At 39.4% G+C, this 72089-nt stretch overlaps 2 protein-coding genes across 3 annotated transcripts in view; both read right to left on the minus strand.

Annotated features, from left to right (window-relative positions):
* Positions 1-5542: 5542 nt before the first annotated feature.
* On the minus strand, positions 5543-44729 carry LOC139722795 (caspase-3-like). Of its 2 annotated transcripts, XM_071634085.1 has the most exons (11): positions 44597-44729; positions 43577-43761; positions 31703-31862; positions 27337-27446; positions 25400-25499; positions 22456-22752; positions 13784-13927; positions 12232-12446; positions 10197-10284; positions 8358-8537; positions 5543-7214 (listed from the first exon to the last, which is right to left on the minus strand). In XM_071634085.1, exons 3-11 carry the CDS (start codon positions 31788-31790, stop codon positions 7000-7002), a joined length of 1437 nt encoding a protein of 478 aa, XP_071490186.1. In that variant the 5' UTR covers positions 31791-31862; positions 43577-43761; positions 44597-44729; the 3' UTR covers positions 5543-6999. The 2 variants fall into 2 exon arrangements, with proteins under 2 accessions (XP_071490186.1, XP_071490185.1); XM_071634084.1 differs by lacking the exon at positions 43577-43761.
* Positions 44730-66450: 21721 nt separating this feature from the next.
* The window catches only part of LOC139722833 (toll-like receptor 3), a 9128-nt gene continuing 3489 nt past the window's right edge, over positions 66451-72089 (minus strand). The window contains exon 3 of the mRNA XM_071634128.1: positions 66451-66573. Within this exon, the coding sequence (XP_071490229.1) occupies positions 66451-66573 (123 nt within the window). The remainder of the gene's footprint in view (positions 66574-72089) is intronic.

Below are 72089 nucleotides of genomic sequence, written 5' to 3' on the forward strand. Positions count from 1 at the left end.
CAAGCATTTACATTACTTACTATTACAATGACTGTTTGGACAAACAGATGAAACATTAATGAAAGCAAGGTACAATCATGAAGTTACATATAAAACGTCTGGGACGAATTGCAGATTTCCAAAGAAAAAAAAAAGAAAAGAAAAGAAAAAAACCAACAATGCATTTTCAGACATGATTTGCAGGGAAGAATTCAGTATTATTATCAACAATTTGTTTACAATGTTCAAATAGGCTTCATGATTAACGCAACCATGATTTATTGCAATATATACTCCATTCAATGATTAAACATTCAAATTTAGTGTGTCCTCTCGATCTTTTGAAGATATTCAGGCACAATTAAACATTTATGCATTATGCGTACAAACGTATTTGAGATCTTAGACAAGAGAGTAATTCCACACGATTAAAACAAATAATGTAACAAAGAATAAGACATGATGATAGATTTTAGTGTACCCAATCTACAAACAAATCACTTGGTGCAAAAATTCAAATCTTAGTTTACACGTTAATAAATTACACAACATCATTACGTCACACACAAAGACAGAAAAGTACAACATGTTTTTGGAAATGTGTATGTGTAATTATGTCTACCACAGCTGATCTGGTGTATAAGATAAAAAAATGCATTTCTACATATTTAATTTCAATATTTACAGCGTCATTTAAAAAATGCAATAAAATTTGAACAATTTTGAACATATTTCATGAATTTGCTTCAACTTTCAAGCACATGAAGACAATACGGGGGGGGGGGGGGGGATGACAAATACAAAAACATAAAACCAACCCACTTCCAGATGCTCTCCTTCTGCTGACATGTTCTAACTAAGCACTCTGTATACACATGATGTAACAGTGGTGTCATTATCCACAGCCATCACTGGCAGTCTTGCAGAGAAAATGTATTTGCAGAATATTCACACAAACAGGGGCCATAACATGTGTATCACTCTTCCGCTGATTCAGCGACATACACATTCTTAAGCGTATTTCACATGTGAGGTCTGTTTGGTATAAGTTATCAAACATTCCTCTGAAGCTGAATAATGGCTGGGGATTCCAGTTTGAAGAAATCAATAATTCAGTGAAGGTCACTGTCTCATACACAGGGTAAAAACACAGTAGCAGTTTTTTTTTTCAGTAACTCATATTAAATTTACCGTAATGTTTTGCTTTGTTTTTTTTTTTTGGCCATGTAAACTTATGATATATCATCCTACATAAGTTATGGATTGAGACCCAACCCCATTTTCATGATGACTTTGGTAAGAGTAATGTTAACCACTACACAGTGACAGTAATTTCTTATAATATTTGACCTATAATAAAATGACAGTTGTAGAAATGAAAATTTTCATACATTCTCCTGAAAACATTCATATCAGCCACAATTGAGAGATAGAAAATGAAGCTAAACCCTGCAGTAATTGTATAGGTGTCTTGTAAATATAGCTCATCTAGTGTACTGTCATCTACAAGTAAATGGACTGTACATCAATGAGGAGTCAATTCAATACTGAATAATCACTACCAGACAGTAACAAACAGCAACCATGCTACTAAAAGCACAAAAGAGTGAATAATGAATAACGTGCTAGATGCTGGAATACAGTGGACTCCCGTTATAACGAAGTCCTTGAGACCGGCAATTTTCTTCCATTATATCGAAATTTCGTTACAACTGAACACATAAACAATAAAGAAGAAAGAGCGGATAATTTTGCGGCCCAAATTTTTACTTCGCTGTAAGCGGAATTTCGTTATAACCATGTTCGTTACAACGGGAATGCACTGTAGAAGCAAGATCATAACTGTGCAGGCAAGAAAGATATGAATTCAATGAAATCAATGTAGACTGACCGCATGAGTGTCCCCACATTGTGATGAAGACATTGGAGGGCTTTTATTATCATGTGTATTAAGCTGTTAGTGCAATCTAACCACAAAAAGAGGGTATACATGTGAACATGTCAGAAAAAAAATTCTCTATAGATTATCTCCCATTTGCTAAAATTTGTAGTACTGCAGAAGTTTCAAGGAATAAATAAAACAGAATATGTAGCTGGTATATATTATTACTACAAATGTTAACCAATATAATTGTAATCATACAAAATGTTGGCAAAGTAGAAGTGTATTATTAATAACGTAAAAGTGCTGTATCATAAACTTGTAACAAAAACATCTTTGTCAATGTCTTTAGCTTCAGGGCTGCTTGTCACAAATACCTTTGCAATACTCATCAAATATGTTTTGTGTACTGGAGAGCAAGATGATAATCAGAATGGACAGGGATTGAATGAACATTTATGACATCTACCCTGCAGACATAAGAAAACTGAAGAAAACTCTGTGTCAGTATCATATCATCACACAATTACAGCACAGCAGCCAGCTACCGAAATGAAGATATACATGTAAAGACTGACCATCCGCCACTTTGATGGTAATCAAGCAAAAAAAAAACAAACCCCAAAACAAAAAAAGCAGCAAAAGAACAATTTCGTCATAAAAACCTTGATATGTGAATTTTGTAACAGTACTGTAATGAGTATCAAGGTGCAAAATATCTCACAATTTAGAATTGCATTGTTCATAGAAATGTTTGTCTAGCTGTGACACTTGGAATGACAAATTATTCTTTCTACACAAATCGATAATAAAGGAAAATCTGCGCCTGGAAGAATCTCATTCTGGCATTTAAATTCATACCACAATGCCTTTACAAGGCATTGCTAATGACAAGTTGACTGTTTAAACGTTTAACATTTCACAAAGTGACCTTAAATGTGCAATAACAATGTTGACACCAACCAAAGTCTTGTAAATTTCAGCAGGAAGTATAAATTTGGCAAGAAAAAAAGTTTAATTAAAGCAGAGCATCTACTTAAACTAAATCTTTAGTTATGTCACGTTAACATTTTAGGAAAAATAAGGCAAGATTATACCAGTCAATAAAGGGCTGAGTTGAATTGAGATTGTGGAAAAGTGACTAATGATTTTCACCCACAGTCCTCTTCTAGCCAGAAAAAAAAAAAATGAAAATGTGACATCAGGAATTGACGAATCTTGTATGGGTTTTGTGTGAATTTTCTTCACACTTCTGGACTTTCTTTAAACATTTTAGCAGAAATGTAGAAGCACAAGTAGCGAGCAACAAATCAATATTTGCTATTAAAAACATGTTGTTGAATACTACAACCACATGTCATTTCCGAGCAAGCACACTGCATTTGGACTTTGTGCATTTTCATTCTTTTTAATAAATAGAATGCCTTTTTTTTTTTTGCCGTGAGACATGTGCAACTCATAATCTCTTCAGAGACATATGAATAAAATACAGTACACAATCAGATTTTAAAGGCAAATAGCCATTTAAGGATAACGAAGTCATTTGTAGAACTGCATATTTCAAGGCATTGACAGCAACAATGACTAAACTGGATCTGTATACAACTTCACAAAATCAATGTGACCCTTCTTATTGTCCATGATTATCAAACATTCCCCGTAAGAGTTACACTGATTAAACAGTAGAAGAAAGTACACTAAACAATTACAAAACTGAAGCAATAGATGTGAATTGGTTTGCATCTTTATCTGTGTGAGTGTGTGTGTCACTGTGTTTAATTACAGATACTTGGTAGCAACTGTTCAGTCTACACAGGGGGCCTTACACAGTAGCTACGTCTTACCTGCGTCTTACAGTTTACATTTGCACAAGTCTTTGTTGTTGCCCTGATTTAAATCAAAGAGTTCAGCATGCGGTCACCAAAGAAACATTCCAAATAAACTTTGAAGCCAATTTGCAATGACCTTTGAAGTTTGATTCAAAGACATCTTGCTCCAAAATCCAATCATCTATTAAGCATCTATTATTCATGTAGAAGGACGTCACAAAGAAAAGCCGTAGAATTGTTTTTTGTTAATCATACTAACATGATAACTGGAATGGACAATTTGACCACAAACTAAAACAGTTGGGGGAAAGTCATCAAAATAAACTCAACAACCACATGCACAGAGACAACTCTGATATACATTGTATTGTAGCTTGCTCCCCTTTTGTACACGAGGACACCTGAGAAACCCTACACCATACAATCTATAAATTCCATACCTGACAGTCACCACAAAGAAAACAATCTGCTCAAATTGACAAGCTCTAAGTCAATCCAGATTAAGGCCTTTGCAAGTCTCAGCAGCTCAAAGGTGTCATAAAATCGTATGGACTGATCTTTTTAAAAAGTCTAGACTAAATTCAATTTTTGAATTGTACAGGAACCCTTGACCCCTTCCCCTCCAGTAAACTTGCAATGTTTGTTCACTTCCTTGCTTACATCTGTGTAACGATACATGTATTAAAGTCCTTATATACAGTGCATGGACGTTCAATTATTGTGAGCAAATACTGGTGGTGAAGAGTTCTGCAGGATAAGAACTCCCTTCAAATTCATGGTGAATATTTACAAAGATAGCAGCATTGTATCATGACTCAAAGAGTACACTGTTGGAGCAGTTAAAAAAAATGAAAGTAAGAGTGCAAACTAGAAAACAAGACTTAGTGCTCCAAATAACATTTCTGTACGTGATGTTTATTAAAAAACAAAGTGGGAAAATGTAATACAAGAGACCTAGGGGTCTCGCGCTCACCTCACTTTCCATGCATTCTTGCAGACTATTACCTGAGAAGACAGCAGGCAGTGGGGCTTTGATCCAGGTGGGCATGGTGTCCATTTGCATATTCTGTCACACTGGCAAAAAACTAAAACCCTGCCAAGTATGTACAAATTCAACTGGCACTACACATAGAAGATCAAAGTGTAAAAACTTGCCCCTAATTCAGTCCCCCCCCCCCCCCATGGGCCCTCTGTGGATCATAGATAACCTTACAAGTACATTCACAAATGTATTTGCTCAGAGTATTCTGTTTTTAATAGATACGCTATTCAAAGCTTGGGGTTCTAGGGTCCCAATGGGGTCTCAGAGTGAAGAGAGCACTTCCATGACATTTGCTCCTGTGAAAACATCGCTCCCAGGAAATATCTGCATACTATTGTAAATCAAGCATAAATTCTACCCACAAACATAGCCTTAAAGGGCCAGTTTACCTTTGGGAGCAGTGATTTTAAAAATGTTCAAGATATCACATTTGATGCATATGTGTAGGTCTGCTGTATCACAAAACATCCTACCATATAAAATCTTAGCAATAAAGCCTAAAATATAAGGTGATATCAGTATTTTTCTCAGTAAACCGTAACTGTACACGGTTTAATCTGGAAGCATTCTTATTATAACTATTGTTCACATTTTGTGTATTTAACAATACTTAACATTGATTATACGGATTTACATTTTTACAGTGGTTGTTTCTATCCCTATCTCACATTTTAGAACTATTTTAAAGTACTAATGATGGGTTTTTGTTTCATCTGCAAATGGTAAATTATGCCTTTAACTCTCTAATAACCCTTTGACCATGTGTATTCAAGAACATGAAAATGTAAAGATACTGAGTAGTTAAAAATAGGCTCTATTTGGTGCCCTTCTCCATTTTCTGTTCAAAACATTCTCCTCTCATTTCGTCTTCTCTCCCCACAACCCTTCATGTGCCCACGCACTGAAAACTCACTGAGCTGTTTTATCAGCATTCAGTAAGCCATCCACACTTGACCTAAGTGTAGCTTTAAAATTTATAATAGCAAGCTCACTCATCAGGTGCAGCAATTGTGCCTCAGTCCAACATGACGGCCATGCTGACACAATAGGGATTGATGGGATTAATTAATCTCTATTCCTTGTCAATTGCGCCCCATCTTAACAGACCTCTCCGTACATTCTCCAGCAATTAATCACCCGTGTTTACATTCCAAAGATTCTATAAACACCGGCTGAACTCCGAGTGCCCCATTTTAACAGGCATTGCTTGAAAAAAAAATCTTCTCTGGGGAGAATACGCTCTCCTTGGCCAATCATCACAGATATGCTGACATCATTGCAATTACAGTACGCTCAGCATATAATTATGTGATTGCGTACTTGATGTGTGCACTTGTGCACTCATACAGACATGTAGGCCCTATTATCTACAGAAGCGTTTCAATCAGGTCTACTTTGTTTCTTTAAAATATGTTTACTTTGCAAACACATGTTATTCTCTTTTCTTAAGGATCTTTAAAAAAAAAGTAAAGAAAGTAGAAGTCAAGAAATCAGCCACGTGTTTGACAATCAGATCAAGGCTATTACAATACATTCAGCCCACAGAACTTGAGTGTGATGACTATATAAGGCCCATAGGTAACTACGTTTACACACAGCCCTGCCCTGTAAGCGCTGTACAGATGTTCACAGAAGTTCACAGGATTTGTGTGTGGCGCAGCACTAGTCACCTGACTTAGTGCTGGTCACATGATGCCTCTGGGTAAGATTCACCTCGTGAGCGTCTTCTCAAGTGGTTCTCCAGTGGTTCTCCGGAGGCTACCCCGTATCTGGTCGACTGCAGCATAAGATTTCTCTGGAGGGTGTCCATCATGTTGTGTCTTAAAATGCACTTAAGTGTATGTGCCAGCAGGCAAACAAAGCACAGTAAGGGTTATAGAAAACCAACAACAGTTACAGCACCTGTCACTACTGCCCCATACATCTTTATCATGTATTCTCCAAAGTTCCCTTCCATTGCAGCACAAACTAATTACCAATGCAGCTTTTTCCTCTTCTGTTCCATAGTAACCATGGAACAGGCATCTTCCAAATCTTCACCATCAGTCAAACAATTCATACAGAGTTTAAAGACATTATCCATTCTGAAACCACAAATAACTGTAATCAAACAATAGCCATCCATCCTCAGATAATTATATCTACCACACTTTAAACCTCATCCCCACTCTCCCCTCCCTGCACCACCCCCTTTGCTCCTTCACACCCCTTTCCCTTCTTGAATATTCATGTACAATCTCACACCTGTGCTTGTGCCATGGCCCATTCTACTTGTACTTGAACATGAACCGTTTGGTGAAGGTGCAGACAAAGCAGGGCATCTGCTTGGCTCGCCCCTCCGTGGACTCCCTCCACACCATCCTGTTGTTGACCCGGACGAGGATGTCGAGGATGTGCTCCTTGTCCTTGAACTCGGCGATGACTTCGCACAGGTCATGGACAAACCAGGAACCCTCATCTGAATTGCGCCACGCCTTCGTTCCTGCAAGTTGGAAGAGTCAGGTTTAAGGGCCGATCCAGTACTCTTGCAGGGAATGGAATGAGTCTATTATTATTTATATTCCCCTTAAGATACCTCATATTCAGACATATATTCCCCTTATGGATGCTTGTATCCTGACCCACTACAATAAAAGGATCCAAAAGTCGGGGAAGACAATTTTCTGAATTTTCTGAAAATGACATGACATTATTCCCTTACTCTTCCACTTTAATTTCATATATAACACAACTCATAAAAGTACTCCGTTGCAGAGATGTCGATGATTTTATTAGCGCATGTCTAGTGGTTGAGGAAATCAGAGTTTCGAGAAAAACGCCTTGAAAGTTTTCCTACTGACGCTAACATGATCAAGGGGAGGTAAGACAGTTTTCACCGCTTGACAATAGAAGGTATGCTCCTAGCGACCTCCGTGATGTTCATTCAAGCTTAGCGCGAGCGGTCTACGCACCACCAATCAGTAATCAGGATGCTACGCACTGACCAATAAGATTACTCCCTCGTTGCTAGGGGCGGAGTCTAGTTGCGGCGCTAAATCCAAATCCTCGGACACATGTCTGTTACGTTGAAAGTCAGAAAATCATGGCCCAGAAAAACGCTCATTTCTTGCCTTTCGTTTGATCATTTAGCTTCGAAATTTCGGCAGATGATAGACAAAACATTAGACTACAAAATTATGCCAAAAACAGAAATCCGATTGTTTTGACTAGTTTTGACGATGTGACTTCAAACTCGATTTTCTTGGCTCAGCCGTCAGCAACTTTAGGATCCTTTTGTTGTAGCGGGTCACATATACAGGCATTATATATACTGGCATTATATTATATACATATATAGAGGGATTTAGGAGCAGAATTTCAGAAAACTATATCTAAATATAGAGAATTATATTATATAAAGAATTCCTTTTACAATATACCAAACTCATTTTCAGCACTTTATGCCTAAGGGCCCTTTGTGTGTGTGTGTCATGGCCCATGTCTATTATATAAATAAATATATATATATATATATATATATATATATATATGTATATATATATAATTCTATTCTTTTTCCCACCCTCAAGTTTGTAAATTTTCAAGTTTACTGAAGAAACCTTGAACAAAGCATCAAACATCTCACCTTCCGTGGTTGCATAAGCTATTAAAACATCTGAGTTGACTGGTCTGGTCAGATAGTCGGGATTTTCCACGCTATGCAGCATTCCTGGGGTAGATAATTCCGCTGGGGCATCAGAGTAGCTAACTGACCTCGCATGCTCTTTGCCACGACAAGACTGGATAATAAATATCTTTGGCATGTCTGGAAAGGAAAAATAAATGAAAGTTCTTAATTCATCAGAAAGAAAACAGTACTATATTTAGAATTGTCAGAAAAGTGTGAAAGACAAACTTGGAAGTATACATACTAATCAAACTCAAAGAAAACTTAACCCTAACAAGGCCGGTGGGCCTCCGAGGCCCCTCCCCCATGTTCCGTGTGATGTATAACCATCGCAAAAAGCTAAGAATATTTTCAGATGGCACAATTTTTTATCTGTTAAATTTGATAAGGATACTAGTTATAAAGAATATTTACACTAAAAGAAAGTGCCTGTTTTGAGCTTTCTGTAGTGATTTATACCAAATACAGTAATCTAATTTCATGCATCATTATGCAAAAATTACTGTAATTTAGCATGAATGATTATTCTTTTGAAAAATCAACTTCACAGTATTTTAGATTACGTCACTGGCAATGTCTGTGCCAATTTTTATTGTGATCGGGCGGTTGATGGCTGACATTTGAAGGGGGGGGGGGGGGGGGGGGGGGGCCTCGAACCCGGCTCTATCATCTATCTAAATAGCCAGGCCTAGTTAGAATTAAACACTGTGACAGTTCAATGGCGGTCCAAGGCACAGAATGTGCAACTTACCAACGTAAGGACACACATGATCTGAACTATGACTGTACCATCCACCGGCAATAGATGCAAAACATTTCAACAAATCAGTATGGCATTCATTGATTGTGACATAACATCATTGCTCATGACATATAATATTTCACGAGTGTAATATTTTGCAAATGTGAGACTTGTACAATTTCTGGAGTGGTTGAAGTCACTATCATCACTTACATGTACATTGATGGAATTGAGAAAAGGAAATCCCAAATATGTTTTATTTTTGGACAAGTTGTCTCACCCACAGCATTGCGAAGGACGCGAATGGAAAAAATCCAATATTCAGAAAAGTTTTTCTCCGAATGTGTTGCGACAATGAAGCTGAAAACCTTTCTTGCACAATTTGTGTAAAGTTCTCACAACGTATGTGCAAATATCGTGTGTATCATTGCTAAAGTACAGCATGGTATGTACACGAAGAACATGTGACGGAAATGCGAAACAACACAAATTTTTCAATAATCATGGGAGAAAAAGTACCCAAGGAGAGGTGGGAACTGTCTTTTTTTCTTTCCTGTACTTATCCTTTCTTTTTTTCTCATTTCTCTACAGTTGTGTGCGTGCCTAGACTTATTTTTCTCAGGACCTATCTCCACTAGTAAAGTTTGGGGGTCTGTTTGGGGTTTCATGAACATTTTGCGAACATCGCGCGTGTCTTGCGAAGGTCTTGTGCATGTGACGAGGCTTTAAAGACACTTTCGAGAACAAATCATGAGCAAATCACAACTAAGTGTGCGGAAAAGGTTTGTAAAAAATTTCAAATTTTTTTGAAATTTTTGCCGAAGTAAAAACGACATTCGCGAACAATTGACGATGCTTTCGATCCCTCACGTTCGTTTGGCCATCTTTTGCAGACTAAAATACCAATGCTGGATTTTGCCATTTGCGTCCTTCGCAAATTGTTCGCATGGTCCGTGAAATCACACCTTTTGTTCGGTACGCGAGGACAATACAATTGTACGTAGCATAATACATGTACATTGTATTCTCACATCACGTGGTCACTAATCTATTACCTTTCATTGCTGGTATCTTGTCGCCATGGAAATGCTTTATGATGTCATCAACCAACATCCATCTGCAATCAGCCATTAGCACTCCATCCTAATGGTCAGTGTATGATAAGTGAATGATAAATGAACAAAAAAACCCATATGAAACAGAAGGTTTAAAATCTTCCTCATCCACAACTAGTCTCCTACAACACAATGTGGATCCAGAATTCTTAGTCTCCAATCAATTGTTGTTGTATAACCTCCTCTCTTGAAGTATTATTTTGTAAAGATTAATAGACGCGTTGGTCTCAGCTTGTAAGCTCTACACTCCATAAGCACAGATGCAATTTTGTCTCTTTGGGGCAACAATGTTTGCATAAAATACAATCCATCAATTTATACATCTATGTTTCTACAGCGTCCTCCGTTCATAGACATGGAAATACTAGATAGTACAGTTTGTATGTCTGACATTATACTAGAACTATCAATGAAGGTGATAAACACCCCCGCTCCAGCAGCTCAGACTTCTATGAAAAAGTATTGGACCAGGGTTTGTTGAATACAAATACAAAGGGCATTTTGCACATGGGTCAATCCTTGTCAAATCAACCAATGCTATTAACCCGACCCCCTTCAATTTTCTTTAAGCTCAGGCCAAATGTTCCCCCAAGTGTCTGATGAAAGATTCTGAAATATTTTGCCCCAAGGTCAAACGGTTGCTAAGATATGGCCTCCCTTGGCAACCAATTTTTGGTTGGTCTCTACAGCAAGTGAGAGTCTTTGAATAATGCATAATATCGGGTTCTGAGCGATTTGAAATTTGAAGTTATCAGCTTCCAAACATGCACCCAAAAACATTAACTTTGATGCTCAATGCCATTTTCAGTGACCTCTTGCGCAATAACGGATATGTCAGATCCGCTCCGTACTACATTGTGCATGTTAAGACCATAAAGTTCTTCCAATTTACAGAAAATGAGCAATGTAACTCATCTAACTTGGCTGCAGCAGTCAATAAAAAATAGCAAATTTTATCTAAACTTGATTGTTCGACTGCGCATTAGTTGCTACATGAAGGGAGTCCGTATCTTAGCAACCGTTTGACCTTGGGGCAAAATATTTCAGAATCTTCCATAAGACACTTGGGGGAACATTTGGTGCGTGTTTAAAGAAAATCGAAGGGGTCGGGCTGAAAATGTCTGAAAATTGGTTGATTTGACGTGGATTGACCCACATATACACCTGTAGATCTTCATACAAACTATAAATTTGACCGTAATCGCTTTAATGCTTCAGTTCGATGCAAAAATGTGAGGTTACCAAGGCAAAACTTTTTTTCTGATGCATAGTATCTTGCATATCTACACCTGAAAAATGTATACTAAATTTGACCTTAAATTGCTTGAACGCTGTGGAAGTAATACAATTGACTAGGTTTTGGGAAAATTATTGTTACCATGGCAATGCTTTGTCTGGCAAACACAAATACACAGGTCTACATCTACACCTCAATGCCATGCCAACCAAATTTGATTTCAACTGCTGCACAATTGTGGAAGTAGTTCACTCCACAAGATTTTCAAGAAAATATGCAGTTACCATAGCAACTCCTTGTCAGGTACAAACACAAAGAGTGACTTGCATAACTACACCTACAGATCATTATACATATCAAATTTAAATACATTGCTTAAATACTGTGAAAGTATTTCATTCGACAAGGTTTTGGAAAATTGTGGTTGCCAAGGCAACACTTTTTCCAACAAACACACAAAAAAACATGTCTTGCACATCTACACCTCAATGTCATCATGTACCCTACGTTTCATCTAAATTGTTTCAAAGCCATGACTGGTGTTCACGATGCAAGATTTGTAGCGGACTGCCCGACTGACCACCCAACCTCCAAACCACCTGATTCCTACATTCCCCCTTTACATCTTGTTTATGCGGGGGAATAAACATATATTGTCCCTGATTAGCTGTGTTTACACCGATTCTGTCAAATGCAATATTACACCCTGGCACGGATAATATGAAATATCAAGATTACTTTTTCTGGTCCACCAGTCCTTGATGACTGCGGTTCCCCATGACTTCCAAGGATCAAAATAAAACTCTTGTACAATCCACTTCCCAGAGTGCTTTGTAAAGCACTCAGGTAGCTTTCCAGCTGCCCCTTCGTTACATCCTTTGTATACTGTAGGTAGAAATTTTCTCCAAGGTCTCTGAAGAGCCTCCGAATATTGTCTTCATCCCTCTCAGCTCCTGCAATGACACAGTTTTTGATGTGGAAACAAGAGAGTAAAAAGAAGAAAATATAAAGTATGACACCAAAACATACGAAAAAAAAAAATGATGGGAGACATTTGTCTTACCGACTGGCACTCTCTCCTGTTTAGCTTTGGTTGGCAACACGTTCTCTGAACACATTCATAATGCATGCTTCTTTATAAAAAAAAGATTGCAGAAATCCAAGCCTTCTATTCCAAATTGCCATTGATCCATAGTATCGTTTGGTAACTATACTATCCCTTTCAGATTTCAAACTTTGACGCTATATCTTATAGCATTTCTGTCAAGTGAGCCTGCCAATTAAAGGAGTCAAACTGGATGGAATTTCATGTTGATCAGAAGCAGTGCCACACCCCCATCCCTCAAAAAAACTATAAACTAACCAACAAAACAAAGACACTCTCATTCGCACACACTCAACTTTCTGCAGAATCTGATGCATATGAAGATGACGATAATACTGATGATACTATTGAACCAGTTACTCAGTACTCTATCTCTACTTTCATATGAGCTGTGACTGTGCTGTCCCTGGTACAGAATTCCTCATTTTTCACCACTTTTACAGTCCTCTTGGGAAAAAACAAAAACAAGAAAACACTTCCATTGCTTTAAAAAAAAAAAAAAATCGAGAAATATTGGGGGCTTGCTGTCGTGGCTTATTTAGGAAGCAGGGGCACTGACAATCTTTTTTTTTTGGTCTTCATTTTACGTTATCATGTCATGTATATCTCTAGAAATTGGAGTTGAAGTAAAGGTAAGGGAGCAGTGATCTCTTCAGAAATTGATCAATTAGTTGCACAAGATATCATATGGATTAATAGAAAATACAAAGTATGCAAAGTGTTACTGGCAAATTTTCATTTTTTTTATTTGTCATTCAAATGGCGTGAGGTAGAAACTAGAGTAAAATTAGACAAATCAATAAAAACTTTCTGCCTGTGAAAGCTCAGTGACCTGTCTTTTGTCTTGTTCTATGGGGATACAACATGGCTGTTACGGACATATGTATTGTATAACTGATGTTGTTAGCAAACACCTTAAAAGCTTTGTCTTGGACATAGGCCTAAAATATGACACTCTCTGAATCAACTCTTCTTCTTTTTTTTTCTTAAACTTATACAACTATTATTCTTTTATCCCATCAAGAGAATTGTTGATGATTTCAGGATGCTTTATTTAGAATGAGGAATACTCGACTGTTCAGCATTCAATCATGAAAGGAAACTTTTCTCAGAAAGTTGCCCACACATCTGCCTTGATACCCCCACCTTTCGAGTTACCGGTATCCGTATTACAGCCATACACACCTTCACGATAGCCTGACCTGCCTGTAAACAGGTTGTTGATGAAAAGGACGTAGCACTTCCCTGGCTCGTAGAATACACGGTGATCGAATTCCACATTCCGGAAGACATCTTCCTCCATTGATGAGCCCCGCGGAAGTTTATCCGCTAGATATCCATGCAAAAAAGAATGAAGATACAATACATTGCTTTCTTGTTTGAAGGAAGTATCAACCCTGATGCCAAGTTTCTGTCATATAGTAGAGTTAAAAAATTTAAATGAACAATAGAAATTTTGGACAAAATCATGCACATAATAAAGATATGTGTTTGAGTGTTTCAGTCAACTTGATTGACAAGTTGGCAGCAACTCTCCACATCATATATTTGGTTTTTCATTTTTTTACCTTCACATAGCCTTCTCTTGAACAAAGGCAAAGCACATACAAATGTACACAAGACATGAAATTGGCCCATGCCAAAATGTGACATCCCCCCCATTAACATGTAAAATTAATACGTTCTTTGTTATGCTATATGTTATATATGTTATTTAAAGGACAAGTTCACCAGTCATATATATACATGAGGACTGAGAGAATGCAGCAATATTAGTAGAACACATCAGTGAAAGTTGAGGAAAATCAGACAATCTGTTCAAAAGTTATGAACTTTACAAGTTTTAATGCTGCCATCGCTACATGAGAAGACTACTACGGGTAACAGCTTGTGATGTCACATGTGTAGAACGGTATAAAGAAAATGTAAAGAAAATTCAACATATTTTTCACTTTTCTCGCATAATAAAAGAGCACTTGACTCCACTCTTTCAGAAGACAGGGAGAATATCACCCTTCACGTATGTCAGTAGCGAGTTGAGGAAATGCGCACTTTCTTTAAAAAATTAAATTTGTGGAATTCTCCTTATATTTTGCTTATAGGGCAAATCCATAACTTTGTCAACTAGAGGGTCACTTTTTCAAAATGAAATTATGAGCACATATTACATGTATCTATAATTTTGAAGAGTATTGTTCAAACTGTTCGAAAATGTAAATCAGAAATGCACTTAACCAAGGTCAAGGTCACAAGAGTGATTTCAATGAAGCCATTTCACAATGCTCTGGAACTACTCTTATAATGCACTTTCTATCTTATTATTTTTTTTTTTTTTTGTAAAGGAAAAGAACACTTTTCAAGTCACTACATCATTGAATATGAGGGTAGTGTATCACTTTTTCCACATCCATATGGAAGAGAAAGTGAAATTACAATTTATGTTGCATTCTCTACTTCTATTTTATGCATTAGTGCAATGTATGTCCGAAAAAACTTCAAAAGAAAAAAAAATCCTACATAAAAACTCGAATTCCAGTAAACTGTAAAATCTCAATGCAAAGTAGGTTTTGTTGCTTTTCAAATGTGTAATTTTGTAATTATCTCTAATCAATGAAAAATGTGTGCTGGAATGTGCACTTTTTACTGTACATCCAAAACAGTTCTCATGTTGACTTCTTGCCTTACTTCAGAGCCCTTTGAAAGCAATCTTATTGAGTTTACATGTTTAAAGAATACATTTCTGTATCCAGTCCTCATATATACATGTAGGTTTAGGGTCACTAAATAAAATTATAATTATTTCTTAAATAAACCAACTCTGTGCATGTATATGTATGCACAAACAAGTTAGGTTGAACAGAAAGTGTGGTCTGAAGTTGATTGTGGAATGTATGAAGACCACCTACAAATGTAGAGAAGGGAATGGTCATATCAGCTTCCTGAGACACTCTGATGCTAGACAATGTGTCTTTACATTTCAGGATAGGTGATGATGTTACTTGCTTCTTAACACATACAGTAGGTGGCTTGTTCTAAGAAACTCCTTTTTACAATTTCATAATTGCCCAGGACTGAATATTTTAGCACCTAATCACCTTTAGATATCACTGCAATACTACAATGTATTGTATTGTTTCCTGCCATTTCTGTCAGCTTGTGTTTACAATCCTATTCCTGTGATTTATCTTCATGCATTTATAAACATTCATTTGAAAGTTGATAAAGGTAATAATGATAAAAAAAATAATAGACTGATGTTGATGCTGAAGGAGTACTAGAGTGGGTGATGCCATAAGAATGGTTATGATAGTGCTAGTGATAATTGTAAATATTTCAGATGTTGAAAGTTTTGTCTGTGCTTGTTCTGCCTTAATTTCAGTAAACAACTGTGACAAATAATTTTGAATGCCTGTCTTTCTTTCCTTCAAAACCCAGATCAATTTTGGCCAAAACCAATGTAAAAACAAACAAACAAACAAACAAACAAACAAACAAACAAACAAACAACAAAAAAGAAACAAAACAAAAGCCAAGAAGATAATATAACAGGAAGAGACAGAAAATTACACAAGAGGAACAGAATGCAAATACTGTATGATTGCTGAAGCAAATTGATTAAGACACTTCAAGGCAGGAAAGAAACTAAAAGCACTACAATGGTACAACAAAAGGGAGAGAAAGCGTGACAGGGGGAATATGAATTCATGCAACTGAAAGAGATACATAATTTGTATACAACAAAACAAAAGAGAGGAAAACCTCAGAAGAACATGATTGTTGAAAAAGGTACAACACAAAGAAGCTTTTGGTTCAGCACAAAGTAAAGGTGTAAAGCAATTCACTGAGTGAATAAGATTTTGCCATATATGCAACAAAATACCTGCATAGATCCCATTGCTTTGCAGGTGCTCAATAATATTTCACTAAATCAAATATTCTGTTAAAAACCGCCTTTTGGAGATTGCACAGTAAAAGTGTCCCTGTTTTCCTGACAGTCACAGCAATATGTTTTCAAAAACTAGACTGTATTGAAGATGTTGATTCCCCAAATATTCGATGCATAATGCAGAACTGTTGGGTGCCCCATATGTCAGTGTATACATTACTATGCATGTTTTTGTGAACTTGACCTTGCAAAAAGGAACCCAAAATGTTCTAGTTACACTGACTGAATTGTGTTTGTTTGTAAATGCCTTGTTAACAACTCCACCATGCTTTAATACACCAAGGTTTAATTCTAATATTTGCAAAGCAGGCCTGTTTACACTCTGATTTCCCATAACTGGGCAACATAAAAAAAAGCTTTGGCTTGCCCAACAACAATTTCCAGTGTGTTAGTGTTAATCTAAGTACAGTCTGTTCAAAATTGATTGTTTTGCACCCATGGTTAAGAAAAATGTCAGTATGTCACAAACAGCAAATTGGTATTAACTCTTCCCAATTCCCACAAATTTTCTTTTTCTTTTGTTTGTGAATAAACACACATATCTGCTACAGGAGTTCATTGACTAAACATTATTTTGTACCTCGATCATACTGTGAAAAAAAATATACAGGATTACTGTTTATGTTGCTATTTGTAGTAATGGGTTACTTTAACAGTTTGTAACACTCATGTATTTCTGTTGTTCTGGCCATTAGTTTTAGTATAGGCTGGATGTGTTTATATTAGAATTCTGTTTCTATAATTTACAAACTTTTACATACCTAACTCATGCCTGAATTGTTAAAAAAAAAGTGTGTTAACCTGTTGAAGACGAGTCCCGAGTATACTCGGCAAAGTGTCTATGGGAAATGCGTGTTGTAGCAAACTCAGCCAGTCCTCAACGGGTTAATGCACAGGCCCTGTGTTCTGAAGCTGTTTTATTATTTACACTGGTATTGCTGACATGATAGACAAGTGTTATCATCTGAGAAGGGCCAAGTAGTCCATGGGCCAGGCCAGATATTGGTACCATCTGAGGTGGCAAAACCTTTTTGGTGTCATTTTGTTTGTCGGGCATAGATATGCCTATCAAGCTATGATAGCATTTCCAAATGAGTAGCTTAGTCATAGTAAATGAATTTTTAACCAATTTGGTCTCGTTGTTATATCCCTATACTTCTGAATCGAAACTAACCGCTATGCAAAGAAGAGCACTGTCTTCTGTATGTTCCATAGAGCTGTAAAATGCAGCTCTGTGGTATGTTCACAGGTGTTCTGTTGTAAACGCGGTGCGCTTAGTCTTTATTCAAGGCAGCGAAAGGAATATCCAAAGGTTATGATGTCCACAGCGCTCAGTCTTTATTCTAGACGGCGAAGGGAATATCCAAAGCGTATGATACAGTGTATATCCTTTTATCTAAAAACAACAACAACAACAAAAGCAATTCCTCGTTAATTTTACCGTATCTTTCAATTATTTATCATTTTCCGACGAAAACGCTACGGTGAAAACGCTGATACCACGCCAATGTCGCTTTATTTCCCTCCAACAATATAAGATAATGCAAAAACAATGTACCGATACACTACGACACATTATAATGAATGATATTGTCAATGAACAGAGTGATTTTTGTTTAAAACTGATGTATTTGTTGATAGGGTAGTATAAAAACAGTATAGATAATCCCTTTTATGAGGAACTTTGGATATGATAACGGTACATTGGTCTAGATAAAGACTAAGCGCACCGCGTGACAGCTGTGGACGTCATAACCCTTTGGATATTCCCTTCGCTGCCTTGACTAAAGACTAAGCACACCGCGTTTACAACAGAACACCTGTGGACATACAGAAGGCAGTGCTCTTCTTTGTATAGCGGTTTAGTTTCGATTCAGAAGTATAGGGATATAAAAACGAGACCAAATTGGTTAAAAATTCATTTATTATGACTAAGCTACTCATTTGGAAATGCTATCATAGCTTGATAAGCATATCTATGCCCGACAAACAAACTGACACCAAAAAGGTTGTGCCACCTCAGATGGTACCAACAACCCATTTTTCGGGTCTTGGCCCATGGACTAAAGGATGAATAATAGTTCTGTAAAAAAAATTCTTTTTACATCTATTATATTTGGACACAAATGGTGTACATCTGTAACTGTACGTTCGAAACGAAGAACAAACATACACCATAATTATTTCCAAGTTGAAAGAGTTTAAATTACTAATAATTTTTACATTTCAACATCATTTGTGACTGCACTTATGAAGTAAAAGAAAAAATCAGACTTTTTCTGTGTATGTCCAGACAAATGCTATTTTCCAATGATTCCAAGGTCATTAAGGTGTTGATACTATTTTTCAGTTACCTGTTTTTTTTTTTTGTTACTTGTCTTTTTGCCTCTGACAAAGATTCTGCTAGGGTCGTAAGCTCAGGCCCCTTTTGACTCCATTTGACTCCATTGGCTTGCCACTATTGGATAAGCAGTTTTCAGCAGCTTTTTTTTGCTATACTTGTTTTCTTCTTACACTTGTCATATCGTGGCCAGATAAAAGTTTCATATTCTAATAATCTTTGTGTCTATGGCATCTTATTGTCCAAAATATACATCCAAATTTATGGAATTGCCCTGTATCGTTCTATGCATGTGACATCGTGCACTGTAGTAGTCTTCTCATCCAGCAGTGACTGTGCAGAAAAAAAAAAAATTGTAACTTTTGAAAAGCTCTTTTGATTTTCCTCAAACTTTCATTATTGTGTTCTATTAAATATTGTTGCAGTCCCTCACTCCACTTTTATAAGCAGGCGAATTTGCCCTTTAATTTACAGCATGAATGGAAAGTTGTCCACAGCTTGCATCCTATTTGGTTGTTTTTCTTGAATGATCATTCAATCAAAAGAAGAGCTGTAACTTCCTTATTCCTGGCCTGGGTTTGCTACTCTCCTCTGTGTAAAATGTTATGAGTGCAATAAGAAGCTGTTAATGAAGGTAATTCTCGGGCAAATATTAGTGAGGCCCAGTATCCGCCTTTAAGTGATTAGTTAGCTATGGAGGGTCCGTAAAATCTACAACCATTTGTAGTGAGAGTGATAGTGATAGAGGGACCATTAATGCGAGGATGCCACAAAAACTGTGGGATCTTGAGGTATCCAACGTTATATGGGCCAGGGGAATCTAAAATAGTGCAAGTTACAACAGCAAACAGAAAACTGAGTGTAGGACTGTGATAAAGAAGCAAATTGATATACACCAAAGTGGTTGAGGGTATTTGTGATCCTGCATCACAAAACCAACATAAAGTCGCCAGACATGGATTTCTATTTAAGGGCAGATTCTGAAAGAGCAGACTTTAAAACGATGTATAACTCATTTCAAATGGACTCTCCAAACCTATCTAAATACTGAAAAGAAAATACAAAATCCACCTGTGTAGTCAGTAAAAAAGTGTTTACTGAGAAAAGAGGCTCTTAAGCATAGGGTCTATTCAAGTGTTAAATCTTTGATATCAAGCCATACTAGCTGTGCAATGAAAGGGACAAAAACAGGATGTGAAACTTGGCAGCATCAAATGAAATGATAACTAGAAAAGCACTCTGAGAGCGCAGACCTCTGCCAAGCAGTTACTTTCCACCGATGATCTTGCTCTTCCCAAAGAGATTTTTTCTCCTCTCTACCAATGGGAAAAAGCTCTTTGGGCTCTTCCATAGAGATTAGTGATTTCCACCCATAGGTCTATACATGCTGAAAAATTGCCCGATTTCCCAATATAGAAGCCTTTATTTCGTCATAAACCCTCAGCTGCACAGCGCGCCTCGTCCTAGCAGAAACTAGAGTGGCACGCACCTTAGTGCGTGCATGCAAACCTCAAATACGTGCAGCCTGAACTCCCAAGTTCATTTACCCTACCTGCCAAAATATCAAAAATCCTCCATAAATTCCCCCAAATTATTGGATCACTACCAAAATTAATCGTTTCTTACTTGTGTCATTCTAAACCTTTCCTGCAAGTTTCATCCCAATCCATTAACTACTTTTTGAGTTATTTTGCACACGGACAAACGAACAAACTAACGAACGAACTACCAAACAAACTAACTAACGAAACCATCCCCCCTTGGCGGAGGTTATTACATTAAGCTGACATTGATCATGCTTTATTAACATATTCTATCCATTACGAATGCAAACTTTCAAAGCAGTAACATCATTCTTTCAAAAGTTATTACAGTTGAAAGTGAAGTGTGTAAAGGGTTTTCAAGGAATAAAAAGGGGACTCTAAGACATATCTAATCACACTATTCTACTGAGAAAAAAAAAGTGTTGGAGAAAAACTGTGAAAAACACAATTTCCCATTCGTTTTATGATCCCAAACTTTATCTTGATGTAGAGGATGTTTTGCTTTCAGAAAATATGAAAAACTTATAATTGAAAAGGTTAATCCATCTCAGTTATTTTTGAGTCCTGACCTAAAATCAGTGTGTGCAACTTTTTGTTGGTTTTGTGACGCACGGTCACATTTGTAAACCCAACGTCCACTGATGGTGGGCTGATAGTGATGTTAAAACAAACACTTCATATTGGTTGAAACAGCAGTAAATGGCATACATGATTATTTGACCCTGGTGGAACCCATGTGACAATTTGGGATGAATTTGTGGTAGTAGCTTGTCACTGTCATCAGGGATCAGTGTTGTTTCTTGTTTTCTGGACAGCTTACCTTTATGATTGACTCCATCTTTGAAGCCAGTAGAGGTAAACAGAAGGAATAAAACAGCATAAAAACAACAAAACATAACACTGGGGATCAGTTGAAACCTGGGGGAGTTTCATAAAGCTGTTTGTAAAGTTACAAACAACTTACGAACAACTGGTGATCAATTCTTGTGCCGAATTATTGAAATTCTGATAAGTATAGCAAATCAGAACTGATCAACAGGGCCCTGGTGATTTACACGGGAGTGATATCCACTCATTGAGTCCTTATTCTAGGTCTATACTGCACAATGGGTGTCTTCACTAATTATGGTATCATATATGCCCATAACAACAATAAACAAAAATAAAACTTACTTCTTTGTGTCATTACATACCTTTTAGACTTCATTTTTATCATAGCAAAAAGATCAAAATAAAGTGATTGCACCAGAGAAATTCAATGAAAGGGAGGTGATGATTCAATGATGACAGAGCCCCAAGCTGGAGCAATACAAGAACAATGATGTAATTCTGAATCTTATTTGGCTAATACATCAGTATTCATTACTAACTGTCACTTTACCGAGTGATGAGATGTGCTTTTGGTGCCTAATGATGAAACGATTCTCTAGTGATTCTTAGAATGTCCAAAGTACAAAGTGCTTATATGTGGTCTGTGATTTTGCTCTGAATTGATAAGAGTAGATGAGAAAACAAACTGATTGGTTACTGGCATGTTCTTAATATTCACCTCAATTTCTACTTTGAAATTTTTTGTTTAAAAAAAAAAGGTATATAAAATATTCTTCAAGCCCATATACAGTAAAACCTCTCTCTCATCTGGCCTCCCTTTATCTGGATCTCTTTATCTATGCAGACGTGATCTTGCGGTGACTTTTTTTTTGTCTTCAGTCTAATAATTATGGGGAAAAGGGGAATTCAAACTCAAACAAAAGCAGGTAAATCATTGATTTCAATTCGTAAAAAACGCCTATAATTTGGTGCTGATAGCAAGGAAAGTGCTTCAGTGTATGCTACCTGCAACAGGTTACATAGACCTAACATTAGGTAGGCAGCTGCATGTAGTCTCCCATTTCCGGCCAAATCCCTAATTAGGATGAGTGCCAGTCCAAACATGTTCGGATAAGGGAGGTCAGACTGTAAACACATGAAATTTGTGGATCTGTGTCGAGGTGTTTAATGATGGAGAAGGAAATTAGCTGCTTACACATTGAAACCTGGGAACTTTGAGGCTGGCGAAGGTCATAGGGGCCTAGCATGGATGGCTGAGGATGGGCAACAACAGGCTGCATGGCAGGGCCTCTTGGTGCGGCAAATTGCTGACTGTCGTACTGAGAGGCACCCATGTATTGCGACTGGGGAGCGTAGTGGGGCGGAGCAGCATAAGGCATGTACGTAGCTCCTGGTGGAATGTAGGCCCCTGGATGCAATACTGCGGGGTGATGACCTTGTTGGGGCACTTGCTGGGCTGAATCAGAACCTTCATCTTCCTCCACTGGGTAGTCTACAACCAGAAGATTAATGAGAGTGAGATTCAATGTGGAGTCAGAAAGACAAATAGACAAACAGATGAACATAGACAGATGGCGAAAATGTGAATTGCAGACATGCAATGGAGATAACGAAATTCCAGTTACAACAAAGTAAAAAATTCAGGCCGCCAACATTATCAGCTCTATGTATTTCTATTGTTCATTAATTGTTCGGTTATAATGAAAGAAAACTGCCAGTCCCGAGGACTTCGTTATAATGGGAGTCCACTGTAGTTGTAAATTTGTCTGATATTGGGTAGATTGTACGATGAATTTCAGTTGTTTGATTAAATCTCTCACCAGGATAGGATATGCAGAAAGATTCATTTACCAATTCAATGTTAATGATTAATTTCCACAGCAAAATTACTCCATGATGTTTAGCTAAAAGGGCCTGCAAGTTTACTGCAGCAATGGTAATTACTGAGTGAATATTTTGTCTTTTCAGCCTACAAAAGGACCATTTGGGTACTAAGTCAAATGTGTTCCTGGTTAACCACATGACTAATATCATGCAACAGTGTCAATGACGGCCTGAATTTATTCCATTCATTGAGTTTTTATGTACAACTATATATCATTCTTTTTCAACACAACTTACTCTTTTGCCAGTATGTACGATGAGTTTATTTCATAACAATCAAGAAAGCAATGCCATTTAATCAAGAATTAATAAAAAAAACTTTTTTGCCCTTCTTCTTCTGTGATTTTTTTTTCTTCTCAGGAATGCCATTTAATCAAAAAACTTTTAGATACTTTTTTTTTTGCACTTCTTAATAGAATGTAAACCCCTCCTTGATATCTTAATTGAACTAAAAGAGAAAAGAAAAAACTTATTCAAAATTATAATGTACAAAACATTTCATATGGACATGTGCTAATTCAAATGTAAGATATATCATCTTGCAAGTTCAATAGTGCATGTCAACTGAATAACATACATTGTACAATTGTATGTATAAATGCATATCAAACTAAACCTTGAAAAAATTCTGTATGCATATTATGTTTGCTATATCTGAACTTGGTATTTCTTTTCTCCCTTCTCATTTCTGAAGATTTTTGTTCTTTCCATTGAAGCCTCAACCCTTGGGATTTTGGCTCTATTTACAAAAAGAGACGCATGTATTATTCTAAAAGGATGAACCTTTGTTTCCAAAGGAGAACAGCTTGCATCCACCCACATTTTGGCTTGTGACTTACCATGGAGTCATTCTCAAGGACAATTTACTTTTCAACTAGCAACTGTGCAATGTTGGTAAGTTCAGGGAAGCAACATGTATAGTATTCCTGCAAGCCTTACTTCTGAGCATAAAATCTGGCTGCAAAACTCTTAAATACAAGACATACATGTATGTGCAAAAGCTAGCAGTTGCAGCATTGCAGACATGGATGTGAAGAAAGGTTTAGTCCTAGCTAGAATTCATTCTGTTAAAGAGAACACCTGCCTTTGCTTCTGTTTCTATGCTTTCTTTACCACTGTAACTTGTAACATTCTTAATAGGGAGAAGGATCAACAGTCTTTTTCAGAGCAACACTGTGATGGTTTGTAGTTCAACCAAACATACAATGTTAGGATTACCTCCCTAGTTTGTGTCTTTTCTTTTCATTGCCTAATAAGACCCCTAAATACCAAATTTGGTCTCCTTTTGCATGGTAGTCCCAAGGCCAGCCTGACAGTGTAAAACAGAGTCTAACAAAATTAAAATACACTACAATATGAAAAAATAAACACACACACATAAGTGCTTAATTTTGCCAAGCTGTGCTCTGTGCAATGAACGGGGAAAAAACAGGATGTAAGACTCCATAGTAACAACAATGGGATCATCATATTAAGCTGGAATTTAGCATGCACCAACACATAATTCTAGCAATAACTAATACCAACTTTCAATTGAAAGCAGCAGCATCACTCTTTCAAAAGTTATTAGAGTTGAAAGTGACGAGTATGTACAGGGTTTTTAAGAACTGAAAATGGGACTCTAAGGCACACCTATCAAAACTAATACAAAAAGGTGTTTAAACTGCTGAATATGTAATTTCCTGTTCTTTTAAAAAAAAAAATCACAACCTTTAGAATAATGTAGAATTGTTCTATCAGAAAACTGGCAAACTCCAGATTGACCGAGTTGACCTGTTTAACATATTTTGAGTCCTCACATGAAATCATGGCGGGCAATTTTGTTGGTTTTGTGATGCACGAGGAGAACTGGACTGTAATGGATCCACCAATCGTTGCAGCCCACTGACTCTGAACAGACTGGTCTACTAAAACATATATTCAAATTTTATTTCACACAATGGTTCCTCTTGATCACCTAAATGCTTGCCCAAGGTTTGCCCAAAACAGTAACGACCAATGTATATACAAATATGCAAACTAGATTCCAAGTATTGAAAAAGTGATTTTTGAAATACAGGCTAATAGAACAGCTCGTTACTATTAGAACAGAAGAAACATCTACTGTGTAAATTTGAATACATGTTTCTTTGTAAACCGGTAAACTCAATGTCCTGACCACAGATACATTGTATGTCCAGGATGCACTTCCATCTAGTTTTGTTCAAGGCCCCTCCACCCTCCCCCACAATAATGATAAAGGGTACAGTACTTACTTATTGAGCGAAGCTTCATCTCTGCCTCTCTTACAGTGTCGCGGTGTTGTTCGGATTCAATCAACCTGAAGAGTTTGTGGAGCTTTTTATAATTTCCAACCTGCAGAATATATGGTGCAAAATTTCAAAATGCACTGCTACAAATTCATGATACCAATTCATGGAAAGCAAGGGAGTCCAGTCGCATTCAACAACCAGCCCAGTTCTTGTGATCTGAGTACAGTGAAATTCTCATATTTCCATCATTTTGATGTACATTGTATCTAGGTACAAATGTATGTCTTTCAGAGTAGTGTACATATGAAGGTACAGTATATGATCGTAAATTATGCACATATTGTGGTTTTAAACAAGTGCATGTACAGTACATCAATACAAATTAAGTTCGGCCTTTGTGAGTCATGTCAATTCAGCCTTTGTGATTTTGTTTATTTGTTTGTTTATTTATTCACCGTAAAATCACAAAAATAACAATGATACAATACAACTGGGATATATAAGAGAAGGAAAACGGATGGATTGCCCTGCTCAGCTCGGCCTTCATGGCCGTGCTGGTCTTCCGAGCGGTCCAACTTCACATGAAAAAGTACAATAGTCAAAACTCCATACAATAAAACTACTACTACTTACATACTAATATGATACGAACAAAAAATTGATACATCAGTACAAAATCAACTAAAACAACATTACAAACAAAAGTTTGTGAAAATGGTACCCCCCATACCGACTCCCAATATACCCTCCCCCACCCACAGCCCTCCCCATATAACATAATCATTCAGAATTAGCATAATACAGAGATCTGTGGTCATTATCATAACATCCAGTGAGTCATGTCAAGTCAGCAATTCCATCAAACTGACAAGAACTGACATTGGACTAACAATAAACTGTAGGAAACTCCAATCATCAATTTACCTTCTGCACACTATTCTAAATAAAAGAAATGGGAAAACAACAGAAATTGTGGTAACAGCAACAGTGAAGTACGCGAGGTAGCAGTAGAAGAGTTTATACATTTCAGTACTAGTACTATCATGATACACTACACTTGTATAATGTACAAGCAGGGATCCAGGAATTCTGTAAAAGGGGGGGGGGGGGGGCGGGCGCAAACAATATTTCTGGTGCTACAAATTACTTTACTTCTGGGTTCCATCTCATTTTGTTTCTTTTTATTTCTTTTGTTTTAACAACAAATAAAGAAGGGGCGCGTGCCTGGTGCGCCCCCTCTGGATCTGCCACTGTACAAGTAATATTAATCATCAATATCACTATAATCTATCATAGTCATTTAATAGCAAAGCAATTTATCTGTAGCATGCAGTAGAGTGGGACGCCTCCAATTTCCCACACAATGACTGTAACTGCACAACACACAAGGCCGTTCTTTTACACTTTTGAAGTTGAGGTGCTCTATTACCAGTGACCCCATGACTGACCTTAAAACCATCTTAGAAAAGGCTATTATTCCACAACTTGTGCTACATATGTATGTCTGCGATTGACATAATCACTGGACTTAGTAGAACACGGATGTATGACCAGCATATTAAACTTTCATTAATTTTCTTGACTGCACAGCCTTTGAACTTTGACCTTTGACCCCAATCATTTCAAACACGTAATTTGATATTCATCACCACACACCAAAGGTCGAAACTCTCACAGACACCAATTAAAATCTGAGAATAAGAAGCTCTCATTGGTTTCCATGAGTTTCTCTTGGTTTTGTTGGATCTCATTGGTTTCTTATAGAAACCAGTAGACACTCCATCCAGCAGTAAAGGGGATTAGTTTTACTTTAATACTGGATCTATCTTACTTCAATGTCATTATCCTATGCAAAATGTAATACATAGATCTAGGTAATAAAATGATAGCATTCGAAACTAATTTTGACGTTGAGATGTGATCAACAGTTGTATGTTTACCTTGAATATTTGCTTTCTTATAAGTCTATCAAACATAGCGTCTATTGTTGTGACATGCCGTTGAATTTCACCAGGACCAAAACCTCCCAAGTCCTTTTGCTGTATCTCCCCTGCAAAAAATTAGAAGACAAATACAAAACAAATATGGGTCAATCCATGTCAAATCAACCATTGCTGTTAACCCCACCCCTTCAATTTTCTTCAAACTCACACCGAATGTTCCCCCAAGTTTCTGATGGAAGATACTGAAATATTTTGCCCCAAGGTCAAACAGTTGCCAAGATACGGACTCCCTTTATAAACCAATGTGGTCGAACAACCGAGTTTAAATTAAAATTTGCTATTTTTGATTGACTACTGCAGCCAAGTTAGATGAGTTACATTGCTCATTTTCTGTATTATATTCAAAGAACATGCACAATATATCATGGCGCAGATCTGCCTATTTGTTACTGCGCATGAGGTCACCGAAAATGGTGTTACAGTAAGCGTCAAAGTTAATGTTTTTGGGTGCATGTTTGGAAGCTGATAATTTCAAAATTCAATTAGCATAGAACCCAATATTATGCATAAGACTCTCACTTGCTCTACTGACCTTCCAAAAATCAGCCAAAAAGTATGCATCGTTTTCTTGTAGGGCACTCTCAAAGTTGAATTTTTTTCAAAAAGTTGCCAAGTTCAAGGTCACAAATCACCACTCGTCCCATCAAGGAGCAACACCAATTTTTGTGTATTGACAGACATTTACCTAATATAGATATTTTCATGGGTTACCTAAAAACTTTTGCAACCGAAATGTTTTAATGGTTTACGCATTCAAAAATGGTCTTAAACACCCAAAAATCAATGTTAAATGACTCATGTTTTTTTAGCACATTTCAAACTGTGATAGATCAGAGATGAAGTGCCAACTGAAGACACAATGGTAGTATCTTCTGTGATGATAGTCTGTAGTTACAGTGTAGTACCAAGAGGGTATACATCACAAATCATTTTGTCTTTAATATCGGCAATGACCTTGAAATTACAGTTGAAAATCACAACAAAACAATAAATTGGTCAATTTTCTGTACTCATAATGGTGTTAAAGCACAAGTTCACCTTCGTATGTGGAATGAGTGAATGCAGCAATATCATTAGAACACATGGTCAGTGAAAGTTTTGGGAAAATCTGACAATCCATTCACAAGTTATGAATTTTTAAAGTATCTGCGCAGTCACTGCTGGATAAGAAGACTACTACAGTGTATGATGTCACATGCAACGATATAAGGAAAATATAAAGACAATTTCAACATTTTTTTTGACAAAAGTGTACTTTATAAAAAAAGGTGCACATTTCCTCAACTTGTAGCTGACGCATATTAAGGGTAGTATTGTTCCCCCTGCCTTCTGAAAGAGGCAAGTCAGTGTTCTTTTATTATGTGAGAAAAGTGAAAATATGTTGAATTTTCATCACATGTTTTCTTCATATCATTGTACATGACATCACAGGCTGTAGTAGTCTTCTCATTCAGCAGTGACTGAGCAGAAACTTCAAAAATTCATAACTTTTTAACAGATTGTCCAATTTCCCTCAAACCCTCACTGATGTGTTCTAATACTGAGCACTGCATTCACTCAATCCACATGTCTGAAGGTGGACTTGTCCTTTAAAGTGTGTTTACATCGATTTATAGACCCCGTTTACAGTGCGAGGCTCGACCGCGGCCGAGCCCAGCCCTGCTTCAGTGTAAACGCGCAAAAGGCCAAATGCGAGGCCAAAATTGGCCTCGGATAATTGGCCTCGCTCTGGAGGTGGTCTCGCCGACCGCGGCCGAGCCCGGCCTCTTCTTGGTGTAAACGCAAACTGGGCCAAATGCGCGGCCAATTTTAGTCTGGCTTCCAGACCCTCTGCCCGTACTATTTCGCTATTCACGATATTAACCCCCTCAACGTGGAAAACTAGTATAGTTTAAGGTGGTTTTGTCCTGCAAAGGATTTTTCCTTCGGCAAAGGCCTTTGCCCGAACGGCGACTTCGTCGCCATGGAATCCAGTTGGCAAAGGGTCTGAAAACCAGGCTTTACCAAATTGCGCTTGTTTACAAGCAGAGCGCCACTACGACAAAATATTGAAAGGTTTGAATTAAAAGCGCGGCCGAGCCCAGCAGCGTAGACGGACAAAATTGTGAGGCTCGGCCGCGCAATTGAGGCCCGGCTCCACACTGTAAACGGGGTCTTAGTTGTGTGCCATTTCTGTACTAATGGTACAGGTAACTTAAAGCTGAAAACTACAAATCATATTTCATTTTTATTCTATTTTAAGCTACAAATGATACATTTAAAGTGATCTCCAGATCTTTTGACCTAGACATTATTCTGAAAAAAGCTGTAAATTCCTTAAAAATGGTATATTCCCAACACACAAGATTTATAACATATTTTGCATATCAAAATTGATTTTCTCTCAGACAGAATGCCTGATCATGTTCATATTTGCAGTATTGGTAGTCTGTAATAAGTATTCAAAGGATCTGGTATTAATTATTTTGTCTAACATGACAATGACCTTGAAAATACAGCTGAAAAGCATAAAATCATGAATCTTTAAAATTTCCAACAATTATAGGGTGTTTACACCGACTTTGAATTGTGTTCATCTTAATTAATTATGAGTTATAGCTGATAATTGCAACTGCGTAGTAGTACCCGCTGCATACTATAAGGATTAGAACCAACACTTGCTGTTGGGCGTAAGCTCGGTGGTCTTGTGGAGATGACGCCTGTGTCTGGAGATCAGGAGGTCGTAGTTTCGAATCCTGCTCGAGTATGTACGCCCATGATTTTTTAAATCAAATTAGCTACTACTAACACACTGATTAATTAAGTGCTTATCTATGTCGATGTAGGGCAATTTGTCAATCAGTTGCAATGAAAACATCTGGACAGAAGAATTTCATGAATTTGAATAACTACATTACGCAGTACCCGCTGCATGCTATAAGGATTAGAACCAACATTTGCTATCGGGCAGAAGCTCGGTGGTCTAGTGGAGATGACGCCTGTCCGGAGATCAGGAGGTGGTAGGTTCCAATCCTGCTTGAGTATGTACACCCATGATTTTTTATCATGGCTACTACTAAAACAATGATCAATTCAGTACTTATTTACATCAACGTAGGGCAAATTTGTCAGTCAGATGCAATGAAAACATCTTGATGGAAGAATCTCATGAATTTGAATAAGTGAGAGTCAAATATACACATCATATTGGGTTCTAAGCGAAATGAATTTTGAAGTTATCAGCTTCCAAACATGCACCCAAAAACATCAACTTTGATGCTTTTAAAACACCATTTTCGGTGACCTCATGCGCAATAATGGTTGGACAGATCTGAGCCATAATATATTGTGCATGTTAAGATCATAAAGTCCTTTGAAAATACAGAAAATGAGCAATGTAACTCATCTAACCTGGCTACAGCAGTGAATCAAAAATAGCAAATTTTATTTAAACTCGGTTGTTCGACCACGCATTGGTTGCTAAGGGAGGCCGTATTTTAGTAACCGTTTGACCTTGGGGCAAAATATTTCAGAATCTTCTCTAAGACACTTGGGGGAACATTTGGTGTAAGTGTAAAGAAAATTGAAAGGGATCAGGTTACTAATTGGCTGAAAATTGGTTGATTTGATATGGATTGATCTCTTCATGTATACTCCACATAAGAAATTTAAATATACATAAGAAATTTAAATACTTGTTAATAACACTTTAAGGAACTGGTACAATCAGAGAACCACTGAAGGAATTTTCAAATGATGTTCCAGTTCACTTACAAGAATAGAATGTAAATTAAATGGGACAGCAAAATTGATCAAAATCAAACAACTGTGTAATGACTTGTAGACATGTCCTGAAATGTCGAACACATACTTTATTTTGGGTATTTCCACAGTAAAAGGGTAAGTTTCAGGGATGTCAAGTTTAATACTTTCTGTTTCCAATGTTCATAATCCCCCAATGCAATATGATCTTTACACAAGAGACTTTGCCCCAAAATTGCTTAAAACAAGCAATCTATTAGAATTTATGCCAAAATGAAGGAGTGTGGGCAAACACAAACGCTGAAGACGAGATCTAGTATGTACTATCAAATGAAGGTCAAAATAGTACAAGCTCTTGGAAAAAATCTGTTTTTCCAGTTAAAGGCTTTAACTTGATTAGAAAAGACAAAACTACATTTAAATTCTATTGAACACTGTATTTTATACCATTTTAGACTTTACTGATGGTGAACATAGAAAATATGTTACATGGACTGACAAATTTCTGTCACATTTTTGTCAGGAGTTATCAACCACACATTTAGAAGTTCAATGTACTTACTTTTCATCAAGTCAAATTCTTCATCTGTAATGTTATTTCTAAGTTTCCGTAGCATTTCGCGCTGGATTTCATTCACCTGCTCAGACATCTTCACAGTCAATATCCACTTCCTGTTTGTTTGGAAAACCCTGGAAGATCACTGCACATTCAATTTCCAACCCTGTAGGAGGGAAAAAATAACCGCAGAGTCACATCATGTAAAAGATTATATGTGTTTAATCCATGATGTATGACCATATCTAGTCATCAAGATATCCATAGAAAATGTTGATTATTATTATCTTTTTAAACATATTTGTCAATCTCACTACATATCATTGATGCCCATTCAGATACATATGTGGCCCTACATCACGAAACCCAAAAAAGTTGCCCAACATGGTTAGTGAAGGGTAGATTCTAGAAAAGCAGACTCTAAGCTCTAAAATGATATAAAATGGACCTTCCCAGTCTATCACTATAACAAGGAATAAAGAAAGTGCCCACTTTGGCAAAGTGTCTACTGAGAAAAGATGTTTTAAAGTTTAGGGTTAAATTCAAGTGCTTACTTTCACCAAGCTGTACTCAGCAATGAATGGGACAAAAAACAAACAAACAAACAAACAAACAAACAAACAAAACAAGATGAATAACTCTATAGCAACAACAATGAAGGGATCATCAGAGTAAGCTGAAATTTTGCAAAATCTGTTGGAACATTCTATAAAGATTCATGATGAATACTAATTTTCAGAGCACTGCCATCATCATCTTTCCCAAAGTAACAGAGTTGAAAGTGAAGTTTAAAGGGTACAAGGGGGGTTTAAGACGTACAGATGTCTTCATCCTATTTTTAACACAAAAAAGGTGAGAAAAAGTGGAAACTGAAACAAACAGACTTTCTCTTTTGCCTTATAATCTCAAACTTTAAAATCATTTACTTCTAAGAAGGATTGCTTATTCAGTAAAATATGAAAAACTAAAGATCAACTCAGTTGACCAGTTTCACCTCATTTGCTTTCCCACTAATGTTCCAGCATGTGACAATATTTCTTGTGTGATGTTAAATTTGCGACCTTACAATGATTCCTGAAAATAAAAGCTTTAAAGTTGGACGATCGTCACCCCTAATGGTGCGTTATTTTGTAATCTCCCGAACGACTGAAGTTCGTGCATGCAATTGCGCAATGCCAGACTCGGTGCTATATCCAAACACTGGCGTAGCCAGGGGGGGGGGGGGGGGGGGGGGGGGGGGGGGGCGATGGGGGCGGTCGCCCCCCCTAAGATTTGGACCGGGGATTTGGGAGGCGGAAAAAAAAATGCGTGTATACTGTATGCATGCACATGAAGCGGGTCTCCTTTGCAACCTTTCATCAAATAAGATATTCTTTTTTGAATATTTCACTCAAAGTGTGCACCAGATCGTTGAATTTCAATTCAAAATATGCAAAATCTCTCGTGCTTGGGAGGGGGTATCCCCCTCCCAAACCCTCCCCCTCTGTGCCTCTTTCCCTAGCTAAGTACACTTTTTAGATTTACAAAAAATTCTAAATAATTCTGAGTGCACAAGACTTATCACTTATATTCCGAAAACTGAAGGTTCCCTCATGTATAAGGGGAATTTCCTCTTTTACTCGACCCTTTCCTCCCTCAGCCCCCCCCCCCATCAGTTTTTTTTCTTTTTTTTTTTTGTGATTTCCCAAATGTTGATTCCATCAAATATGCGTATACGAGATATCTCAATTTCAACCTTAAATAGCTCCATCGGAAGGGAAGGGTGGAGATAACACTCGCCCACGCCTTCTCCCTGCTCCCCCCCCCCCACCCCGCCATGCAAAGAAGTAGACTGTGGCTCTACCCAGATCGCTTTATTTCAATTCTAAAAACGCAAAAGCTCCGCGAGCGGGAGGGGGAATCCCCCTTCCCCTAAGCTCTACCTCACTAGACTTTATACATACGCAGAGATGGTGCACATTCGGAATAAGAGCTAAATTCCGTGATTTTAACACTTCGATGAAAAAGTATTGCACCAAAAACTTGCACCAGATCGCTGAATTTCAGGTCTGAAAACGCAAAATCACCTTCGTGTGGAAGGGGATATGCCCCTATCTACACCCTCGTGTGCATGCTTTTTCTGTTTGATTGCTGAACAGACAGCGTTCATGATATTCAGTGTAAGAATTAATACAAGAAGACTAGTGTATTTAAATCATACCATTTTATAGGAAATTGTTCAATAATAATCTACACTAAAATATACTGCAACCTTAAACAAGTGGGACTGTTTCAACTCGTTAAAACACGCAAAAACATGCATCAAATTGCACCATTTGCAACATCAAAATGCAAAACGTTCTCACCGTGGGAGGGGCGACACCCCCCTCCCACACCCTCCCGTACCCCCTCGCTCGCTCCGCTCGCTCGGGTTCAGTCGCGTTCATGATATTCAGTGAAAAGAATTAATACAAGAAGTGTATCTAAATTATACCATTTTATAGGCACTAAAATATACTGCTACCTTAAACAAGTGGGACTGTTTCACGTCGATAAAACGCGCAAAAACATGCATCAAATTGCACCATTTGCAAAATCAAAATGCAAAAAGTTCTTACCGTGGGAGGGGGTGTACGTGGGAGGGGGTACACCCCCTCCCACACCCTCCCCTCCCCCCTCGCTCTCTCCGCTCGCTCGGGTTCAGTCGTGTTCATGATATTCAGTGAAAAGAATTAATACAAGAAGTGTATTTGAATTATACCATTTTATAGGCAAATTGTTTCAATAATAATCTACACTAAAATATACTGCTACCATAAACAAGTGGGACTGTTTCACGTCGATAAAACGCGCAAAAAAATGCATCAAATTGCACCATTTGCAACATCAAAATGCAAAAAGTTCTTACCGTGGGAGGGGGACACCCCCCTCCCACACCCTCCCCTCCCCCCTCGCTCGCTCCGCTCGCTCGGGTTCAGTCGCGTTCATGGTATTCAGTGAAAAGAATTAATACAAGAAGTGTATCTAAATTATACCATTTTATAGGCAAATTGTGCAATGATAATCTATACTGAAATATACTGCTACCTTAAACAAGTGGGAATATTTCACGTCGATAAAACGTGCAAAAACATGCATCAAATTGCACCATTTGCAAAATCAAAATGCAAAAAGTTCTTACCGTGGGATCCCACACCCTCCCCTCCCCCCTCGCTCACTCTGCTCGCTCGGGTTCAGTCGCGTTCATGATATTCAGTGAACAGAATTAATACAAGAAGTGTATTTAGATTATACCATTTTATAGGCAAATTGTTCAATAATAATCTACACTAAAATATACTGCTACCTTAAACAAGTGGGACTGTTTCACGTCGATAAAACGCGCAAAAACATGCATCAAATTGCACCATTTGCAAAATCAAAATGCAAAAAGTTCTTACCGTGGGAGGGGGGACACCCCCCTCCCACACCCTCCCCTCCCCCCTCGCTCGCTCCGCTCGCTCGGGTTCAGTCGCGTTCATGATATTCAGTGAAAAGAATTAATACAAGAAGTGTATCTAAATTATACCATTTTATAGGCAAATTGTTCAATAATAATCTATACTAAAATATACTGCTACCTTAAACAAGTGGGACTGTTTCACGTCGATAAAACGCGCAAAAACATGCATCAAATTGCACTATTTGCAACATCAAAATGCAAAAAGTTCTTACTGTGGGAGGGGGGCACCCCCCTCCAACACCCTCCCCTACCCCCTCGCTCGCTCCGCTCGCTCGGGTTCAGTCGCGTTCACAATATTCAATAAAAAGAATTAATACAAGAAGTGTATCTAAATTATACCATTTTATAGGCAAATGTTCAATAATAATCTACATCAAAATAAACTGCGACCATAAACAAGTGGGACTGTTTCACGTCGATAAAACGCGCAAAAACATGCATCAAATTGCACCATTTGCAACATCAAAATGCAAAAAGTTCTTACTGTGGGAGGGGGACACCCCCCTCCCACACCCTCTCCTACCCCCTCGCTCACTCCGCTCGCTCGGGTTCAGTCGCGTTTATGATATTCAGTGAAAAGAATTGATACAAGAAGTGTATCTAAATTATACCATTTTATAGGCAAATTGTTAAATAATAACCTACATCAAAATAAACTGCTACCATAAACAAGTGGGACTGTTTCACGTCGATAAAACGCACAAAAACATGCATCAAATTGCACCATTTACAACATCCAAATGCAAAAAGTTCTTACCGTGGGAGGGGGGACACCCCCCTCCCACACCCTCCCCCCCCCCCCCCTCGGTCGCTCCGCTCGCTCGGGCTTGGTCGCTTCGCTCCCTCGCAGACTAACCGCCCCCCCTAAGATGAAATCCTGGCTACGCCGTTGTATCCAAATGTGTGGGACAATGCTGCCACTGAGACACGTGTGTGTGTGTGTGCGTGTGTGTGTGTACGCATCATACACAAACATTGTGACCGCGAGCTGTGGTGATTGGAGGAGAGAGGCCAGAAGACACGTGGCTCTTTTTGCCTCTCTTCATGCGCATGCGCACTAAGAGTGTGCGTCCATTCAGAAGCTCTCGTTGCTCGGGCAGCCATTTTGGGTCAGGAGATTTGTAGTCTAAAGTGTTGTTCGCTGACCCACTGAGCCAGCGCTATTCTCATTCGGTGTCACTTCACTTGTGACCGTGAATCACAAAACGAACAAAAAGTCGCAACCCTTGAATTTATCATGTACATGAGGACTCAAACAAGAGACCCGGCGGTCACACGCTCACCTGAGTATCGCAATTTCATTCCATGCATTCTTGCACACTCTTACTTGAGAACATTGGAAATTTAGGTCTGCATATGGACTCCCCACCCCCCCAACTCCAGGGTGGGGGGGGGGGGGGGGCAGGCAGCCCTGGATCTGCAATGAACAAACTTGGAACTAGAGTCATCAATGTACAAACTCATGGTATTAACTTTGCTTTAAATATCATTTCTGGTTCTAGAGTAGATTTTAAATATTCCTTAATGTGGGGGGGGGGGGCCTGGGACATGCTGCCCATTTTAAAGATTGAGATTCTATCCCCCTAGGGATGCTACCTGCTAAGTTTGGTCAAAATTCATCATGAGGTTTTCAAGAAGGAGATGAACATGTACAATTCAGGCCCCATTGCATCTGTAAGACTTCTCCCCATCCCCTCTCCTGGGTCCCAAGGGGGGGGGGGGGGGGGGCACCCCTGATTCCGCCAACCCCATGAACAAACTTGAAACTACAGTCATCAATGTACTAACTCATAGTATTATCGAAGCCCTATCACTTCTGGTTCTAGAGAAGAAGACTTTTAAAGATTCCTTAATTTTAGAGTGTTTGGGCCCCCCTGGGGCCCCCCAGGTGGGCCATGGTGCCCATTTGAACAAATTGAGATCCTATTCCCCTAGGGATGCTACCTACCAAGTTTGGTGAAAATCAGACATGGCAATCTCAAAAGTGAAGATGAAAATGGACAATTTACAATTGTAGGCCCCATTAGGACCCCTCCCCACCCCCTCCCCTGGGTCCCAAGGGGGGCACCCCTGATTCTCCCATGAACAAACTTGATACTACAGTCATCAATGTACTAACTCATAGTATTATCTAAGCCCTATCACTTCTGGTTCTAGAGAAGAAGATTTTTAAAGATTCCTTAATTTTAGGGTGTTTGTGCCCCCTGGGGCCCCCAGGTGGGCCATGGTGCCCATTTGAACAAATTGAGATCCTATCCCCCTAGGGATGCTACCTGTCAAGTTTAGTGAAAATCGGTCATGGAGTTCTCAAGAGGATGAAAATGTAAAAAGTTTACGGACGCCGGACGACGCACGCCGGACGACAGACGCCGGACGAAGAGCGATCGCAATAGCTCACTTGAGCCTTTGGCTCAGGTGAGCTAAAAAGCTGAAATGGGTCAACTGAGTCAATCTTTACTGTTTCATATCCTCTGAAAGAGCTATCCCTCTTCTACATTATTCTTTAGTTTGGGAGCATAACACGAATGGGAAAGTGTGTTTTCACCAATTTTTCTACAACACTTTTTTGGGGGAAGAGGAGAATGATCAGGTATGTCTCAGAGGCCCCCTTTCATTTCTTGAAATCCTTTGCACACTCTTCACTTTCAAGTCAACTAACTTTTGAAGGGATAATGCTACTGCTTTGAAAGATGGCATTAATCATGGACAGCATGTGTTAATAGAGCATGCTCAATTTCAGCTTAATCCGGGAGAATCCCTTCATTTTATTGCTCCAGTGGTTTACATCCTGTGTTTTGTCCCTTTCATCACACTGCTACAAATGTAGCAGGGCTTGGTAAAGATTAAGCGCTTGAATAGAACCTGTACTTTAAAGCCTCTTTTCTCAGTACACACTTTTCCAGAGTGTGTGCTTTCTTTCCAGTATTTTTATAGGTTAGGAGAATCCATTTGAATTGAGTTATACATGTACATCTTTTTAAAGCTTAGAGTCTGCTCTTTCAGAATCTGCCATTAACTAAAAAGCCATGTCTGGCGACTTTTTGTGCATTTTGTGGTGCAGGGTCACATTTGGTTCAGAATGAAGGAGGCAGCGTGTTGCGTTCGTCTCCGTGCCGCACAAACCACTCGCCACGATAGTAAGGCTTTAAACAACAAAATTAGACTTCTACTCACATATGTGCAAAGAAGATCTACATGGCAGCTGTGTCACTGCATCACAACTTCTCAATGTGCAAGCCTCTGACTTGTACCTAAAACTTCAGTAACTTGTCTTGTTTCTTTGATGGAAAAAAAGTTGAATTTTTCTAATGGAGGCATGTGCACCTCTAGACACTGGTACAGACATACTAGAAACACAATTTGCCTCCAGACATCCAGCATCTATTTAATAGAGCAGAGACATACTTTTATCCTTTGAATGGAATCCCTTAAAGAGGATTGTAATGATATAAAAAAGAAAAAACAGTTCCATAATGTCAGTACATGACTTTACTTTTGAGAGTAGTGAAGGCACTGAATTCTTGATGAAAGATGATTCATATATTTTTGTCCATGATAAAAACACATGCTTTTAAATACACACCTTTGTAAATGAGTATTTTAGAACAAGGACAAATTTTGATAATTGACAAACATGTACACCTAGCTCTCAGTCTCACTGTGACTGATTAGTGTATCATCATTTCCTGAAAACAGGTGAATTCTCTCATCTCTGTTGGGATGCACTTTTACTGATTTAACTCTCATGGTGATTTAAAGCAAGTTGTCTGCTGGAATGACATGTTGCATGTTGTCAGAAGATTCTAAATCTTGTTTCGAAATGTTTTTAATCAGGGTCTATAGAATCCAGATAACGTAAATGTGAAGTCACACACCAAACACCCTTAAAATATCTCGACTTGAATCATCTCTGCTGCATATTTTCTTACACTGGGACAAGCAGTACTTCTATCACTAGTTACTGAACCTTCCTATACTATAATACTCGAAGTTGTTGTTGTTGTCGCGGCCTTATGTATTTCCTGTTTTATTTCGGCGTTGCTGGTTTCTCTATCTCCTCCCGAGCCGTCGGCTCCGGGCAGTTGCGACCGGTGCCGTCGGCCGCAGGAGAGTATCCTACATCGAATGGCGTGGGTTTCGTCCCCTCTCCGCCTCCGTGTCGACGTCGAGGACGAAAAAGAAAAATTAATTAGCTATATGCATAATGCATTTTTGTGCGTGACGAAAGAGCCGAGCGTTTCAATATTCACGGAACCTGCGCTGGCCTCCTGCTTTCTCGATCTTCCATCTTTTAACTTGCAGAGACACTGGGGGATACTAAAGATGATGGTGCACAGCGAAATCTCTGACATCTTCCGGCGGACGCGCACGCACACACACAATGTACTACTATACCTCGCAGAACTCTATACACACTCTACACTGTGTGTATATAGTTCTGTGATGTACCTTTGCCTCCGCCTGTTACGTGTACTGAATGTATTGACGATGGTTACACGAATCTGTGTGTGCGTGATATGGACTACAAGGGCATTTACGTACAGTTCGCCATTATTGGCGCCCCAAATGAAAACAACGAACGTTGGTTATGTAATTGTATTTTGCACAACTGCAGAATACTATATGCAGCTCAGGTACGTCATTTAGTTTGCTCGCCGTTTGCTCTCAAGTCCGGTGTCATTGTACGCAGACTGTTAAGGACGCGGCTAAATATATTTGCCGATCGTACCCTTACATATCAGATTACACGTGCAGCTGTGTCCATTCGTTTACTGCAGAGCTGCTGTAATCATACATATTCATAAGATGAGCGGACGTAGAGGAAAACCTCGCTTTGCCGACCGCCTATTTTTAAAATTGCAAGTGGAAATAGAATGTGTGGTTCTATGGTCTATCAGACCAAGTTTTGGTGACAAAAAAAGGGGGAGCAAATGAAGACGAATGCAGTGATGTATATATTCTTCTTTCTTCCATAACATGGGAAAAATATTAAAGAAAAAAAAATACGAGGTCGTGAGAACCTACTCCCACGGGTGCCCATTAAACCTGATGACTATGATCTCCCCCTCCCCAAAGAATAACAATGATAATGATAATAATAATAATAATAATAATGATAAGGATAATGATAATAATGATATAATAATAACAATAATAGGAGCAATAATTGTAGGCCTTATCTTAATTATGATAACGTACAATCTGAAGCAGATGTAGTTCTATATTAATATGATATATCAAGCCAAGTTTTGGTGATTAAAAACAACAAGGAGGGAGCAAAATTATGAAGACGAAAATATCTTATTTTTCTCTCATAACGTGGGGAAAAGAAACATGAAAAAAAAAACACAAAACAAAACCGAGGCCTTGAGACCAGCCGTGGATTCCCGCGGGTGCCCGCGTGGATGCAAGAGCAGGGGGTAATCAAAGTCATAGTGTTAATATCTTCCCGTTTCGACGGGAACAACCTGTGGGCAGAACTTTCGCGGGGAATCTCATTTTGCGTTTTTGGTAATTCTTCCCTGAATGTTTTGGTTTTTTGCCCTGCGGAGGTGGAAATGTGTGTGTGCGTGAGGGGGGGGGAGGGGTGAGGGGCAACAAGACAACTGTTGGACTTCAACGGGTGCAAACAACCCCTCGAAACTCAAGTTCTATAATAAAAGCAAGTAGTGGCGGGAATGATCCCTACCAATGGACCGGATCGCCTGGCATATACTACAAAAATGTATTATACAATTTCTGGGAAGGGTGGTCATTTAGAAGACAGCACAATTAACGAAAGAATGAGAAGACTTTTCTTTTTATTTCTTCAATAAAAATGTGCAAAATCGTATTATGAGAAAAAAAAAATAAAACCCCTCAGACCCGTGGATTTCCACGGGTGCTGCTAGTAAAGATATAATCCTGATAGCAGCTGGGATGGGTGTGTGACAGTAGGTGACTATACCATTTATAGAAGAGTAGGTGACGGTGAAAAAGTGTTATGTACAATAAAAAAAGAAGAAAGGTGACTGCAAGTAAAATCTAGGACTGAGTTTAGAGCACAGGAGACTGCATCCCTCTGATGACGGGTAGGGTGGCCTCCTGGAAAGCATCAGTTGATGGTGCAGTGACTGCAAGAAGAGGTACAATGAAGGTGGTTCCAGGTCCTCATGGTGCAGGGGTAGAAAGAGTATTTGTAATCATCGATGGTTGCTGTGGTACAGGAACTTCGTACTAAGGTGACTGTGTCTGCTGAGATATTTAGCCGGGGTTATGCATACTGGAAGTGGGATATTGATACAATGGTGGTGAATCTTCAAGAACATGGCGCATAAAGTCTGCAGGCATGTAAAGTTTCCCATCCCAGCTTTTCACAAGTTCTGAAGCAAAGATATTTCTGCGATGCAATTGTAGTTATGGTGGACAAATCTGGCTGCATCTTTCTGCATTTTCTCCAAGCCTTCTACTGCTCCAGCAGAATAGCAGTTTCAAGCCTCTGAGCCACACTTCAGTTGAGGACGAATCAGTGCTTGGTAGGCTTGATGCTTGATGTCCTTGGAGCAGGGTGACAGTGTTCTGGGCAGAAGATCAAGCATTTTGTTGGCTTTGTGTATACTGTAAGAGTGGAAATTTTCGCGGTGTTGAAATTTTCGCGCATTTCGCGCAACCAGAAGCTAGAGCAAAAATAAAAGCACACAAATATTTTTGCGTGCCATATGTTCCAGTAGTTGACATCTTGATTCCGCGGAATTAAAAACACACGAAACTCTTCTTACCCAGCCAAGCGCTAAAAATTAGTCGCGCGAAAATATCCACTTTTACAGTAATTTGCTGGCAGTGGACATTCCATTTTAAGTTCGCAGTTATATGTATGATGACACCAAGGTACTTGTACTGCTGAACTTGCGGTATGGATTCATTGAAAAGCGTGTTATCAGCTCTGATTGGGTTGCGCTTGTTGGTGATATGGTGAGAGCAGCACATTTTTTGATGTTAAAGCCCATCAACCACTTAGATGACCAATCTGCTAGTTTGTTGAGATCGTTTTGGAGCATGTACAATGTATGAATCAGATGTAGAGTTGATGTTCCAGTAAATGACACTGTCGTCGGCAAAAAGACACATTTTTGATTGGATGTTGGTGTTGATGTCGTTGTGGCACAGCAGGAATAGGAACGGGCCTATGACTGAGTCCTGGGCACTCCAGAGGTGACAGGCATCCAATATAAATGAGTCCCGTTCACAGTGACTGCTTGCTGCCTATGCTGTAATAGGAGTGACATAATCCACTGGAGAGTGTCCCCTCTGATTCCATCAACATTGTCTGTAGGTGCGGGTGTGGTACTCTGTCAAATACTTTATGGAAATCCAGGAAAATTACTTCTGTTTGACCTCTACTGTCACCAGTACTGTACAAAATGTAGTATCAGTGCAAAAAACAAAAAAAAAAATGGACAAAAAAAAAAATGGATAAAAGAAATGCACTAACCTCTCTCCAGTGTTCGATAGTGCTATACATTCTAGGGAATGTATTTGGCATAAACAAATGTAATTAATTCTCTGTTGTTATTTAATGATACCACTGCATGCAAAAATTGTACTCACTACCAATATAACTGCATCTCGATCTGTTCAATATATGGGCGTGTAACCGCTACATTCTTACACACTTTTCGATACTCTAACTCCATCTCTCACACACCCGTTTATTGATTGTTGGTCCTACATTGTAGCGTTAGATCTATCGTATTACTCTAACTGTATTTATTAGTCCAGACAAATTCTACCGGTAATGTCAGACTCATGTGTTTATATTCCACTGACACCGTCTTCCCGTTGCATATAACACATTTGTACACAATTGTAGCATCTGTTGTATAACGTTAGTACCGGTACTTTTAGTTTCACTACAAGTAAACGAGTACCGGTAGGCCTACATGTAACGTTAGGTTCTAGTTATCTACGCCATGCAGCATAGGTTTCTGCTCTTTTTTCAAGAAACACATATCTTGAAACATACCAATATCTTGTGTACAAACAGGTACTAGCTTCAATGGCATGAATTGATCAGGCAGCATCCAGGAGTAGCGAATACTAGATTAGTCGTCTTGTGTTGTCTGGATGGCAGAATTAAGTATCTAAAACGTCAGATGCTCTCTTACGGAATTCTCGTACTTGATTGATCTTGGGGCCCATTTCATAAAACTTGTCATTAGTGACAAGCTACTGAAATCCTTGCATCTGATTGGCTGAAAGCAAATTTGTCATAGATGTTAGAAATGTCGTAGTTGCCACTGATAACAAGTTTTACAAAACGGGCCCCTGATGATGTCTGTGTGATTGCTGCAATTTATAGGCCAAAACATTAGCATTACATGGTAGGCCACTTGCCCCTACGGCCCTAGATTCTAACTTACGCGCTATTTGTGAATGATAGTGAATCCAATCCAATCCAATCAAAATGTGAAGCTTCCTTGCCTCCACACCTCCGTAAATGCCTCAAGACTCCGCTCCCAGCTTGCAACTGGCACCTACCCAATGCAGTACCGCCTGATGACCATACATACAATGTAGGCAAATCTTCCACCCCCATCTGTAGACTCTGTGGAGCGGAGGAAGAGAACACAAGTTGCACAACCCACTTTGTTGCCAGCTGTCCAACCCTTCAAACCCATAGAGTTGCTTTGACCCAGCACATCCGTGCACTCAACCCTTCAGACCAGGTCACCCAGCCAGGCATTCACTGCAAATGACATCTCCATCCTTATACTACTAGTATACTTGGGTGACCCGCACCTCGTCATAGTTAATGTTTGCCCATAATTGAATCACATTTCGCCACTGAAATTCTTTGAAATCCAACTCACATACAGGAAAAATGCTGAAAATTCCAATGGAATCACAAGTTCACTGGTCGATATTGAAAATTTGCAGCTATCGTCGTCAAAGGCGAACGATGCGAAAAAGTTGCGCGCTAAGGAAGGGGCCCGCAACTCGTCACCAGCTCTCCCATAGACTTAGCACGTAAAAGACGTGTGCGGGTGACCGTGATGTTCCCATAGACATACACGTAAAAGATACGTGCGGGTGACATATAACACGTATTCCTATAGCCCTATTAAAATTTCAGATTTTCGCGAAAAACTGTTCGGTTTTCACCACAATTTGCTTGGTTGTGGTAGTCCTGCCAAGTTTCAAGCGTACAGAACACAGTCCCGGGCATACATTTTTGTTCAGTGCGCTCAAAACGATTTTAAGCGGGGTGACGGTATTCGGGCCCCTGACGAGGTGCGGGCACCTGGCTATACTAGCATTAAATTATGCTACCCTTCCTCTCATTACCTACCTCTCGTCTCTCTCTGCCAACATATACGACCCACTGCCTCCGATACCCACTCTTATAATTCACCTTGTACGCCTAACTTGGTAGACCTTACCTCACAGCTTGACGCGGATAACCGTTGATCTCCGATCTCCGAATACCGGAGGAAGAACAACCAAAAAGAAGAAGAAGATGGTACATTCAACCTTGATAATTGATGAGATATAATCAGCTGCAGTCGACAGTAGTAGTTCGCCAGGCCAGGGGGGAACTTACCTACTATCTACTGCGCTGAATGAATCCTCTTCAATACATGTACGGTGCATGGATACACACGCGTGACATGCATGACCTCACAGTTTACAGCTAGCAGACGTGCAAAGTGGAAAACGCGCTAATACATACGTCATAACTGTACATGTAGTACAATGTGTACTACGACTACGAGTGAGTCCATGTATGTATTGATAGCCAGTGCTGAGTGATAAACCTGCCAGTATTGGGTGCGTGTGTCATGTGAGGCTTTGATTGATTGGGGATTCCCATACCCCCAGGGTCCGGACGCGGTGCATGCGCGGTTTACAGCTGATGACGTGTTTGTCATCAGGGCGGTGAGAGGAAATCACCAGCCTCCCTGAGTCCCTGTTGTCATCAACTGTCAACGCTGTTATTTCAAATTTTAAAGGAAACCAAAACCCAAAGAGCAAATAAATGTGAATTCAGTGAAAGCAGCAACATTAGTAGAACACATCAGCGAAAGTTTGAGGGAAATCGGAAATCGGGCAAAAGTTATTTATTTTTAAAGTTTGGATGTTGTAATGACTGGATAATGACTCTATTAGAGTTAATGACGTCATGTGTGGGCAACAATATAAAGAAAATATGAAGAGAATTCTACAAAAAACTAATTTTTCATTAAAATTACACTTTCCATCAACTTGATACTGACTTTAGTTATGTTAAGAGCTGTAATTATTCCCCCTGCTTTCTCAAAGCGGTATAGTCTATAGTCAAGTGCTCTTTTTGCTGGAAAAGTGAAAGCATGGTGAATTTTCTTTATTTCTTTATATCGTTGTCCACACATGATGTCATAAACTAAAGTTATCCTCACCAAGCGGTTCCAACACCAAACTTAAAAATTCATAGTTTTTGCATCGATTGTCCGATTTTCCTCAAACTTTCACTGATGTCTTCTACTAATGTTGCTGCTTTCACTCAATCCACATTTCTTCTTTGGGTTTTGATTAGCTTGTAGTTTAGCGTCGTGTGGCCCAGAACCACGTACAAAACATCTTGAACACGCTCTATTCACGAGCCACGGGGAATCCCCCACTATAGTTTCGCTTCGTATGTCGTGTGGAGTAATGTGACTTCAGCGTGAACCTCGCTCGCTTCTCGATCGCTTCCGCGTCAACCTCCAGCTCCGTTGTCACAGTCGGAACTCGAGAAGGTCGCATTTTAAAAATATTTTTTTTTAAAATCACAAATGTGTTTTTATAATATTTCGATTTACATCATATGAGAAATTTCACATTGAAAGGTTGTAAAAGTTGCTTAAAGGGACACTTTTGAAAATGATGCAAATTGGGGTTTTTCAAAAATAAATCTTGCAGTGTCAGAACATAAAAGAAAACAAAATGTATGATAGGCTGAGTTAGAGAGAGAGAGAGAGAGAGAGAGAGGGGGGGGGGGGAGATTGGGGAATTGAAGGGAGTTGACAGAATCAGATCAAGCTGATCAACATAAACCAGCAGAGCTTGTTTGGGATGGATACTTTCCATTGACTTGTGTGTATGATGAATACTCTATAGGGCTCGTACGGGTAAATAATTCCCCGTATAGAGACGTGTGTTAAAATTCAAAATTCAAAAAATTCTGTAAGATAGCTGGGAGAAAATAATGAGATGTTTCATTTTCGGTAAGCGCTGAAAAAAGTGAGGTATTATATTCTTTTATGTATCAAATTTCCAAGCGGGGTTCTTAAGCTCAAACTCTGTACAAGGGTTCGCAAAGCCAGACTACGAGTTCTGTTTTACTTAAGAAATCACATAATTTTCTGTACATAGGTGCATCCAATCAAATATAGTCCCTTCAAATTCCATGAGAAAAACTGTCATCTTCCAACCCAAATGCAGTTTGTAGAGGAAAATTTACACTCAATATCAGCAGCTATTCAGTTTAAGTCAATCTGTAAACTTCTTCTGATTTTCAATTATTTTTTCTTCACTTATTTTAGTATCTTTGGTACGATTTTGTGATGCGGTCAGGGATATTCTTTGATATTTACAGGTGTGACAGGGGCGTCACCAGCTTTTTTTCAAGGGGGGGGGTGCGTTTTGACACTAAATGTAACCTGCGAGATTCTTTTGTTTTATTTGATTTGTTGGTGCCTGTATTATCATATACATTTACATAATACACTGTACATAATTATACATGTATATACATACATTGTTAGTGGTACGTATTCTTAAGCATAAGTTAATCATAGTGGAAAAAAAATACTGTAAAGGACTATGATTACAACATACGGGGGGGGGGGGGGTGACGGTGTGAGATCCTCGGCGAGGGAGCGAAGCGACCGGGCAGGGGAGGGTGTGGGAGGGGGACACCCCCTCCCACGGTAGGGACTTATTGTAAAAACAGAGCATAAAACTCGCGTTTGTAGGGCATTTTAAATCAAATTTCAAGGGAATTAAACATCGTAAAAAATCACTGTGAAGGACTATGATTATAACTTACGGGGGTACATTGTGACGGTAAGAGATCCTCGGCGAGGAAGCGAAGCGACCGAGCGGGGGAGGGTGTGGGAGGAGGATACCCCCTCCCACGGTAGGGACTTTTTGTAAAAGCAGAGTACAGAAGTCGCGTTTGTAGAGCATCTAAAAGCAAATTTGGGGGAATTAAACACAGTGGAAAATTCACTGTAAAGGACTATGATTATAACATACGGGGGTACATTATGTGACGGTGTGAGATCCTCGGCGAGGGTGTGGGAGCCGGGGATACTCCCTCCCACGGTAGGGACTTTTTGTAAAAACAGAGTATAAAACTCGCGTTTATAGGGCATTTTAAATCAAATATTCTAGGGAATTAAATATCGTTAAAAAATCACTGTGAAGGACTATGATTACAACTTACGGGGGTACATTATGTGACGGTATGAGATCCTCGGCGAGGGAGCGAAGCGACCGAGCGGGGGAGGGCGTGGGTGGGGGATACCCCCTCCCATGGTAGGGACTCTGTGTAAAAACAGAGTATAAAACTCGCGTTTATAGGGCATTTTAAATCAAATTTCACGGGAATTAAACATCGTAAAAAATTCACAGTGAAGGACTATGATTATAACATACGGGGGTACATTATGTGACGGTGTGAGATCCTCGGCGAGGGAGGGAGCGAAGCGGTCGAGCGGGGGAGGGTGTAAGAGGGGGATACCCCTCCCACGGTAGAGACTTTGTGTAAAAGCAGAGTACAAAAGTCGCATTTGTAGAGCATTTTAAAAGCAAATTTCTAGGGTATTTAACATATAAATACCGGAAATGAAATAAAAATGAAATGAAATGAAATGAAATGAAATGATAATTAAAAAAAACCACTGCGAAGGACTGTGATCATAACTTCTGAAAACTATTCCTTTCATCATAAGTATATACGGGCAGAGGGAGCGGGCCACTTTCACTTGCCATTCGTCTGAAATGTATTCATTAAAAGCTTAAAAGTGATCGTATTATTCGAGCAATACAATTTGTTCTTATATTAGCATAAAATCATAGAAGAAAAGGAAAATGTAAATGTATGTTTCCGGGTGCACACTCGAGGACGCAAGGCTACCATCTGTACATTTAAATTTACTCATAAGGAGGTATTAGTGCTATAGATATATTAATGTAAATTGTTAGTGTATTATTCGCCCCGTTATGGGCGAAAATTTTTGCAGTTTTAGTTTGAAATTTACAACTTTTAGACGAGAAAAGTGCCTTTATTGCTAATTTTGTTCTTTCAATATTTGGTCAATTATTTGTAACAGGGGCACGGGGGGGGGGGTGCAAAAACTCGTGTTGTCCCCTGATGCACTTCTATGAAATACTCCGAAAATTGTCAGTCCCCAAATGTGTCGAATCTTAATCTGTGGGTAGGAACCGAGTGGGGGAAACATAAATCAAAGAGGATGAGGGAACTTTTGAAAATGATATTTAAATTCAAGTGGCAGATATGTCAAACATACTTTTTGATGAAATATTCTGAAATTTGTCAATCCCCTAAAGTCTTCGGTATGATTTGAGACCTAACGGGGTATAGGGTGTGGGAGGTGTAGCCCCTCCAACGCGACGGAGATTTTGCATTTTCAGAATTGAAATTCAACAATCCTTTGCAGAATGAATGAAAATTTGGACAGTTTTATATCAGAAAGGGGAGAAAAATTTCCTAATCTCGAAAATATCATAGGGTGACGTTTGCCCCCTACTCCTCCGGAATGATGCCCTGCATACGAAAAAGCTGTTGTGTTTTTAGAATTCCAATGAAAATAGCTCATAAAAACATTCGGAATTTAGGAAGCTCTCAATCCCCCAAGACTTTCAGTGCACTAATAACATGAAGGGAAACGAAGCGGGCAAAGGGTTAATTGAAAGGAGATAATTATCCCCTTCCACACGACGGAACCTTTGCATTTTTTTTTAAAGTGAAGTGACAGGTCTGGTGCACACTTGAGATAAAACATTTGTAAATCTATCAATCTAAAGGTGTATTAAGTCCATGGAAAATAGACCAAACCGGAGAAGGTGTGGGAAGGGGAATCCCCTCCCACACGAGAGAGACTTAAAAAAAAAATTATTGAAATTCAGCAACCTGGTGAAGTTGTTTCACGGCGCTTTACATCATATCATATAGCAGTTGCTATATCTCTACTGCACTGCAATAAAGATTTTCTTGAAAACGGCAAGAACATGCTTGCCGAAACGTCGAGAGTGGGTAGGCCCCTTTTCAGAGCCTCATACGTACCCACCGTTAAGCCTTCTACTACCCAACAAGCCTTAATATTAGTGACATCATTATGACGTGGCTGTCACAACTACAATAAGCCGTTATTTAAATGCCGCATCGGATGACATGACATCGATATTAGATAGAAAAGAACTAATTTCACATCCATCGAGAAAATACTTTTTTTTTAACAGGCACACATAACAAACTCGTAAACAAAAGACTGATTTTTTATGAACTGAGAAAACCCAGAGGTATAACGTAAATCATAGTATGGTTGGGTGTTCGTAATACCGGACACCTAACGCTTTTCTATCAATAAAAACGTGAAAAATCTCACAATTTGCCTGAAATTTTACTCACGTGTGGAGAAAATACTCCGGATTCACAAGCGCGCACTGAAAATGCGATCTGAGGTACGCGCTCTTAGATGGCGGCTTCGAACGCGTGGGGTGTCATTTTTTCCGCACTCAGTTGCCCTGCTCATTTCAACCGACCACCCTGACAATGCGTATAAAGGGCACTTAAATGCGTTTTTTCGACAGGCCGCTGTTTTTTTCTAGCCGTCATTTTTTCCCCAAATAGTATTTGAATATATTTTGAATCCTTCGATATTACTTTTGAAGGACTGTTTGATGAATTTGACTTGATTTTCATTAGGAAACTTTTCATCGTAATTGAAATAAATTAGATGAGGCGGTTTGTTTTTTCACATTCATTTCTCGTTTCTGCATCAACTCGTACGGTCGTAGCGGGCGACAAAATGTTTATGTCATGTGTATGTGTAACGTGTGTGCACGATCATCGTACAAGCGGCGGTGACAATTTTGCGGTCAAAATCGTCAAATTTATTACGGAAGGATACTCTACATCTAACAACGAGTCAGCAAAGGTAGGCCTAGTTTTATGTAGTTACACGATAAACCTTATTCGATTTTGCTAAATTTCGGTAATTTAGAGGGAATACGAATAACTTAGTTGTTTTCGCCACATTTTACTCGGTAGCGTAGCCCAGTGAAGAATCGAACACCGTTGCGCGTAGTCCCATGCGTACATTTTCTTTCTGTACGCGCAATGCCATTATAATGCGCGGCCGGTCGTTATGGACCCGGTCGGTGGGTTGAACACCTACCATACAAGTTGGTTTAGGAATGGAAATATCAACATCAAACATTTAACCTTCTGGATGTTTGTTGGAATACAGTAGGCCTACATTGTATTGCTCAACGTGTTTATCTATCTGTCACTTTTGAGTCTCTTCATTCCTTCACCGTGATATCACATGATTGTGAAAAGTTATCAGAAATTGACTGAAAATGATACGCAGTTTAAGCGAGAATCAAGGGCAGTTCTCGTCGAGATGTTATGCGAGTCTCACTATAGTACAGTACATGTCGTAGCAGTCCCTCAGGCAACAACGCTAATACTCACAGGTTCTGTCCATGGATAGTACCTTGCAACGGCGTAGCCAGGATTTGATCTTAGGGGGGGGGCGGTTAGTCTGCGAGGGAGCGAAGCGACCGAGCCCGAGCGAGCGGAGCGAGCGAGGGGGGGGGGGGGGGGGGAGGGTGTGGGAGGGGGGGGGGGGTGTCCCCCCTGCCACGGTAAGAACTTTTTGCATTTTGATGTTGTAAATGGTGCAATTTGAATCATGTTTTTGCGCGTTTAATCGACGTGAAACAGTCCCACTTGTTTAAGGTAGCAGTATATTCTAGTGTAGATTATTATTGATAAATATGCCTATAAAATGGTATAAATTAAATACACTTCATGTATTAATTCTTTTCAGTGAATATCATGAACGCGACTGAACCCGAGCGAGCGGAGCGAGCGAGGGGGGAGGGGAGGGTGTGGGAGGGGGATGTCCCCCCTCCCACGGTAAGAACTTTTTTCATTTTGATGTTGCAAATGGCGCAATTTGATGCATGTTTTTGCTCGTTTTATCGACGTGAAACAGTCCCACTTGTTTGGTAGCAGTATATTTTATTGTAGATTATCAATGAACAATTTGCCTATAAAATGGTATAATTTAAACGCACTTCTTGTATTAATTCTTTTCACTGAATATCATGAACGCGACTGAACCCGAGCGAGCGGAGCGAGCGAGGGGGGGGGGGGGGGAGGGTGTGGGAGGGGGGTGTCCCCCCTGCCACGGTAAGAACTTTTTGCATTTTGATGTTGTAAATGGTGCAATTTGATGCATGTTTTTGCGCGTTTAATCGACGTGAAACAGTCCCACTTGTTTAAGGTAGCAGTATATTCTAGTGTAGATTATTATTGATAAATATGCCTATAAAATGGTATAAATTAAATACACTTCATGTATTAATTCTTTTCAGTGAATATCATGAACGCGACTGAACCCGAGCGAGCGGAGCGAGCGAGGGGGGAGGGGAGGGTGTGGGAGGGGGTGTCCCCCCTCCCACGGTAAGAACTTTTTGCATTTTGATGTTTTAAATGGTGCAATTTGACGCATGTTTTTGCGCGTTTTATCGACGTAAAACAGTCCCACTTGTGTAAGGTAGCAATATATTTTGATGGACACTTCTTGTGTTAATTCTTTTCACTGAATATCATGAACGCAACTGAACCCGAGCGAGCGGAGCGAGCGAGGGGGGAGGGGAGGGTGTTGGAGGGGGTGTCCCCCCTCCCACGGTAAGAACTTTTTGCATTTTGATGTTTTAAATGGTGCAATTTGATGCATGTTTTTGCGCATTTTATCGACGTGAAAACAGTCCCACTTGTTTAAGGTAGCAATATATTTTGATGTAGATTATTATTGAACAATTTGCCTATAAAATGGTATCATTTAAGTACACTTCTTGTGTTAATTCTTTTCACTGAATATCATGAACGCGACTGAACCCAAGCGAGCGGAGCGAGCGAAGGGGGAGGGAGGGAGTGGGAGGGGGTTGTCCCCCCTCCCACGGTGAGAACTTTTTGCATTTTGATGTTGCAAATGGTGCAATTTGATGCCTTTTTTGCGCGTTTTAACGAGTTGAAACAGTCCCACTTGTTTAAGGTTGCAGTATATTTTAGTGTAGATCATTATTGAACAATTTGCCTATAAAATGGTATCATTTAAATAATCTTCTTGAATTAATTCTTACACTGAATATCATGAACGCTGTCTGCAGTTCAGCAATCAAACAGAAAAAGCATGCACACGAGGGTGTAGATAGGGGCATATCCCCTCCCACACGAAGGTGATTTTGCGTTTTCAGACCTGAAATTCAGCGATCTGGTGCAAATTTTTGGTGCAATACTTTTTCATCGAAGTGTTAAAATCACGGAATTTAGCTCTTATTCCGAATGTGCACCATCTGTGTGTATGTATAAAGTCTAGTGAGGTAGAGCTTATAGGGTAAGGGGGATTTCCCCTCCCGCTCGCGGAGCTTTTGTGTTTTTAAAATTGAAATAAAACGATCTGGGTATAGCCACAGTCTACTTCTATGCATGGTGGAAGGGGGGGGGGGTGGGCGACCAGGGAGAAGGCGTGGGCGAGTGTTATCTCCACCCTTCCCTTCCGATGGAGCTTTTGCCTTTTTAAGGTTGAAATTGAGATATCTCGTATACGCATATTATGATGGAATCAACATTTTTTGGGAAATCACAAAAAAAAAAAAAACTGATGGGGGGGGGGGGGGCTGAGGGAGGAAAGGGTCGATTAAAGGGGGAATTCCCCTTATACATGAGGGAACCTTGATTTTTCGGAATATAAGTGATAAGTCTTGTGCACTCAGAATTCTTCGTATTTTGTTGTTGTTGTAAATCTAAAAAGTGTACTAAGCTAGGGAAAGAGGCACAGAGGGGGAGGGTTTGGGAGGGGGATACCCCCTCCCAAGCACGAGAGATTTTGCATATTTTGAATTGAAATTCAACGATCTGGTGCACAATTTGAGTGAAATATTCAAAAAAATATCTTATCTGATGAAAGGTTGCAAAGGAGACCCGCTTCATGTGCATGCATACAGTAAACACGCATTTTTTTTTCCGCCTCCCAAATCCCCGGTCCAAATCTTAGGGGGGGGGGGGGGGGGGGGCGACCGCCCCCATCGCCCCCCCCCCCCTGGCTACGCCAGTGGTACCTTGGTAGCTCTAATTGCTGCAAGTTGCAAATGGTAAAAAGAAAAGTGTTAAAAGAGGAATCGGCTCGAGCCCCGTACATCAGTTTGCGCGGCTGCTTGCTGTAGAACTCAACTGAGCACGTTAGATTCAAGAAAATAACGCATCACCATTTCAATTTAATGCTTCTCTAAGTCGATGAAGATATCAATGTGATACTGTATAATACTGAAGAAATGTAATTCAGTTCAGTCATTTATTGTGTATATCAGGATGTTTGTTTTGTTTACATACTTTCTACAGAAAAGAAAAACAATATACGAACAACATTCAAATGACTTGTAAAGCACAAGAAAAACATAATTGTTGTCAACATCGTAAAACGCAGAAAATATTGTTCAATATATATCTTACACCAGCACTGATAATCGAACATCAGCATACTGGTGTATCTTGGTCTCTTTAAACTGTGAATGCGGATCACTAAAACTGGACTGTTTACACTGAACTGACACGAGTGATTTATTTCCGTGTCTTGAGGGTGCAGTAAAGTAATACATAAGTATATAACTCTACAAGTCATTTACTAACCGGATGAGTTACAACACAAAGGAATTCAGGTAACAGGATGTTCTTGCTCTGGTGGATTTTAATCTCCTTCCACTTCTCAACATGTTGCATTGGTCATGGAGTGAGTGGGTATCATTGGCTGGAATTAATCGGGCTTTATCTACAACCATGTCTAACAGCATTATAGTTTTGTTAAAATCAACTCTGCCTTTTTGTTTGTTTCTTTTCTCCTGCCTGCATAACAACTCTGTGCACTTTTTTTTACTTCACGTCACACAACACTGTCAATGAATTAAATCAGTCAATCATTCAATGTATCATTCAATGTATCTACTTCTAAACTAAGTGTTCCCTCAGAAGTGGGATATCAAAACACGTGCTTCCATTTTGCGTCTCTCCCCGAAAATATAAATTCACGCATGAAAAAAAAAAGAAAGCTTGGGTAAAGTTCTCTTAAATCAAAAATGTTACTGCTGTACAAGATGCTGCTAATTGAGGGAAAATGTACATTCAATCATCCTTTGCTTCGAATCGTGCAGGTTAACTTCGATTTGTAGAATCATTAGCGAGCTTTAGATCTTTGATGCGGACGCTAAGACGACGCAGCTGGCTGGACAATGGAAAAAAAATGCCTCGCTCACGTGCAGAGCACCATGTTTTGGACTAATTGGCGTGGTCGTGGTCACGTAGCCGATCTAAAACTCACTATTCGAGACTAGTGTGCGTACTTGAAGCTTTTGATAGTTGATTACTAAATGCCTTCCTCAAAATCCTTTTGTTTGTTTCATCTTTCACCTGCAGATTTCTAACTGTCGAGGACGTTCTGTGTAGCACTTGATCGCCGCGGCTGTAACAACAATCATGGATAACAGACACACGACCGCCGTGCTCCTCACAAAAATCTTACGGCGAATACGACCTCAGCGTAGTCAGAAGAGCAAGAACTGTACCTTTCAGGATGAACTTGATCACGAAAAGGTCAAACCGCTGAAAGTCTGCTGTGATTCAAACAAGAATATAAATGTCTATTCCTCCAATGGATGTCCGTCTGCCAATTTCAGGCGTTGCCAATTTGCGAAGTCGCACAATACTGATCACATTTTCATGCCGGATACCAACGACTGGAGCAGCGCGTGCACCACGTGCTCGTTGACCTGCGATGGCTCGCTTCCTTCGGAGTATACGGTATGCAAATCAGATCAAGCCACGAGAATACCAGAGCTGAATTCTCAAGACGCCGAAAGTAAAGTTCATGGCGCTGATAGCATGGCGGCCCTACGACCGACTCTTCTAACTCGTGATTCTACAGTCCAAACAGACCCCATTCCTTATTTACCTCCCTTGCGACAACTTGGAGATGATAGTGCTATGGATACAGCAATTGGTTCTCGGCAAACTACAACTATTGCAGACGCATCACTTCCCCCTTCATGCTCGCAGACCAACCCTTATATAACCAGGCAGTGGCTCCCAATAGAACTCAAAAGGCGCCCATCAATATGCCACTCTGACCCACAATTACAGCCTGGGGCCGATCATGTGGAGAATATTTATAGCTATAAGGGATCACGGTTTGTAAATGACAGGAAATGCCCCATGACGGAACCTTACCATGGGCAGTTCGCCCCGTCTTCTATCCTGCCTTCTCGACCGAATCGAGGTCACTTATCCACAACGAGCAGTAGCTCGACAAATTCCTTTGAAACGTTTTCGGACCATCCGTTCGCGGAACCAATGCGAATCGATCCTAATGCTTACAACAATCCAACTGGGTCACGCGGAGCAGCCTCCCGAACTCAGAGCCAGTCCACACCGACTCACGAGAATCTTGGTACCACCCCCTCGGACAACATGAGACGCCGGTCTCTTTCAGATTCATACACACTTCGCTCCGTGGGAAGAAACTTGAGGATGAAGCGCAGAGAGAGAGAACACAACATGATTGGTAGAAATTTTGCGACTGCTCAGTCACATTGCCAGAGCTTTGTCAATGATGCGAAAGATCACAACGACAAGTCTGCTAAAAGGAATGCATTTTCCAGCCTTCTCGGTAAACTGCATCGTTTGAATTTGATGAAGTCGAAGAAGGATAATCCAGAGCATTGTAAGAGTGTCCCAGATTTGAGAGGATCAGAGTCTCCGGCTAGGCAGAGACGGCCCTGGAGACTAAGATCCGACGAAAGGCTCTTCGAGAAATCTCAGAAACGGCAGACGGCATGCGGCTACTTCTACCAAGGCAGCACGAGGGAGCATAGACGAAAGATCTCAGAAGAAAGCGGTACCTGTGTCTACATCGACCCAAACCTAGTCTCCAGAAACTTCAACCGGGAACACATTCGGCACATGAGGCCAGATTCGGGCGATGCCAGTCAAGATACGTCCTCGGCGCCGACACCCTCGACACGGGACAATGATGAGAACATTTACATGACTTTTGAAGCTGACATGAATCCACCGCACCTGTTGCCCCTGACCTTTGAACTTTGCCAATCACCGCCCGGAGTTCCGCGTGAAACCAACGCGAGCAGCTGGCACGCGTGCAAAGACAGTGGGTCCGCGGCGGCACTCCCACACCAAAGCAGTTCTGCCTCTGACAGTCCGTTTTACGAGACTTTCCTAGATGACATCGATGGGCCAAACAGTTGTTGCTCAACGCCAACCACAAAACCACTAGCAGTAAGTCGTTTTAAGAATGCCTCATTGGGTTGGGGGGGGGGGGGTAGCTGGTCTTGTACATTAAAATGGATTTTTTTTTTGATGTTCTTGATCAAAGTATCAACGTATGATTCATTTTAAAAACAAATTGGAATCATTTGACTTTAAGATGGAATTTAATCGTACAAATAATGATGCTGCGGCTAGGATATATCAAAGACTTTTACCAAAAGTAACCAGATGCTGTTGTAAAAGTTATGATAATTGTTCTTATCTGCTTTAAGAAACATGCCAAATAATTTTCATTCAAATTGTTTAAAAAAATGAATTGATATCAAATTGGTAGTTTCATTTAATCGAGCTCTCTGACTTCCTTGCCTTACATTTTCGGAATTGTTGTCCAATACGTTTCAATTAGTTTCCATTTCGTAAAGCAGGTCTGGAGATGAATCAAGTTCACTTTATGACGTTATTAGCTGAAGCACTGTTATAATTATTGTACACGTCTTTCCGTTTGTTTGACTAACTTCTAGCGTTCTTCGCGGCGCTTCTCCAACCGTCGGTTATGGGACAAAGACAGCATTCGGAGACACATGCCCCTACCTCCCTTGCCCACCGACGCACTGATAGACGGCTTACCACCTCAGGTACCCAACGATAACAATGGCCGAATTTTCGACTTCAGTGAGATGCCATCATCACCTGACGCCTACGATAGCTCATGTTCACTATCACCTATCATTTCATCGCCGTCAACCGCCGGTCGTTCACCGTTAGGTGAACGAATCTCAGAGAAATACACGTCGGCTTCATCGCCGCCATTTCGACAGGCTGAACGCGGGGTTTATTCCTCATTGCGATCGGGTCCAGCCTATCTTGGCACAGCGCCCTTGGGTCTGGTGTCTCAATCGTCACCTCGCAGTATCGCCTGCCAGTTCTCTCGAGAGGTCCTGCCGCTGTCAGCGCGCAGCGGTCAAACAGGATGCGCGCTATTTTACAGGAAGCGACCGGATTCGCTGCCGGTACGTCCCGCGGTACAAAAGAGCAACACTAGTAAACCACTAGAGAAAGAACTGCCGAGACACGCTAGATATCCCAAGGAGTACAACCCGACGCGAACGAGAAGTTTTACCTCCACACTCGGCGAGAAGGAACACACAGTTGAAAGACTTTGTGGGGGCAAGACTTCAAATCATTCTCATAATATCAAAAAGATTGAAATTCCACCTATATTTCTTCAAGAATGAGCTGGACTTACGAGCATCAGCAAATTACTATGCCAGCGTCTGGTTGGTGTGTAACATCCGATTGCTAAACAAACCGACAATGGCCTCTCCCATAACTGGAATCAGAGTAACAGTCTGGTGAAATTCAAGATTTTAACCTATCTAGGAAAACAACGGGACAAGATATTCGTCCCTATAGCAAATGTAGAAACAGATATACATACGTACAAAACTGATAAGATCTGAAAACGAACATCAGCACTCTATTAAATCCTCATACATAATAGAAGCTTTATCTATGAAAACAGGTGGGCGCCTACGAACATAGGTTAGCACCAAAATCAATTAACACTCCCCCATCTTTACCATCACTCTATCAATTTGACTGTTTCATGTGACGTAACACAACGCCCACCCAGTGAATCGATTTTATACAGGAAAGTTATTGTTTGTTTGAAGCTTCTACTTGGATAAGATATCAACCCTGCCCCATGCGTTTTTAACATCTGCGACTGAATCTCACAAATGTATATTCAAGAGAAAAGGAGGGTTAGGGAAAGAGATGGAGAGAGGGAGATGATAAAGCAGTACATTATTGTCATGCATTACAATGATTAACATGGGCTACTGCTGGCCTCTTTCGATGCTATTGATGTTAATGTTCTAACATCGGAAACAAGATGGCATATTGTCATTGTTGCCATGTTTCCACACAGTGTTGATAGTAATCGCCAAGTTTCACTGTTGACATTATGAGTCTTCATCGCAAGTGTACAGAAAATTGCAAAATAAACGCTAAGTTCAATGTAGTGAAAATTCAACATTAGGAATGAGTCTTTCTTCTTTCCACTACAAAATGTTCATAGAACAGATTATATTCGCGGGTCTTTCTTGCCAAACGTGATAACCTTGGTTTACATAACACAGAGAATTTTGACTGTTACATAGCACAAAAACAAAAAAACAAAAACGAAAACATGTATTCGCTTCACAGAGTAGACTAATTAGGGTTTCCATTTCTTTTGCCCTTTACATTCCTTTGTCCTTCCTGGAGATTGAAATGTCAGATCAAATTTGAGTTTTGCCGATAACAACACCAAAGGGAAACGAGGGAGGCTGTGTGCTCACAAATAACATCCTGTAGCCAAATGCCAATCACTGTGCGATCAGAGCCTGCGACTTGGACGTGCGAGTTGATAGCTGCGACCACCTCGGGATCTCTGTGAATCGCACCAGATCGCCGTGAGTCAGTCCAAAATATCTTTCTAGTGTCCACTGCGCGATATCCTTCCGATTTCAAGGCAACTTCCCATGGGAAGTGCCTTGAGGGGCCCCATCCCCACGCATGCGTCATGGTCGAAAAATACCGCTAAGAATTTGTTACTCTTGTTCTTTTTAATATCTAATATTACATAGCATATGCTGTTGGATTCTTCTTGTGGGGGAGGGTAGAAAGTCAACCAATTTGTCTTGCTTTTTAGTCTTTGTTTTCCAATACTTCCCCTTAATTTCCTAATAACCAAAACGCATAGTTTTGTAAATATCTCAATTGCACCAGGGATATGTTAATACACTCCTGTCGACATTGCACTTTCTTTCATATTAAGTATGGAGATTATTTGCTCACTTATAATCATATTTGAGAAGAATTTGTTATCTTCTAGCTGTTTTTTCCTTAGTTCGGTCCTGGGTTGTATTCGTGTTCTTCACATATGGTTTCTACCTGAACCCACACTTTTTCTTCAGCATTTTTACTTAGATTGAAATTTTCATAGACTGACCATGTTCTATATATTCGTAATGTTATATTGTACTTCCAAGCTGGAGAGCATGCATCATTCTATTTTGCTATAGCAATTTGTTTCTTCTTTTTTTATTGAGAAAGATGAAAACAAATTGAATTGAAATGAAGCTTTCTTTCCCATCCACGTCGGCATTCCCAATCGTTACAAATATATACTTTTTTCGATCAATTGATATGGCATTGTACAACAATAAATGTCCAATACACAGACAGCATCAACGAACATACCTGTGCGATCCTGCTCGACCTGCGATCGAGACCGATCCGGGGATGATTACTATGCGATCTGCTTGCGAGTGCGCCAGACCGATGTCGGAGGTCGTAACATGTTTTTATTATTATTATTTTCAATTATCATTGTTATTATTAACGTGTCCAAAACCTTGCGACCGCTAGCGATCTCACCACTACGGATGCAGGCTCCTGCGAGCAGGTGCGACAGTGGGGTGCCGACTTCACCACAGGGCACAGATCGAAAGAGATCGCTCCCGCTCCTGCAAAATCTCTCTAGATTGCAAGGCGCAGATTGCACAGTTGGTACTGGGCTTTGTGCCGACGACCACATCGAATACACCTTGACAATCAGATTACTGAAGTACTAGTCTGTGCATTATGCGAACGATGAGGGCGTCAGTTCATTGCTCTCGACCACGATAACGTAATAACTGACACTGCCCTCAGTGCGTTGCAAGGGCCCTGTTGCAAAAAAAAAAAGAAAAAAGAAAAAAATTGAGATCAGACATAACCCAGGAAATCAAACAGAAGTCTCTGAATACTCAGTTCTGATTGGCTAATACCTGACTTATGTCTGATTGTCTGAATTATGTTTGATTGAATCGTTTTATGCAACAGGGCCCAGGAAACATTTACAATAGCTCACGCTTGATTTCTTTTGGTCTCTGCCTTTTCAGAGGACCACAATAATAAGATTCTTAATGAGAATGACCTTTGAACTACAGACACTGTCAATTTATGAACATTCACATATAATCTAATTTTGGTATTTATGTTTGTAATCTTGTCGAACTTTTAATGCACAATAAAACCTTGGAAGGGGATCTCTTTTACATCCCGAACGTGTACCGAAAACTTGAAATCATGTTCAAAAAGTTATGCATTTTCACATTTTCTGTGCAGTTAATGCTGGATAGAAGACTACTACAATTTGCGACATTTAGAAAGTGTATAAGAGAATTTCATAAAACTTCCTACTTTTTTTAAAAGTATAGATTCCTTCGACTTGTTAAAGACGTATGGTAAGGGCAATATCATTCCACCGACCTTCTGAAGGAGAGAAGTCGAGTGATCTTTTATTATGCGAGAAAAGTGAAAATAATTATGTTGGACTTTTATCATAAAGATACCAAAGAAGGGCAATTTGAGAAATTGTAATAACTGGCGCGGAATTACACTTCTATCAGTACCTAGTAAAATTATGGCAAAAATTATTGTGCAACGTTTAACAGAGGCAGTCGATGAAAAGCTGCGGAAGGAACAGGCAGGATTCCGCAAAGGGAGATCGTGCATAGACCAAATATTTGCACTACGTAACATCATTGAACAGTGCACGGAGTGGCAGAGACAGATATACATCAACTTTGTTGACTTTGAAAAGGCCTTTGATAGTATACACCGGGACGGCCTGTGGAAAATCTTGAGGATGTATGGAATCCCACAGCACATAGTGGAACTCATCAAGGTGATCTACACCAACTTCAAATGCAGGGTGGGGAATAGCGACCTTGCATTCCAAGTAAAGACTGGAGTCAGACAAGGATGTGTGATGTCAGCATTGCTCTTCAACGTCGTTATTGATTGGGTAATGCGCCGTACAACAGAAGACAAAACAAGAGGCATACGATGGACTCTCTTCTCAGCACTAGAAGACCTTGACTTTGCTGATGATCTGGCCCTAGTCTCACACACTCACCAACATATGCAAGAGAAAACAACACGGCTGAGCTACTTTGCACAACAAGTCGGCTTGAAAATAAACCAGAAGAAATCTGAAGTGATGGTCTTAAATGTCTCGGACCCACTACCAATCCATGTAAACGGTGATGCCCTACCAGAAACAGATGAGTTCATTTATCTAGGCAGTACTGTAAAACAAGACGGAGGCGCACACAGTGATATCAAAAACAGAATCAACAAAGCTAGGAACGCCTTCAGAGGTTTAAATAATATTTGGAAGTCACAACAGTACAGAATCAAGACAAAACTCAAGTTGTACCAGAGCTGCGTTCTCTCCACCCTCCTCTATGGTGCAGAATGCTGGAGAATAACAGCCAATGATATTCATCAGCGGTCGGTATTTCACACCAAAAGCTTGAGGAAGATTTGCCGGATTTTTTGGCCAAACAAAATATCAAATGAAGAGCTGTTGATAAGATGTCAGCTAGACAGTATGGAAGAAATAATAACAAAGCGGCGCTGGAACTGGATTGGACATGTCCTGAGAAAAGAACAAGAAAGCATCCCAAGAGTTGCCCTTCACTGGACACCTGAAGGAAGAAGGAGAAGAGGGCGACCCAAGACCACCTGGCGTCGCACAGTTGAGGAAGAGATGAAATCCCTAAACCTGACATGGGGAGGTGTCCAGAAGCTAGCCCAGAACAGACCAGAGTGGAGGACCTTCGTTGCTGCCCTACATGCCAGGAGGCATAATGGGCAGTAAGTAAGTAAGTAAGTAAGTAAGAGAATTTCATAAAACTTCCTACTTTTTTTAAAAGTATAGATTCCTTCGACTTGTTAAAGACGTATGGTAAGGGCAATATCATTCCACCGACCTTCTGAAGGAGAGAAGTCGAGTGATCTTTTATTATGCGAGAAAAGTGAAAATAATTATGTTGGATTTTCTCTATCCTTTTTTTTTTCAATATCGTATTACCTTCTGCGACAACGCAAACTGTAGAAATCTTCTCATCCAGCGATGGCGGCACTGAAACTCCAAATATTCATAACTTTTGAACGGAATGTCCGATTTTCGTCAACTTTCACTGATGTATTTTACTACATTATTTAATCCACGTGTACTGGTATATGAAGGGGATCTTGTTCTTTAAGAAGGCGTGACAATTCTTTCATTCATTCATTCATTTTTTCCCCATCTCCAACATAACTTTTAAATACATTTTTTTTCCCAAAACATAAGATACAAGTGCGTATATATAAGTCAACATTACAAAATATGATAAATGAAATTTATGGATAAACCATTGATAAGGTAAAAAAACAACGACAAAAAGCATTTTGAAGTTATGAAATGCAGGAGATGAGGAGGAATGCTAAAAAAACCAATGCTTGTTGGGTGCATCCCCCAAACATAGTAAAACTGTTATACCTTTATCATTGATTTTCTATTTTTGCACATGAAACTGGAATTACAAAACGAATTACACAAATTAGGAATTAAAAAAAAAAACAACTAGACAAACACCCAGACAAATCCCAACACTTTGTCGTTGTCATGCAGAAAAGACAATAGGAAAGGAGAGAGAGAGAGAGAGAGAGAGAGAGATAGAGACGGAGAGAGAGAAAAAAAGAACTACTGAAAACATGGTTTGAAAAAAGTGAACAGTTTAAAGTAACAACAAGTGAATTGTACTCACATACACAACAAAACTACATAACAATTTTGGAAAGACATCGTAGGGTTCAAGCAAGAAAGAGATCTTCTTCTTGCAAAAAACAAAAACAAAAACAAACAAAAACCCAAGACCCAAAAACAAATAATAAAGAGAAAGTAAGAAAACATTGAAAAAGAAATAGAAGCGGAGAGGAGGAGGAAGAGAGAGAAGAAATACATAGGAACAGATGGGGAGAGAAAAAGAAACATAAAGGAGAGTGAGGAAAGACAAAGAAAAGACAGCAGACTTATCCGACAACGGACGTACACTTACTCACACATGATTGTGAAATATGCAGGGGCGGATCCAGAAATTCTGTAAAGGGGGGGGGGGGCGTGACTAATATTTCTGGTGCCACTTCTGGGTTCCATTTCATTGTTTTTCTTTTTATTTCTTTTGTTTTTTACGAAAAATAAAAGGGGGGGGGGGCTTGCGCCGGTTGCGCCCTCCTCTGGATCCGCCACTGAATATGTGACTGTTGTATGCTTATTTGAGCTGAGGGACTTAATCATGTAAATCTTGATTATGGATGACATTCAAATGCCCTTCTGTGATTCGAATCGTTACATTCATTGCATTTGCAACTCCCAACAGCAATCACGAATCTATTAAAGCAAACGAACTGTCAACTGAGAATGTAAAGGAAAATAACAAATACGTTGTAAAAATGTCCATCAAGACCTATGATCATTCCTTAGAACAGTAGAAGCACTGAGGGAGAGAAAGAGAAAAAAAAATATCATGTGCAACATCATCAGTCGAGTCAGATATCAGTCTATAATAATAATGCTGCGAATAAAAATGAAAAACATAGTAACTTTTAAATTTTGAATTTTGAATGTAATGATTCATTAAATTCATTATGGTATATAGGATCTGGAGAACACACGCACGCACACACATACATATTTACACCAAAGAGACTTTCTTTGGTACATATATACACACAAACACATGCACACACATAAGCACACTCGCAAATTAAAGGACACCTCCGGATGATTTTCAGATTTTTACATTTTATTAACTATATATTAGTTATACTGAGGGCAGAGTTTCAGAATTTATGATAATTGGGATGAAGAATGAGAATATTTTGGAAATTTATAACAAATTGCAGTGAACAAGGATGATGGCATGGCAGGACCATTATGAATGTGCATGAGTTGGGGCTCAAGGAAGCAGCACAACAGAAGAAGGCATGTATAGATTATATACAGGTGAACTCGCAAGCAAGTGGTATTGTAATTGAATTACACTGTTACATTTCTGAAATATGTGAGCCTCCTGTGTCACCATCCTTGTTCAGTGTAATTTGTTTAAAGGGAAGCAGTCCTGAGATTTTCTCTGTACTGATAACTAAGAAGAGTAAAAAATATAACCTTTCACCAATTTATACGCTTGGACATCAAAAATTGTCTCCGTACGCGATTTTTAAAAAATAATTCCTGCAAGCGATCGTGTAAGAGCCTGCCAAAAGGTGCAACGTCATTGATGCCCTACTCTCAAGTTGACAGCCGTGCCTCAGAAAATCAATTTAAGTGTTCAAAATGATCATATCTGATTTTTTCATAAAATGTGACAATATGTGGTTTTATTATTTCAAACAAAATATTTCAAGCTTATTTATATATACAATTAATATAAAAATAAATAGTAAACATGTATTTATAAATAACTAGGGAGCGTACGCATGACGAGCAGAACACCGCTGGAAAGAGTTGTGCATCGATGACGTATGACTCTCCGCCAAGACTTGCTCATTAGCATATTCACCATGCAGAGTCACACTTTTTCAACCAAAATGTACGAGCTTATTTGGTGATTTGAAAGTTTGTTTTTGGTGAAAGTAGTTCATTGGAGGTACCAACAACAACATATTTTTTAAAATTTCGTGAGGACTGCGTCCCTTTAAGGTTTTTCAAATAATGTTTCTCTGCTCAAGCACCACGATAAATACCACAAATCTATACATGGAGCTGTTGATTATGTGCTACACGATGTGAAATTATAAAAATCGTCTGGAATGTCCCTTTAATATGGCGGGCGGTATGCATAGTGACTGTGCAACTACACATCAATATTAAACAGCAGTCGTCCCACCTCATCGAATTGGTGTAATTAATAATCTCTTTGCCCCGTCTACACTCATGTACGTATCTTGAAGATGCCCGCAACGTATTCCATCATAATCAAGTAAAATTAGTAAAATAGCCCTATAGTGTGTAGCGATTGTCCCAGGTTGTTACCACGTGGACTAACTCGTTAGTCTAGATAAGGCTGTTTTACCACCCAAAATGAAATAAAATCGGAGGAGATGGAGTATCATAGAAATCATAAGTGCATTTAATGAGGTGAAATCACGTAATCAAACCATACATCCATTATAATCTTTTAACAATCCTCTGAGCTCAGAATCTGAGCTCAGAACTTGGACATACCTTCCAAATTGAATGACTTCATTTCAGGCGTCAAATGCTTTAATAGCTGTCTAATTCCTGAAACTGATAATTCCCGATGTTATACTTTGTACCTTATAAAACTATTGAGTTGTCACATGATAAAATTCTCAAAATATTAACCTATGGAACGGCGTAAACATGTGGCTTGCCACAGCAAATCATATGCGTGAATACAAATGTTGATTCAGGGTTCAGTTCGGTTCAGTTCGAAAATTGTGGTTCCGGTTTATCAAATGGTGGGAAACTATACACTGACTTTACTCTCCGTGTGACGACAGCCTTGTGTCCTTGGAGGCGGTGAACGCGGGTCGTTCGGAGAATATGTCGGGGCGACAACGACGTCCTTCGACGCGACGACGCGAAGTCCGGCCGACCGCGGTTCAGCGAAGGCGACGGATCCTACCCCATGTAATCGGCGTTGTTGTAGATGGGAGGGGTGTGTCTCGAACTCATCGAGGAAGTCCGGGCAAAGAACCTGGCAGCGGCTGAACAAGAGACACCTGTGGAGTCTCGGCCCGGTGAACGTGCGAGCTTCCAGACTTTATCCACGTGGACAAAGCTCCACTATATCCTTAACAGCCGTAGTTTGGCCCTGGTAAGACTGGGTGTGGCAGCTGCTTCACTGTCTTGTGAGCCTGCCTGACATACACTGGCTGCTGCAAACTTAACTGTACATCCCCGGCTCGCACTGGGTGCTGGGGACAATAGTTGTCACACACATGTGGGATTCCACCCACTTTACAAATAAATTCCTATTCAAATTACTCTAACTTGCTCTCGAACTGGAGAGATATTTGAATAAGATTTAAAGGGGCATTCCGGACGATTTTCATAATTTCACATCATGTAGTTCATAAATCAACCGCTCCATGTATAGATCCATGGAATTTATTGTGGTCCTTGAGCAGAGAAACCAATAAATTGAAAATCTTAAACAAATTATACTGAACAGTAATGATGACATCAGAGCCTCATATATTTCAGAAATGTAGCAGTGTAATCCATTACAATACCGCTTGCTCAACAAGTCCACCTGTGAAAAATCCATGCATACCTTTTTCTTTTGTTCTGCTTCCTTGAGCCCCAACTCATGCATTCTTATGGTGAGGCTGTCATGTCATCATCCTTGTTCATTGCAATTCATAATAAATTTTGAAAACATTCGCAATACTTATCCCAATCACTATAAATTCTGAAACTCTGTACTCGGTTTGACTAATTTATAGTTGTTCAAATGTAAAAGTCTGAAAATCATCCAGAGGTCCCCTTTAAGTCAGCTCCTTACAGTGATATCAGGGGGATGAGAAAAAGAAATTCAATGAAGCTGCCTTCCTCATTCTTCTTCTTTTTTTTTTAGTTCAGTTTCTTGTCATTTCTTTTCTATACGCTATCAACCCATTGAAGTTTTTTGACTGACTTTTCATTTTACTTTCCTTACATCTGCCTGTTTATGAAAGTATAAGTTGGGTGAAGAATTCAAAACTCCTTCCCAAAATTGGGAAATTTATAAATAAGGTTAATTTAGGCGATATTCTGAATTTTGAAAATGAGCTTTAAGTGTACATAGGGGTTCATGTACCCATTTGTAAATTCTATCACACTGGCAATAATACCAACCAAGTAGAAAATTTGACAATGTAGTGTAAAAAAGAAGTTCACAACTTGACAACTGAGAACTGACCACTAGGTCCCGACCAATCATGGTCTATCACTGGATCTACATGTTATAAACAAACTTGAAAGAACGTTCACTAACATATCAGAGCATTGATTCTTTTAAGATTCTATATTTTAGTGGGTTCTGGTATGGGGGGGGGGGGGGAATGGATGGATGGATTGTACAAATCTATATTCCATCATGCACTCGTGTGATAGTTCCTGCTAAGTTTGGTGACAAATTTGACGATGCTTTGATGTTGTCATTGAGTTTGTTACAAGATAAAAAGCTATAATTTTTGTGCCCAATTTTAAATGACAAAAAAGGAGAGGGAAAATAACTGTTGTCTCCAATAAGCTGACAGTGTTATCAATTCATATCACTATTACAGACATAGAGATGAGTAGAAATGAATACGGATAACATCACTGAGACAGCTGCATTTAATGTCAAAATGTAGCAGAGCTATAAAATGAAAGTTAATTGTCTACAGCTGTACATAGTCTGAGATTTGAATGTACAGCTATATAGAGAGTATACATTTCACTTTTCAGTCATTGTTTGATCTGATCATCTATCAGACGGAGTACGATTCACTTTTAACAGCCATTGTTTCATATGATCAGCGTTCATAGAGCTATATATATTTCACTCTTCGTGAGTCATTGTTAGATATGAATAGTTACCAACATCATAATTTATGGAGTGTGACTTTCTAGTCATCGCAATAATAATCAACTTGAAAGTGTACATTACAGCTTTATATTGATGAAGCCGCAACCAATATTGCTTTTGCATTCAACAAAGATTATATACGGTATCATTTTTTTTTGGTACTAGCCTTATCCATTTTCCTTGTTATTTCCGCTAGCTCTGCTGCAAATTGACATTATATGCTGCCCCTACATACCAGTACTCACGAAATTATTATTACTGTCCTATACCTGAATCCAGCTGATAATGGGTAATACTACGTTTTGAGCTATCGAGCTATAACGTGATGCCTCTACCTCATGTGTAATGGCCCGAATTCACAAAGGAGGTGCAATCTTGTCCATGGTTTATACCATGGATAAAGACCGTAGTTTTGTATGGGGCAACAAGTGTCTCATGGCCTATTTCGTTACGAAATCAGTCATTTCGTCGACGAAATGTTCATTTCGTTACAAAAATGTTAACATTTCGTCGACGAAATGATTATTTCTTTAACGAATGATCATTTTGTCAACGAAATGACTGATTTCGTAACGAAATAGGCCATACGACACTTGAATGGCCCCTCTTACAAAACTACCGTCTTTATCAATAGTTTAAACCATGGACAAGATTGTACCACCTTCATGAATTCGGGCCCTAGTATTGCTTTCAAAAGCATATCGGCACTGCGCAGAATAATTGTGAAGATGATCTCTAGCTCTCTTGTTTTTTGCAAACATATTTACACGCACAGGCACGCACACACACAGAGTATACTGTGCCCTGGGTGCACGTCACGAGTCATAATAGCTCCCGAGTCATAATAGCTCCCGAGTCATGGGTTCCCAGAGTCCCGGAGCCCACGAATAATAAAGCCCATGAGTTCGAAATTATAATTCATGCAAATAAGGCCCATGAGTCCGACACTAGGCAAACAAGACCCATGAGTTCCACACTAAGAAAAAGAGAGCTCACGAGATGGACATATTGAGCCACGTGATATAATGTTGGTTTCATGGGACGTTTTGTGCCTAGTGTCGAACTCGCAGGTCTTTTTTTTTTTCTTGTATAGAGTCAACCTCGTGGGCTTTGTTTGAAATTGTGGGCTTTGGTTGCTCAGTGCCAGACTCATGGCCCTTATTTGCCTAGCGTTGAACTCATGGACTGTATGACTCTTGGTCTGTATGACTCATGGACTTTTCCTCAACGTTGAACTCATGAGCGGTATGACTCGTAGGTGTCGGTCTCCTGGGATGACTCCGTGTGTCCCTATACTATAATCTCGCACTCTTATCGCCCTGTAGGCCACGACTCCTGGGCCCCGTTTTTTCAAAAGATAATATTTCCTTTCCATACAGATTGCCATAGACTTACTGTTGAAATTAACTATATAATCAATTTTAACTCGTTATAAAACAGGGCCTTGCACATTATGCACACGACCACAATGTACTCCATAACGACAGTGATAACAGGAAGTGAAGAATATTATAGTAATATATCGTGCACTTTCCAAATTTGCCGGCCATATTCTTCTTTGTTCTTCTTCTTAATTCGCTTTCATGTTTTCACTTCTTTGTCTATACTCTGTCCACCAAATGGTGTCTAACTTTCATTACTTTTACTTTACAGTACATGAACATGTTTGGTGATTGTTTCACGACTGTTATAAAGAATTGTTGAAGTGATAAATAAGGCAAATCTATGTTAATTCGGAACCTGCTCTGATTCACAAAATGTTTCTCTACGGGACCATTCCCATTACTTCTCTTTCATCTTTAATAGCAAAGTGAAGTACACCTACATAGAAATTCTACAGCAAACCGACCAGAATTATTTTCGGATTAACGAACCTTAACATTAACGTGCCTTTTCTTCACTTTCGGACTGATGGACCTTAGTAACGAATTGGTTTGATTTGATTTGATTTGATTTGATTTATTTGATTTATTGATTCCTGTATAATCATAGCGTGCATACATGTACATTTATATATACATACATGGTTGGAGTCAAAATACTTTGTTAACAACTGATGGTTATGTCTGTAATACATAACCATCAGTTGTAAACAAAGTATTTTTTCTTCATTGCCTTTACACAATGTATACAGCAAAAACGTATTAGCAATACAACCTATATTGAATAATACAGTATAGAGCTAAAGATTAAAGCGTGGCTTGATTTGAGTGCAGCTCTCGTACATAATACACATAGAAATAATAGGAGGGAGGGATGACTTGCGTAGAGATAGGATAGTAGAAAGGAAAAAGGGAAAGGAGAGGTCTGTCTGCTTTCACTACTTACACAAAGTTAGTTCACCTGGATCACTGATCAGTAAGGCATGACAAAATATTTCTCACCGAGGTACAGGTGAACAGTTACAGTTTATGGTTGGCTACATGATTACATAATAGATGAAATGCGGCGATATTTCTACGAAGGAATTTCGTTTATTATACACTAACGATGACAACGAAATCACTGATATCGAAAGAGTAACAATGATTTTACAGCTTTCTTAAAAGAATACATGGACTTTAAACTTCTAATTTCAGAAGGAATATAGTTCCAAACATCAGGTCTGGTGTGCCTGATAGATTTCAGAGCCGTGACTGTTTTAGGATTTTATATAAATGAAACTTATCAGATTGTCTCGTGGGATAAGAATGTATGTCCTTGTTTAATTGAAATAGTGAGAAGAAAAAAGATGGCAACTGACCATTATGTATTAGTAAGACTGTAACCATTAAGATCACCCCATACGTCTGGAGGGTCTACCGACCTCAGAGTTCCTTTTTCAGGGAGTCTTTTCATTTTCAGATCAATGAACCTTATTTTATTTTAAGATTAACGAACCTTAGGAATAACGAACATCACCATGGGGGTGCTATGGCATAGTGGATAAGTCTCTCGACTCCCAATCGGAGGACCCGAGTTCGACTCCCGCCAAGTGCTTACGTCCTTGGACAAGATGTTTTTACCCACAATGCCCCTCATGACCCAGGTGTATAAATGGGCACCTGGCAACGCTGGGGTGATAATAATGGCAGGGCTCTCTGGTAGAGCAGTGGCAACACTGAAGAGGCTACCCTGGATTATAAGATGCACTGAGTACAGGTGTGTGCATACCATAATATTTATACATACAACCTTTTATATTTTTATTCATGCACACGTACAAGAGGAAAATGAAATGAAAATAAAGCCGAGAAAATGTGATGGGAATTAGAACATTAATATGGCTGAAAAAGAATTACGAATACATCAAAGATTTAACTCATAAAAAGTAAAACAAATAGTGACTCAGGTCCGAATAGTCCATATTCAACATATTTATAAAAGTTACTACGAAATAAACAAAGTGACGTTCAGCGTTATATGCACAATTGATATTGACGAAGGGATGTCAGAAACAATAAGACCAAATACACTTGCAATTTTACACGCACGATAAGAACATCTACCAAAACCATAGTAAATCTAAGTACATAAAATGATTCTACCAAATCCTCATGATTTATACACAATGTCATGTACACTTAACAAATTGAGATTCAAATCAGGGGGCAGCGGAATTCATGTGTGTGTTGGGATGAAGGTGGGGTTTGGGGTCCTGAAATGGGGCCCTTTGGAAGTCATGAATTTCTTGACTTTGCTTGTTACAGAATGTATTATTTGTGTGGCTATTTTATTTGAAGAAATCGAAAAGTGCAAGTGAGGGTTCGGGGCTCGTCTGCAGGCCACGTTCCCTTCACCACACCCGGGACTACTACTACTACTACTACTACTACTACTACTACTACTACTACTACTACATGTACTTCTTCTTCTTCTTCTTCTTCTTCTTCTTCTTCT

This window comes from Diadema antillarum, unplaced genomic scaffold (assembly GCF_040938485.1).
Source record: "Diadema antillarum isolate AM-2024a unplaced genomic scaffold, OU_Dant_1.0 scf00000172, whole genome shotgun sequence".
NCBI lineage: Eukaryota > Metazoa > Echinodermata > Echinoidea > Diadematoida > Diadematidae > Diadema > Diadema antillarum.

What these genes read in the sequence shown, in the direction of transcription:
- LOC139722795 (XM_071634084.1), bottom strand. Translation starts at nt 31,790, where the DNA reads ATGTCTGAGCAGGTGAATGAAATCCAGCGCGAAATGCTACGGAAACTT. An exon ending in AAGTTCCCAGGTTTCAATGT is followed by an intron (nt 13,928 to 22,455) that starts GTAAGCAGCTAA and finishes ATGGATATCTAG; the next exon opens with CGGATAAACTTCCGCGGGGC. An exon ending in CAGGTCAGGCTATCGTGAAG is followed by an intron (nt 12,447 to 13,783) that starts GTGTGTATGGCT and finishes GTGTCATTGCAG; the next exon opens with GAGCTGAGAGGGATGAAGAC.